The sequence below is a fragment of the Cynocephalus volans genome, chromosome 12, assembly GCF_027409185.1.
Source record: "Cynocephalus volans isolate mCynVol1 chromosome 12, mCynVol1.pri, whole genome shotgun sequence".
NCBI lineage: Eukaryota > Metazoa > Chordata > Mammalia > Dermoptera > Cynocephalidae > Cynocephalus > Cynocephalus volans.
In genome coordinates this window covers 102,210,351-102,282,439 of record NC_084471.1, presented here as the reverse complement: position 1 = coordinate 102,282,439, position 72,089 = coordinate 102,210,351, and the positions used below count along the sequence as shown (strand labels likewise).

Sequence of the window (72,089 nt, the reverse complement as noted above, 5' to 3'; positions counted from 1 at the left end):
ATAAATCTCAGCACATGGTGTAAAACAGAACATTTCAAAAACTACAATATGTGAAATAAATAATTCACTTTATTAAATCTATAGATTAAGTTGGAAACAACTGACATCTTCAAAATACTGTTTATTTATAACATGAAATATGTTTCCATGTACTAGTTTTTCTTTGATTTTTTATCAGAGTTTTGCAGTTTTCATTATATAAATATTGTACATATTTTGTTAGATTTATACCTAAATATTTAAATTTTAGGATGCTAATACAAATGGCATTGTCTCTTCAATTTCTTTTTTTATTTTATTTTTATTTTTTACTTATTTTTATTTATTTATTTACTTATTAAGAACATTCATGAGATACAAAGATAATTTCAAATTTTAATTGTTTATTGCTGGTATATAGAAGAGAAATTAAATGCTTTATGTTAGCCTTGTATTTTGCATCCTTGCTATCATGACTCATTAGTTCCAGGAGGTTTTTGGCCGATTCTTTAAGATTTTCCAGAGGCTTCTTGTCAAGATGGCAGCATCGCTCTCTCCCACACATAAACCAATTTGCAACTATTATAAAGCAACGACGGCCAAGCTGGGGCTGCTAGAGCTCAGGGGAAGAGGAGGAGAGACCTACAGAGTTCATGAAGGCAGGGGAAGCCACAATGAGAGAAAGAAAAAAGGAAGTCCCCTTTGATTCTACTTTACTGATAGTTTTTACCGTAAATATGCTGGATTTTGTCAAATGCTTGCATCTATTGATATTATACTGTGATTTTTCTTCATTAGCCTGTTGATGTGACAAATTACATCAACTGATTTTCTAATGTCGAATGAGACTTGCATAATTCAGAAAAAGTTTACTTGATTGAGGTTTATAATTGTTTTTATACGTTTCTGTATTTGATTTACTAATATTTTGTTACATATTTTTACAATTATGTTCATGAGACATATTGGTCTGTAGTTTTCTTTTCTTGTGATGTCTTTGTCTTTGGTTTTATGGTAATGCTATCCTCATAGAATGACTTGACGAGCACTCTCTCTGCATTGTACAGAATTGCTATAATGTCATTCTTAATTATTTGTTAGAATGCACTAGTGAGCCCATCTGGCCTGGTGTTTTCTGTTTTGGAGAGTTATTATTTATTCAATTTCTTTAAAACATTAAATCAAAATAAAGAGAACAAGATTATTCAGACTGTCTATTTCTTTTTATGTGAGTTTTGACAGATTCTGTCTGTCAAAAAATTAGTCCATTTCCCCTAGATTATCAAATTTGTGGCATTAAATAGTTCATGATATGCCCTTACTATCTTTTTAATACCCATGGGATCTATAGTGATGCATTTCTTTCATTTCTTATGTTAGTACAAGAACCCACGTTACAAGCTTCACAACACAATAGATTTAACAGAAGCAATCAAATTTAACATACGTGATAGGAATGACCCAATCTGAAGAAAAGAGCAAAAGTAATTTTTAGAAAAGCAACAGAAGATATAATACATGTATAGTTGTAAACTTACAAGGAAAGAAAAAAACTTCTGAAAGAAAATTATTTGAACAAATAGTGGTTGAAATGATTTTCAAATTGACAAACTTAAATTTGGATTCAGCAAAACCCAAAGAGGATAAGCAAAAACTAAATCATAAGTAGATACACCAGAGTTAAATGTCCAAAAGAGATAATGAGAAGAGCTTGGAAGCAACAAGAGACTAATGACACTTTATACGCTCATAAAATCATTAGAAATTACACAAGTTAGAAGATCGTCAAAAATTGACCTCAAGAAAGAACAACAGCAAAGAAAATCCGACAACACAGAATTTTATATCAATGAAATTCTTCAACTCTAAAGGTAAATTAAATATTTTTCAAAAATGCCGAGAAAATCCTACTTAGCAGGCCTACACTACAAAAAATGCTAAAAGGAGAATTCCTCAGGCTTATGGTAAATAGCACCAGACTGAAAATTATGTATTTGAGAAGGTAAAAAGAGCAGGAAATATTGTAAGTATCTTGGTAAGTGTGAAATACTATCTGCTTTTAAATTTTTTGCAATACATATGACTATTAAAAACAAAAAAATTATAATCTTCAGGTGTTCATAATGTGTATAAGATGTAATACATACAACAAATGTGTGTGCAACACATACAACCATAATGTGTGCAGTTTCAAGGTTTCTTAAATTGTAAAAATTAACTTTAATCAGACTGCAAAAAGTTATGGGTGTATACTGTAATCTTTAGAACAACCACTACAAATATAATGACAACATGTATTGAAATAGAATTCTTAAAAAAGAGTAAAATAAAAAATCAAATAATCCAAAAAAAATCAAAACACAGGGTACAAGGACAAAAAAAAATAGTACAAAATTACTTATTTTGAAATTAACACATGTTAAATATGACAGTTTATTTATATATCAGGAATAAAAACAAACTTCTAATATTGTCATCTCTTAGACATATTGCTTTTTCTGCAAATTTGGTAATGTGAAAGTTTTCAATTCAACTTACCAGCTCTTACTTCAAGTGCTTTACTTGCACAACTAAAAAATCTAAGAATTTTGATTTTCCCTTTGATCTCTATGTGTCTGGAACTCGGATAGTACATTGAGTGTGGGTCATGTCTTGTGACAAAATTTCTACATTCTCTCTGAACTGACAATTTTAGTCCTATCTGACACTGGTTGCTCTGTCTACCTTTTGTTTTAGAAATATTTGTCTAAAAAATCTGTGTCCTAAGAAAGATTTTCATACCACTTTTACAATTTTTGCAACTGGAAAAGCCATCTTCAGCATATTCCTAAACTGAAACCACTACTTACTGCTTAAAATGTAGTCTAGATGCATGATTTGGCTTGATAACTACCCCATGACTTCCTGACATTGCCTTTTACAACTTTTGAATTGTGTAGGCCTTGCTAGTATTTACTTCTGCTATATATATATATATAATTTTTTTCTTCACTATTGTTATATTTTTCTAGTATTCTATTTATTTCATTTGCCTAATCGATTTAGTCAGGCTAGTTGAATTTATAACAATTAAATTCAATTTAATGGCTTGTTATACTGATGTTCTGGGTGAGAGGGTTATATACCTTCACTCTTTGAGCTCAAGTGGGACACTTCCAAAGTGAAGGACTGAGAGGCAAGCCATGCTTGGCTGTGGCTCTTTTTCTCTCTGCCATAAGGACCCACAGTGATCTGGTTAGAGGCTCCTCCATAAAACTTTGTCCAGGAATGCAGGTGATATGAGTAAGACCTATAGAGCATGAATAAGAATATAGCATGAATATAGAGCATAAGCTATAGAGCATGAATCTTCGTTGGAAACAAATTTTTGTTGATGTAAGCCTCTACTATTTTGGGATTGTTTGTTACTGTGCCTGTCTTGATTGATATGACGGTTCTAAGTGCCTCACTCTCTTTATATATCCTTTTGATTGCTTACTGAGGCAAATGTCTATCCCTAATTGGCTTTCTCAGCAACTTTCCATGCAGTAAGTTTACTTTTCATAGCATCCCCAAACGCTTTTGCTCTGTTGGTGGGATGGTAAATTAGTACAGCCGTTATGGAGAACATCATGGAGGTTCCTTAAACAATTACAGATAGAACTGCCATACAATCCAGTAATTCATCTACTTGGTATATACTCAAAAGGATGGAAATCATCATGTCAAAGGGATACCTGAACTCCCATGTTTATTGCAACTCTATTTACAACAGCCAAAATATGGAACCAACCTAAATGTCCACAGATGGATGAAAGAATAAGGAAAATGTGGTATATTTACACCATGGGCTACTACTCAGCCATAAAACAGAATGTAATTCTACCATTTGCAGCAACATGGATGAGTCTAGAGAAAATTATCATAAGTGAAAAAACCCATGTGCTGAAAGAGAAATACCATTGTTCTAATTCATAAGTGGGAATTGAATTCATAAATAAAAAAATGAGCAATGAATAAAGAGCGAGAGAGAGAGAGAAAGAAAGAAACAACAATCACAATAATACACTGAACTCTTAGAAGGAGAACAGAACTGTGGTTACTAAAGGTGGGAAGGGGGCGGGGAGAAGAAAGGAAAGGGTGATAATGAGAAAGTAGTTCACAGACACAAAGTGATTTCCTACTGTGATGATCAATAAGTTATTTACCCTAATTTGACCATCACAAATTGTACACAAAGTTGATAGTCAACTTTGTGCCCCACAAATATGTATAATATAAATAAATGAATAAAATCAGAAGAAAAATAATAATATTCCCAATATATATGTTTCTCCGAAATAGGGATGCCACATGGTTTTTAGAAACAAAGGCATAGCTATATTAGGAGGACATTATAATAAGACACCTTTTTGCTATTTAAATATAGAAATAAAAGTACACTATCAAAAATTTTTCCAGGACTTCTGGTCAAGATGGCAGAAGATGGTCGCCGTTATCACCCTCTCCCACAATTAAACAATTACAACTATTAAAAGACAATGACTGCCAAGCTGGGGCTGCTAGAGCTCAGGGGAAGAGGAGGAGAGACCTACGGAGTGCATGAAGGCAGGAGAAGCCACGGTGAGACAAAGTAAGGACCACGCCAACGATTTTGAGCTCCAGCCACTTCCAGCCTGACCCTGATGAGCACGTGGAACAGGAATTGGGAAAAGCCACAGCTGTGCCTTTCATATGAGTTTGCTTGGAGGAGGCAGGGGAGAGGAGGACCTTGGTGGTCCCCAGGCCAGCAAGACCACTGAGAAGTTTCCTGTGGACCCACGTAGGAGTGAGGGGCCACAGACAGCTGAAATAAGGACCACTCAGAGTCTGGTGAGTCATTGCAAGGGAACAGTGTGTGGCCCGTCCCATGAGAGGTGTTTGAGTGTGGGGGGTAGGGGAGATGGGCCCACTGAGAGAACATTGGGGCACAGCATGGACAGATCATCTGCCCTCCGGTTAGCACAGGCCCACTTAGAGGAGACTGGTCAGGAATATAGAACTGCAGGGGGTGCAGCTTGCTGACAAGACTCAGGTCCAGACTGGTTTCAATACAACCCAGGTGTACCAGACCTCACAAGACCTAGAAGTGCTTAAAAGTTCAACAATTAAATCCTGAGCTGCACAAAAAGCCTTCCCCAGAGAATCAGCAGCAAAGCAGCAATTTAGCTCAGCCACAGAGCTCGAGTGCTGGTCCTCACAGGAAGTTCCCCCATTTTAGAAGTAAGCAAAGGACAATAAACTAGTTCCAGTGCAGAGTTTAAGTGGTAGGAACAGTGAATAATCTAACACAGAAGTGAAAGAAAAAACAAAATAACCACAGAAGAGACAAAGTTCTGATATTAACCAGTAAAGGTCTAATGCCACCAAAGAATACCTGTAAAATCTAGAAGGACCGGAAGCCCCCCCGCCAGCTCCCAAGCTAGAGTAGGGGGGAGCCGAGATGCCCCCCTGACATCTGCACCCAGCCCAGAAACGACCACCAAGCCACTAACAGAAGCACGCCAGGCTCCTAAGCCAGGGGTGGAGCTGAGGGCCTCAGCCACACCCCTGATATTCACATCCAGTCCAGCTATGACCTAGCCTCCTGGGCTCCCCTACCAGAATGAGGGGGTGCCACAGGCCTCGGGCATGCCCCTTCCTCCTTTCTCCTCTTCCTACCCTATTTCCCTCTCCTTCCTCCTCCCCGCTCCCACCAACTACACCACATCAACATCTTAGAATATAAATAATAATAATAATTAATTTTAAAAATTTCCATCTAATAATATGATCCCTTTATTGGATCATGTTCAATAAATTTGGCATATATGGCCACTTCACTTATTGTATCAAATCTCTTAAAGTTATAAAAGACAACTCATAAAAACTAATGAAGTTTTGCCAGACAAGACAGAATTTTTGCCAGCAAGACAGAAAAACATATACTACATACACTTGATGATGAATCTAAAGTAGTCAAACTCATAGAAACAGAGAGTGGAATGTTCTTTGCCAGGGAATGAGGAGACATTTTAGTCAGAGGTTACAAAATTTTAGTTTGACAAGATGAATAAGTCCTAAAGGCCAACTGTGCAGCATAGTGCCTAGAACTGTACTGGGGCTGGTCAGTTAGCTCAGTCGGTTAGAGCACAGTGTTATGATAGCAGTGTAAATGGTTTGCATCCACATACCAGTCCGTCAACTAAAAAATAAAGATGAAAAATGAAAAATAACGATACTGTACTGCACACTTAAACAATTTGCTAAGAGGATAGATCTTAAGTGTTTTTATCGCAGATAATAATAGTAAATAACAAGGTGGAAGGGAATGTTTGGAAGTGATAGGAAGGTTTATGGCATAAATTGTGGTGTAGGTTTCATGGGTGTATGTCATTTCCAAACTCATGAAGTTATACACTTTAAATACGCAGAGATTTTTGGATGTCAAAAAAATAAATACCCTGAAGAAAAGAATCACAAAGTTTTGGCTATTTAAAAATAAGATATCTTAGATGTGAAAGATATAAATTAGAATCATTATTGGGTATTCTGACACAGAGAAAGCAGTATATGGAAATGCTTTGTATTAGATATTTAAATAATTCAAATTATTAAATTCTCATAAGATTCTGCTGTACCCAGAAGCTCTATTACTAATTTTTTTTGGATACTTTAACAATATAGATATAATACTTTAACAATATAGATATAAACAGGGTAAAGTTATAATTAAAGCAGCACATTAAAAAATAATAACAAGAAATAAAATAAAAATAGAATTGGCATTTTATATAGCAGAAAAGACTCCTAATTAACCATTCTAGAAAGAAAATAATTATGTTAAAATCAGATTTCATCCTTTGTTATACATATGTTACATATAACATAAATATAACATATACTCCATATTATAAATTATAAATTATAAAGGCTATACATTTTTTCATATTTTGAATAATAGATAAATATAGGATTTTTCTTTTTTCCCCATGAACATGGTCGTATGTATTTTACAGAATGAATTATATTGTTAAGAGTTACTTTTTGATATAAGTATTTGAATTCTTTCAGTGTTGTTGCACATATAATACTCTTATGGTTTTTGATGACATAGCCTCTAGTGTGCAATGTGCAATGCATAACATTCTCTTTTTAAAGGATATTAGTCAACGATATCAGAAAATCTTTTTACGGACTTTTGACTCTCCATATCCATCAATTTATTATTTAATATAAGATTTAGGTACAAAACAAATCTTTATATTTGTATACCCCCAAGTTTATGAATGCCACTTAAAAACACAGTTGCCAGTCTTAGCATGGGTCTTTTCTGATTTTGAAGCTCATTAATTTTCTCGATATAATGGCCAAAAAGAATCTCTCTCATTTGTGCATGTATTATATGTCTGTTCAACTTTTTGCCCAGTTGTAAAGGTTGACAGTCTTTTCTTGTTGATCTCTATGTGCTTTTAATACATGTGGCTACACATCAATTTACATAAATTATAAACTTTTTGGTCTGAACATATTTATTTTTCTTCTCAAAGGTTAAAATTACATTTATCTTTTCCTCTAAGCATATGTTGCTTATATTTAGTATTTCATTCACTCTTACATTTTTAATTTATTTTTCCGAAAGAATAGCCAATTGTTCAAACACAATTGATTGAATCGTCTATAGTTTATTGTCTGATTCACTCATTTAAGCAACCTATTTTTGGTGTCTACTATATGTCAAGACATACAATGGTATGCAACTATGAGCATAGGATCTTTCTTCATGAAAATTAGAATTTTTGAAAAAAATAAGTACTAATCAAATGATCATAGAAATACTTTTAAAAACTACAATTTTAACTATTGCCTAAAAGGAAAGGTAAATTATAAACATGATACTCTGAGAAGTATAATAGGAGTAATTGACCTACTTCAGGAGTTCCCTAAAGGTGTCTAAAGGGACTGTGAATTGAGATAGGTATGAAAAAATTGTCCTTTTGATACTTAAGTAAAGAAAAGGGGGAGAGTGTGTTTAAGGCAAAGACATTAGGTGTGTAAAGCCTTCATGGTGTAAGGAAGAATGGCTCATGGAGTTAGGAAACAATGGCGTGGAGCGAGTGTATGGTCTGTGGAGCTTCAAAGACGTATAGAGTCAGACCAGAGGCAGACAGTTTGAGAAAAATTTATTAATCTAGGCCAGGTCTCGCAGCTGACAAGGATGTACAAAGAAGGAGCTGAGTAGGACAAGACCAGGTTCTTTTACTAACACATTGAAAAGTGGTGATCTTTACTAATATAGGAACATCTTATAGGTGGATGATGTCATTGCTTACTTCATTTTCATTTTGGAGCATTGAGTTTGAGCAGTTTGTATTTGGGGCATTAAGAGGAGATTTAATTGATAAAAAAAGTATGAGCTGAAAAAAAATATTTTCAGAATGTTCATGAGCACTTGCTTATTACTAGTAATTGAAACAATGAGTGTGGACAAAGATACCAAGAAAATGTAGATTAAGGGAAGAAGTGTTTAAGATGAACACAGTAATGAATGGTGTTGAATGTCACTGAGAGCGCAAATAAAACAGAAATAAAAGGGTCTGTATGTGAAACAGAGATTGCTTGTGACCTAAAAGAGTGCAGGTGCTGTGGAGTCATAAGAGGAGGAGCCAGATTGTAATAGGTTGAGTAGTGAGAGTAAAATATAAGAAACAGAAATGAAATGCACACAGCGCTTTTCCGTTTTTAGGAGTGACAGAGAATGAGGAGAGTAGGTATATTTGGGGTCGATGTCAAATAAGCTTTAAAATGGCATGTAATTTCTAGCTGATGGAAAGGATACTACTAAGAAAACCTGCAGACTCAAAAGGAAAGAGGAGTGATGAACAGTGTATAATTCTTGGGTGGCAAGAGTGGAGGGTCAAATACAGATGAAATTGACTTCACCCAAGAGTAGAAGAGCACACTTTTGTAACAGGACAGAATGAAGATAAAAAAGCATGCATATATACAGGTAGGAAGCTAAGAGATTTTCAGCCAGATAACTGGTGACTTTTATTACTCTGTTAATGCAGGTCATCTTCTCAGAATAAGAGGGAATGTGGAAGAGCCAGACTTTTGATAAGAACAGAGAATGTGTAATAAAATGAAGTGCAGAGAATGTGTAAGTGTAAGAGTGGAGACCAGAAAAACATAAAAGGACTCTTAGCGGTGTCAAAGAAATTTCATGTTGGTGACAATGAATTTCTACTGCAGTAAATATGACCTTTTCTACAAGCACTTGACTTTTCAAGCATTTACAGAAATAGATAATTTAGTATAGGATTATAATTTTGGTGAACAAGTGGGGCAAAAGTGGTTCAAGGGAGTTCAGTGTATGGGCAGAAGTGTTTTGAAATAACATACCATGGAATCAATAGGGACATGGAGAAATGGAAAAAAAAAATAAAATGGGCTGAAAGATTAGAACAAAGTAGAGTCGGAGACAGGGCTGGAGATGTTAGTGAAATCATAGCATTTTTACGTCGAAAAGAGACTGGCATGCAAGCTCAAGAGGTGGTGCAGAGGATGGGAGAATTTCACAGGACATTTTTGAGAATAACCATTTAAAGGTCATGGCAAAGTCCTAGGTATGATGTCATACCATCTGTAATATGCTATATTTTGCTATAATAAACAAAATATGAACACCATACAGAATTTAATAAGTCATTTTTGAGATGTAAAATTTAATGTTTATGACAAAGGACAAGGTGTTCCTATGCGAGTGGTTGCTGAGGCTGAGTAGAAGAGTAGTTATTTGAAGGTGGAGAGGCAAAGAGACCTAGTGGTCAAAATGTAGGAGAATCATGGGTACAGAAATTGACGGAGGGGAAGGTTGTGAATCATGGTTAATGATGCATAACGAAGATGCCTGAGAGGACACAGGCAGCAACGTGAACTGGAAAATAAACTCTAGTGGGAAAATGGTTTAATTTGTGAGAAGATTAAGTGTGAGAGGTTAGAAGAGAATGACGTCAGTAGTATGGTTCTGAGTGGTCAGGCACAAACTAACAGGAGAGCTAAATTTGGAAATCGATAGAGGGGTAATATCTTGAGTATCCACAAGCTGATGACCACTGGAGTTTTTCAAATTATGCAATTATTTATTATACTATACCAGACTTCATTATTCTATACTACACTATAATAAACAAAATATAAACACTATGCAATGGGTTCTGACGTCAGCTGCCACTAAGAAATATTAGTTATAATTTAGCTGGCAAGTGTAAAAAGATAATTTCCATTCTAACAAATCTATATGCTTTTCTATGTATGTATCCTGTGCTACTCTTGTTCCATGTAACCTCTAATGCAACATTCAACTGGTTCATTTTTTTTTTTTTCTTTAAGTCCTCAGAATTGATATTGGGATTTTTCTCATTAAGTGGTTTTTATATTTAATATTTTTATTCATTTTAAATGTTTTTAGCTATGATTTATGAAATATATCTTAAAGTATCATAGGTCATGACATATCGAAGTCACATTTTCACACCCTGGCAGCTATTCTGTTTGTATGTAAACTTCAAATCAGCACTTACATAAGAACTTCCTTTGTAGTTTTTCACAGAATCTGATTAACAAAATATCATAGGTCATTAGATCCTTTAACCTAAAATCTTGCCTGGAGGTTATTACCTCCAGGTAGTTAGCTATGCAGTTTTATCAATTTCAGTCTGCAATAATTTTATATTGTTTCATACCTACTACTGTCCTACAGAACTTTCAAATTTACTCTTCAAGTTTGTGAGTATAATTGCTTTCATTTATTTGCTTCTTTCAAGAAGTGAAAAATGTCCATCGTTCTTGGCTATTATTTTTAACACTCAACTCAGACTGTAAGTGATAGCTTGGGGATACAGCAGTTTCTGTGAAAATATGGTATGTCTCTATTTTATAAAACACAGTGTGAGGTATGAATCCAGCTATCGCTTTTGTTTCTTTTGCCTTGGGAGTCTCTTGTTGTTTGACTTTTCCAACTGTCTACCGTCTGTTCTGAATTAACTTATTGAATAAACCATCATGTTATTACTATTTTGAAATGTTGGATCAATAGCTGCATATATTTGGCTTCTGAGACATCCTGACAAATCTGTTTTCAGGAAAATGGTGCCAATTAATAAATTATCCAGAAGTACATGTGAAAAGGTACCTGTTTTCCTTTCCTGCAAATTGTCTGAATGTGTGAGTGTATTTGGTTATAAATATTTACTAATTTTATAAGTAAAAGTAATATATAATTAATATTTTGGTTTGTATTTCTTTGATTAGTGGTGAAATACAATTTTTTATGTTTATTTGTGATAAAATTTTTTGCATTATCAATAAAAATCATGACTCTATAGTTGAACCTAACTCTTTCCCTCACCTGTGTGTGCCTAGAAAGTTATAATTATTTACCTGTACTTTTTAAAAATTCTTTTATATCTCATGGTTTACTGTTACCATTTTGGTTTAACTGAAATTTGTTTGAGAACATGATTTAAAATTAGTGATGTAAATATATATAATGCTCCAATTTTGAACCAGTTTTCAATCTGATTCTATCATCATGCTTACTGTATTAGCAGAATTTTACTTCCTTCCCTTGTATAAAAAATAGTTTATATATACCAAATATTTAAACAGCATAAGTCTTACAATCCCACCATTTCCTTAAATTAACTATCATATCTACTAGTGAATATAAGAATTGGCCAAACATTTTCAGGAAACAATTCAACAGTGTAAAAATTCTTAATTTTTTATTTCAGTGTTTTAAATTTTTTCTGGAAATAATCATGAATATGGAGAAAAGTTCCTATATATAAAGTTATTTATTATTCAATATTTCTAAACACTCAAAATTTCACATTTAAGCAGTTTTTAACATGTTCTTTAATTTTCAGTAAAATAGAAAGTAATACAAACCTTTTAAACACTTTGTACATGTAACTACTGCAGACACAACATAGTACAAATCTGTTGTTTTGCTTTATATATCAATACTACTTGTTATATTTAACAATGAATGGTGTATTAGCATACAGATGTATCATTATATATTTAGCAACTTTCTTCATCATGAACATTTTTGTTGATAACTTTCTTGTTCTGTTTTGTTTTTCCAATATATCTACTAGGAAAAAAAAAATCTGAGCTGCATAACTGGGAATATATATTTAATGTTTATGTAGGATGAATTACTTCAAGTGGAAAATTAAAAGCCTGTATATTTTGTTTTAGTAAATATTAATAAATAATTTTGTACACAGTCATTTTCCAATTCAGAAAAGTATAAATTATTTAAGATATGTAGTGTTTTTATTGGTTAAAATTGTTTCATTATTTTAATTTGCATTTATTTATTTCTAAGTAAGGCTGAAGATACCATATTTGTATTGGGTAATGTGAATACCTGTTTATTTCTTTTGTTCATTTTAGATGGTTAATTGGCATTGTCCCAGTCATTTAGCGGGTTAATATGTGTGCCCTTTCATGTGTGAGAGTGTGTGTGTAAGTCAATATGATGGGTTAGGTAGAGAAAAGATGATAGGCTGACAGACTAATAGATACCTGTTTTTTTACAAATGTAGAATTTACTCAGTTCCTGAAAGAGATGTTTTCCCCTTACTAATACTAGAATCCACTGAATCACAGATTATTTCAGTGATAAAATAAACTTTATATCAATCTGAACGTATTAAAGAGACTTACCTAATTCAAACTTTCAATTCTTTACTATACATAGCTTTATTTTAACCATTGTCCGTGCATTATTGACATGACTCATTATACAGAGAATGCTGAAAAGGAAAAATATTATACTTCTTAATCTACTGATTTCAAAACTTGATTCTAAGAGGGAAAAAAATTATAGCCTTATTAAAGGAGGGTGAAATTATTTTTCTGAATAAGAAAGACTGCAAAGTTGAAAGAGAGCTATAGATTTGCATTTCTTCTTTTTTCCATCCTTTACTGCTGTAGTAAATGCTACTTGTACATCAGAATGAATGCATTATTCACTGTGTTGATAATGCAGTGACCACTTAACTCCTCCTCACATTTTTGTTGCATAGACATTAAAGAGAAAATGTGGCAAGATATCGAGATCTAGCTGAGGCAGTCTAAGTATTTTCAGAACAAAAATATCTACAATACACAAGATAAAGGTATAGTAAATAGGCAAGAGAGAACTCGCACAGAAATAAAATTTCCTAAACCTTCACAGAAACAAAGAACATTTAAAACTGAACAAAGCAATGTCATATTGAGTGAACAGCAAGTACGCTATATGAAACAAAGACTTCAGAAATCATCTTATCCCCAGCACAGAAAATAGTTTGATAGGAAAAAAAAAAAAAAGGCGCAGTGCTATATACATATACTTGGTTATAATGTAGATCTTGATTCTTGGATTTAGAAGATTATCCCTCTCAAAACCATTACAAAATTGCCACATTACACTAATTACCTTTCTTCAGTACCCTCCTTAACTATTTCAGGACACTACCACGGAATAAATTGTCTCTGAAATAGTACTTCACTATGTTCATTTCTTCCAAAATATCCCTGATCCAGATTCCAATAGGATTGCCTTACTTGTAAGAACTGTTTCTTTAATTGTATGAAGTTTGCAAAAACTCTAAGCTTTTCCATGTTAAAGTCATGTGTCACTTAAAGATAAGGATACTTTCTGAGAAATGTGTTTGGTAATTTTGTCACCGTGCCAACATCATACTTACACCAACCTAGATGTTATAGCCTTCTACACTCCTAGGCTATATGGCACAGCCATTATAATTGTATGGACCACCATTATATATGCGGTCTGTTGTTGACCTAAATGTTGCTATGCAGTGAATGACTGCATGTTAAAGATAATTTTTTATGTGAGCTTTAAACTCAGTTTAGTTTAATTCAGTCACATAAATATTTATTGACTTTTTACTATGGGCCTTCTCTGGACTTGTTATGAGGCCTAAAAGATGAAGGAGAAATAACCAGTAGCTTCAAATAATGAACATAATTTATTGACACAGAAAAGAGAAACTATAGAAGAAAAAAGATTTAAGAATATTTTGGAGGTAATACTTGTAAGACCTCATTGTTAATGGGACAATTTAAGTAAAAGTTCTCAGATTAAGTGATTGAGTAGTTAGTAATCTTATCCACCACTAGGAAACTAATCTATCAATAATATTAATCCAGTAAAAGTGAAATGGCATATAGCATTTCAATGTCTCTTGATAGTTTACAGGAAAATGTCTATACTATAATAAAATTGTATCTAAGAGGCTGGATCTCCAGAAAGTGGTTGGAAAATGTTGTGCCTTGGTTTGAACATTTGTGTCTCCTTCAAAATTTATGTTGATACTTAATCATCAATGTAACTATAATAAGTGGTGGGGCCTTTAGGAGGCGATTAAGTCAGTAGGGTGGAGCCATTGTGAATTGGATTAGGTGCCCTAATGAAACGGCTTGATGGAGGGAGGCCTTTTTGCCTCCTGCCTTGTGAGACCAATGAGATCCTTCCATCTGCAGGACACAGCATTCAAAGTGCTACCTCGGAAGGGGCTTGTATCAAGAATATATGAAAAAGTCTAAGAACTCAACAATGTAAAGGCAACTCCACAAAATGGGCAAAGGAGCTCAATAGACACTTCTTCAAAGAACATAGACAAATGGCCAATAAGCATAAAAAAAGATGTTCAACATAATTAGTCATTAGGGATATGCAAATCAAAACCACACTGAGATACCACCTAATACCTGCTAGGATGGCTATAATAAAAAAGACAATAACAAGTGTTGGGGAAGATGTGGAAAAATTGAAACTCTCTTACACTCCTTGTGAAAATGTAAATTGGAAAGCAGTCTGGCATTAAACAGAGTTACTGCATGACTCAGCAATTCCACACCTAGCTATATACCCAAGAGAAATTAAAACATATGACCATACAAAAACTTGTACAAAAATGTTTATAGCAGCATTGTTTATAATAGTTAACAACCCCAAATGTCCATCAATTGATGTATAAATGTGGCATATTTGTATGTGAAATATTTGCCTATAAAAAAGAATGAAGTACTGACACATGCTGCAACATGAATAAAACTTGAAAACATTATGCCAAGTGAAAGCAGTCACAGAAGGCCACATATGGTATAATTTCATTTCTATCAGATGGTTAGAATAGACAATTCTACAGAGACTGAAAGTAGTTCTTGCCAAGAAAATAGTGGTTGTCAGGGGCTGGGGTAAGATTCAAAGTGACTGCTGAGGGGTATCGGGTTTCTTATTGGGGTAATAAAAATGTGGTAAAATTAATTGTGATCATGGTTGCACAACTCTGAATATACTAAAAACCATTGACTTGTATACTTTAAGTGAGTGAATTCTATGGTATGTGAATTATATCTCAATGAAGCTGTTATTAATAAAAACAAAACCAAATATAACCAAAACTTCAGCCCTGCTTCAATCACCTTACCATTCTGTATAACCTAGGTTCTCACCTTTATGTGATAACCATTCACATGATTTACTTCTGGCTCTGTCCTTATTCTCACCCCCCAAACCTCAATTTATACTCCATGTATTTGTAATTTAAAATCTAAATAGAGACTGCACTAAGGATTAGCATTGCATTATTCATAGAAGAGAGAAAATTGCAGGGTGTCATCTTACAAAAAATTTTAAGAACCCTGAAATATTTCAGAATCTGTTATCATGTTTGTTATGTGCTCACATGGCAAAAATATTTACCCCTAATCACCATAAAACAATAATCCAGTAAGCATTTCAAAATCACATTTAACTAAGCACTACTTCCAACCTACACATTCCAATTTTACAAATTAAACCTTAATACCCAAGACGAATTCGCCATTACACTGGTGACAGGCAACAAAGAAAAAGTGATATTTCTAGAACCGTGCTGTCCAATATAGTAGCCATTAGCCACATGTGGCTACTGAGCACTGGAAATATGGCTAGTTCAAACTGAGATGTACTGGAAGTGTAAAATACACATTGGATTTTGAGGACTTAGTACAAAAAAGAAAATGTAAAATATTCAGTTTGCATATTAAGTGGAAATGTTACTTTGAATGTAGTGGTTTAAATAAAATACATTAAAGTTGTTAAAAAAAATAAAACAAAACAAAACACAAACTAAAAAACAAAGTGCTATCTTGGAAGCAGAGATAGATTTCTCAACAACAGACACCAAACCAGCTGGCAACTTGATCTTAGACTTCTCAGCATATAGAACTGTGAGAAATAAATGTCTGTTTTGTTTTGTTTTCATTATTATTAGAACATAATTGACTGTACATATCTGTGGGGTATATCTTTGAATATCCATACCTGTATGTGATGCTCAAGTCAGGATAATTAGTATAGTCAACATTATGCAATATAATCATTTTTAATGGCCCTTTACCAATTTTCTTGCTAACCCTCTCTCCTCTTTTTCACTTCCGGTGGCCACAGTTCTGTTCTCTTCTTTTGGAAGTTCAACAAATTCTTGTGATTTTTCTTTCTTTTTTTCAGAATTAATTTATTTATTTTTCAGCTCCCACTTACGGATGAGGACATGCAGTATTTCTCTTTCTATGCCTTTCTTATTTCACTTAATATAATTTTCTCTAATTCATCCATGTTGCAGTGAATGGCAGAATTTAGAGTGGTAGAGTAGAATTTAAAATGGTAGAGTAGTATTTCCAATTAAAAAATGAGCAAAGGAGCTGAATAGGCATTTCTCCAAGTAAGAAATACAAATATCCAAGAGAAACATGAAAAAGTGCTCCTCGTTAAGTATGAGGGAAATGCAAATAAAACCACACTGAGATATCATTTCACCCCAGTTAGACTGGCCATTATCAAAAGGACAGAGAATAGCAAATGCTGGCGAGGATGTGGAGAAAGGAGAACTCTCCTGCACTGTTGGTGGGACTGTAAATTAGCGCAGCCATTATGGACAACGGTGTGGAGTTTCCTCACAGAGCTACAGATAGAACTGCCATATGGTCCGCTTTGCGGTATGTACTCAAAGGAATGGAAATCATTATGTCGAAGGGATACCTGCACTCTCATGTTCATTGCAGCTCTATATACAATCATCAAGAGTTAGAAACAACCTAAATGTCCCATCAATGGATGACTGGATAATATAAATTTCTGTTCTTTGTAAGTTACACAGTCTGTGGTAATTTGTCATCGCAGCACAAATGGACTAAGAAAGGTTGTAATAGGTAAGTTCATGGATGGAGACTGTGGAGTGAAAAATGTATCATCATGAAAATCAATATATAAGTCTTGAGCAGAGAAAGATCCAAGAAAGGTACATGTGAATACATAACCAGAGAGAAAGAGAAAATAAAATATGCCAAACTAAGAAGAGTGATTAAGTATAAGTGAAAAAACTTATCTCTTTGAGTTTTGAAGTCCTACACTTGTGCAGGACGAGTCTTGCCTGCTACCTCTGTTCCTTCCTTTGCTCTCTGAGTTCCAGCTTTCACATTGTCTTAATAATCTTATACTAAATAGTGCTACTTATTACCATGATTTCAATCACAGTATTTTCTAGCAGAAAAGAGCAAAGCAGAAAAATTTCACTTGTTCCTACTGTACCTTCTAGAAATGACAGTGACTATTAGCTTTGTCCGGTACACTTCCAATACTTTTGATTGTTAGGGATAAAGATTATATCTTTCTAAAATCGTCAAAACTCCAATCAATCATGATAGACAAATGCAGTTTTATCATATGTTCAATCCTTTATTAAGGAAATGCTCATGTTAAGCAAATAAGAGAGTAGACACAAGAGAGTGTGAAAAGACCCAAGTAATATACATATAAGGTAGTTAATTTTCTGAGTCCATTTGTGCTGCTATAACAGGATGTCTGAAATTGGGTAATTTACAAAGGACAGGAATTTATTTCTCAAAGTTCAGGAGACCAGGAAGTCCAGGATCAAGACTTCCAGCAGGTTAGGGCCCAGTCTCTGCTTCCGAGCTGATGCCTTGAAAGCCGCATCATCTGAAGGGGAGGAATGCTATGTCCTCAACATTGCACAAAAGCAGAAGAGAGTGAACTACTCCCCCAAGACCTTTTTATATCAGCATTAATCCAGTCATGAGGGTGGAGTCCTCATGACCTAAACACATCCCCAAAAGGCTCTATCCTCAATACTGTTGCATTGGAGATTTAGTTTCCAACACATGCATTTTGAAGAGGACAAAAGTATTCAAACCATATCAGTATTGCTTGTGATTTTATTATTAGTTGGAGAATAAATGGGATTCAAAATATATTGAATACCGAATATGAGCCATTCATAAAGCTTGGGTTTTTTCTTCTACTCACTGACTTTGCAAATAAAAAAATAATTATCAAGTAGGAATTAATCAGGGAAATGTAAATTGAAATCCCAATGTGTTTTCACTACATATCCACTAAAATGGTTTAAATTTGAAATGACTGACAGTACCAAGTGTTAGTGAGGATGTGTAGTGACTGGTTCTACCACTTGCACAAGTTACTCTACATTTAAAGCATTAAATAAGAGAAATGAAAACGTATGACAACAAAAAGCACGTACACAAGTGTTTGTATACACTTCATTCCTAATAACTCAAAAATGTAAACGTTTAATGTATTTATCAACAGATGAATGAGTTGACAAATTGTGGTTTTGTCCTATGATAGACTAGCACTGAACAATAAAAAGAAATGAAATACTTATCCACACAACATGGATAAATCTGAAAAAACATTACGATGCATGAAAGAAGCCAGATGCAAGAGTACACAATAAAAAAAAAAAAAGTCGATATGAAAGGACTATGTTTTTATGATTTGTTTAAATGGGCAAAAATAATCTACAATGATATAAATTAGGTGCATGATTGCCTAGTATGGAGTGAGGGTTTAGGAGCATTAGTTGGCAAAGAGTATGAGTGATCTTTGGGGTGATGGAAATATCCTAAATACTAATTGGGAGTTCGTTGCAGAGGTATATTCATTTGTCAAAACTCACTGAACTCTACACTTCACATCAATTCACTGTATTGTGTATACTTCAATAAAGGTTATTTAAATACAGCACAGGAAGACATAATTAAAAGCAATGATTTTCTGCCTAACTCTTCCTTTTCCTTAAGTCCTGCTCCCCAGAAGTAAATGCTATAATCTCTTCAAGGTCTTTCCCTTACCTCTTGCATATTGCAAAATAATAGGCTTATACTGCTATTCCTTGAGTTATCCATTTTAAATAGGATGAGTTCTTTTCTTATAATTATCAATAGAAAACAATAGTCATAACTCTCCATTCTCCTTAACCACCTTCTCCCCAATGCGCCATCATGATCACATTGTGACCTACCTCATAAAGGCCTTTGATCTCCGTTTTGATCTGATTAACTGAACTCTAGGTATCTGCCATTCTTAAATGGTTGACTTTGTAGAATTGGTTTATGGGACATATCTTTTGAGTCTTTGAATATATTTAAAAAGTTCTGTAGTTTGCTCTGCTTCATCAATATTAGAATCGTTGGTTGAAAAATACATTTTATAAGACATCCTTCTACTATTTCCTTGCCTTCAGTGTGAGTATTGACAATTGTAACGCTATTTGATTGCATCTCCTTTGTGACATCTTAAAAATTGCATTTAAAATTTTTTTACCTTATTTTCATTGTTTTCTTGATCTTCTAAAATTTCAGCCCCTGGCTGCTTAGACACATTTAAAATTGCTGCATTTAAAAAGCTGAATGGACAGTTGAGCTAGGCATCTATAATTCACAATAATTTACTGCATATTATAAATTGACTAGAAGAGAGGAGGTCGAATGTCCTCACCACAAATGAATGATCGTAATCTAATGATGAATACACTAATTACCCTGATTTGATCCACCCATTGAACATGTATATTGAAATAGAACTCTGTACCCCACAAATATATATAATCAAGGTGTTTCAATTATAAAAAAAAGTTTGCAAAACAAAACCTAACAGCAAAACAGTTGAGTGGGATTCTGTTTGAGTAAAAGGGTGCTTTGCTGCGGGTTAGTCAATTCAGGAGCCAGGTGCCTGTTTTGGTGAGTGCAACCCTCCACCACCACTACCAATACCAAGTGTTACTTTCTGGAAATTGTAATACCTAGAGAGGAACTTCAGATTCTTTTTCCTGTAGGGACTATAGATCTAACTGCTGTTGTTTTAGAGAAAAGCTGTTGATGGTAGTGCCATCCACTAGTGGACCTCTGCTCCTGCTATGTTTTGTCCTTGTACTTCAGGTCTGTCCTCTACTTCTCTGATATCCTTGGGTCTGTGTCTGTTGATTTCGGTTCCTTAAAGAATTCACTTTTGTTTGCCTTAAAGGTTGAGGGGAAGGGGAGGTTAGAATGGGCAACTATAGTTTCTAGACATACTCTCTGTCTATCTTTGTTCAACCCTGTGTTCGATTCTTGCCCTCTACAGTATTTTTTCATTCCATGTCTGATCTCCTTAAGTTTTCTGAGGAAAGATATCTTGTTTCCCGAATCCTGGCAACTGACATTGCCATCTCTTCACATTTGCTTAACCCATTAATAGTGGATCGTTTTCTTTCTCTCTTTCACAGATTTATTTACACATGTTGTTGCTTTTTTCTCTGCTGCTCTGTCCCCTGTCTTTGTGTATTCCCCTTCTTTCTCCTCCTCCTCTTTCTTATTCCTTCACTGCTGCTTTAGCATGAGGCAAAAAACAAAATGATGAAGCTTCCTGAGTGAGAGGAACATCTAGGTTAGTGAGGGACAGAACAAAGTGAAGGGTGGAAATAATAAAAATTGAAGTAACAAAAATTAATGTGTTCTGGTGGTGGTGTTGTGTCACAACGAACAGTAGAAAATCACAGCAAATCATTTAGCGTGTTTGTTTTTAGCACACTGTTGCAGTCCATTTCTGTTTCTTATAACAAAATATCTGGAAATTGGTAATGTATAAGAAAATAAAATTTATTGCATACAATTTCAGAGACTGGGGAGTCCAAAGTCAAGGGAGCATACCCGCTTTAAAACAATGCAGGCCTCTCACATGACAGAAAATGTTGGAGCAGAGAAAGACTAACTTCTCATATGCTTGTCTTTTAAAGCCCTCAGAACCACGCCTCTGACCACCATTATTAATCCATTCACTACTGCGTGCTCCTACAATCTAATCACCTCTTCAAGGCCCAACCTTTCAATTACCATAACAGGATTTCCCACCCTCTTTACACTGTCAAAGTGAGGACTAAGTTTTGGGTGTACACTGAACCCAAGGCATTCTACCCTTGCCTAAAACTAATGTCCTTTTCACATTCAAATACATTCATTATGTCTCCAAAGGCTTAACTTGTTTTAACTCAAGTCCAAAGTTCAAAGTTCCATCTGTGAAACTGAAACAAGTTACTACTTCCAAGATACAATGGTGGGACAAATACAGGGTATATATTCCCTTTACCAAAGGAAGAAATAGGCCAAAAGAAAGGTCTAATAGGTCCCACACACGTCTGAAACCCAGCTGGGCATGCATTAAATCTTGAAGCTGGAAAATCACATACCTTGACTCCATGTTTGATGTCCTCTGCATGCTGGTATGGCGGTTGGGTCCCCAAGTCCTTGGGCAGCTCCACTGATAAGGCTTTCCTGGTCTCATCCCATGCTTCAGCTCTCACAGGCTGAAGCTGCATGCTGGTAGTTTCACAATTCTGGGGTCGTCTTGGTGAACCCACTCTTCACGGTTCCACTAGGCATGGTGCTGATGGGGTTTCTCTGCTGCAACTCTAACCCCATGTTTCCTCTAGGCATTACTCTAATGTGACTCCACCCCTCTGACAGATCTCTTTCAGGGCCCCCAGACTTTTCCATACATCCTTTGAAATCCAGTAGGAGGCTCCCAAACCTTCACAGCCCTAGCATTTTGCGAGCCTGCAGACCTAACACCACGTGGATACCCAAGTCTTCTGGCTTGTATTTTGCAAAGCTGCAGGTCCAGACACACATGGGGCCAATTTAGCCATAGATGGAGCATCGAAAGCAGCTGGGGTGCTGGTGTGGGGAGCAGCATCTTAACATGGCCCTCGGCAGTGAGCCCATGGTGGGTGCCTTGGGTCTGTACTCTAAGACCATTCTTTCTCTGAAGGCCTCTGGGCCTGTATTGGAAGACACAGCATCCAAGATATCTGAAATGCCTTCAAGGTCTTTTTTACATTCTCTTCATAATCCCTTTCTTCTATACTCATCTCATTAGCAAACTGCCATGGGCTATATACCCTTGCTTTTGTGACCAGACTAAAAATTTTCCAATATTTTGCCTTCTTCTGTCTTACAGAATTATAAACTCTTGCTTTACCTCATCCCTTTTATGCCATAACTCAGCATAGGCTGTTGCAAATAGCCATGCAGTTTCCTTAATGCTTTGCTGCTTAGAAATTTCTTTTGCTGAAAACACTGGTTGAGTGCCTTTAAGCATTCCAAAAAGCCTTCAGGAGAGTTCCAGTCAAGAGGGCAGAATAGGTGGTTCCCAGAGTCACTCTCTCCCCAAAATCAGCCAATTTACAACTATAAAAATGTAACATCAGCCAAGCTGGGGTGACTGGAGCTCAGGGGAAGAGGAGGAGAGACCTACAGAGTTCATGAAGGTGGGAGAAACCACGATGAGAGAAAAAAAAAAACTGCTCTGAGTGTTTTGGGCTGTGGCCGCTTTAAGGCTGGAGCTGCTGAGCTCATGGAGCAGGAGCCAGCAGAAGCTACAGTTGTGCCCTTCAGATGGAGTTGCTTGGAGTCAGCAGGGGAGAAGAGGGCCTTAGTGGCCCTCAGGACAACAAGACAAATAACAGGTTTCTTGTGGACTCACATAGGAGCGAGGAGCCAGAACAACTGGAAAAAGGAGCCATTCAGAGGCCAGTGAGTAATCGCAAGGGACAAGCACAGGACCCGTCCAATGGGAAGTGTATGGAGCACAGGCAGTGGGGGAGACGGGCCCACCAGGGGAACACTGGGACACAGCGAGGAAAGCTGACCTGCCCCCCCAATCAGCACAGGGCTACTCAGAGGAGACTGGTCAGGAATGCAGAATTACATGAGGTGCAGTTTGATGAAAAAACTCAGGCCCAGATCAGAGTTTCTACACAACCCAGGTTCACCGGGTCTCTGGAGAGCTGGAAATACCTATAAGGTCAACCATTAAACCCTGAGCTTCACAAAAAGCCTTCCCTAGGGAATCAGCAGCAAAGCAGTAATTTAGCTTAACCACACAGCCCAAGTACTAGTTCCAACAGGAAGTTCCCCCATTTTAGAAGTAAGCAAAAGACAGAAAATTAGTTCTAGCCCAGGAACACCACCAGTGTCTTGGGGCTTGCCTGGAAACTGGAGGCTTGGAGCTGGATACCAGACCCCACTCCCACATCCAAGCACACTACGCCAGTGCCACAGGGCCTGCCTGGGGACCTGAGGCATAGAGAAGGGGACTGGACCCCTTCCTACAATGAGGCAAACCATGCCAGCACCTCAGAGCCCACCAGTGTACTAGAGGCATGGAGAAGGTGACCAAATCCCCCTTCCACAACCAGACACACCATGCCAACACCTTGGGGCTTGTCTGGGGACACGAGGCATGGAGAAGGGGACTGGGCCCCCCTCCCACAACCAGGCACACTGTGCCAGCACCTTGGGACCCATGTGGTGACCCGAAGTGTGGAGCTGGGGACCGGACAACCCCACAGCCAAGCACACTGCTAGCACCAAGAAGCATGCCAGAAACATCACCTCCACGTAGGCAGCCCACTGTAGCCACTACAATAAGCATGGCTGCTGTGAAAGTGGTTAGACTCCACAACCACCACACAGACGGTGTGCCAGCCACTGGAGTACATCGACACAAGGAAAGTCACCAGCAGATACAAAGAAAAGAAGATTTCAGAGTGACAGAAGCAGCCTCTGTTCTATGATAATATTGGGGGACCTGATCACACCTCTCAGCATTGGACAGATCATCTAGGCAACAAATCAACAGAGTAACCATTTTCTTTCAGAAGGAGAGAAGAAATCTAGGGTAATTAGAGTGGGGAGGAGGAGAGGGAGGGAGAGGGGATGGGGAGAGATTGGACAAGGGGCATAAGTTTGGGGAGGACGTTCAACCGCAGCCACACACTAAGCTGGGATAGCTGCAAGGAGAACCCATGCATAGCAGTACTTTGTGAGGGAGAGAAAAGAAAAAGAGAAAAAATACAACCGGTAAGGTGAGGGTGGGGGCAAAGGATACGAATGAGATGACTATAAAACAAGAATTTGAAAGTATAATTAATATATAAAAATATTGTTTGCCATAGGTTCTATAAAGATGGCTGAGAAGTGATACAAAAACTCTTAATTGGTACTTTTTAATATTCATCTGTATTATAACACACATCATTAAATCTAGTAATTGTGTTAATAGTAGCTCTTAATAATACAAAGAGCACATTTTAATATGCGTACATTTTCTGGAATGTTTCTGTGATCTTTGTTTAAACCAATTGGATTTGGAAATAAGTCAATGAAAAAAGAAATGTAAAAACACTAAGCAAATATCTTCTTTCAAATCAAACCAAAACCTGGCAAAAATGTCATGTTGCTTGTGTGAAACCAAATCCTCCCTTGTGGAGATAGATATCGAGGAAGACCTGGTAAGTCAGGCACTTCTACTTTTATGTTATACTATATTTACTTTGTAATCATCATTATGAAAGTCTCTGTTTAATTTACTCATTTCGCTTACACTTTTAAATATTTGGATTTTTAAAAATCTGTACCAATATTTTAGATTTGAAATGATATGACATTATATAACAAAAACATGTTTTAGTAGCAAGTGAAAGTGAGAATCTTTATATATTAATTATATTTTGCAGCTTCTATGATAACTCTTCTTTAAATCATGATTCTGTGGCATGGAGTACAAAAGCCTATAGGAAACTTCCAAGATATTCATCTTGTTGAGTTCTTTATTGAGCATTTCTTCTGTAGTGGATTCGCTCTGCTGAGGATTTGGGGAGGATGCAAATACTTTCACATTCCTTTCTTAATCTGAGAGGGCTGTTCAACATAACGTTATTTTGCCAATGCTCTGATCAACCTGCAACCCATGAAACAGTGAAAACCAGATGGACTGTTTGGAATTTTAACCTTAGAGTTGGCGTTTTTTTGCCACTTTTGTACAAGACAATCTCTAAGTGGAATTCATACACAGTAGCTGTACATTTGGAGCCTGTGCCTTGTCATTCATACACACCTATCTACAATGTTTTTGCAATATTTTTCCAATTCTCTTAAAATTGTCTTAGGTAAATGAGCCAACATTCTCTCTGAAGGTTTATTACACTGTCCATGACACATTGGACACATAACAGAAAACAGAGTCTCTACAATGTGTCATCTAAAAGGTCTAAAATACCTTTTAAATGTTTATTTATTATTAATAATTATAATTATTTATATTTTAATACTTTGAAGATCTGTAGTTATGTCTTCTTTTCCATATCTGTATATGAATTTTGTATCTTCTCCCTTTGTATTGATCTGTGTGAGCAGAAGTTTATCAATTTATTTGTTCATTCATAGGACAAACTTTTGCTTTTCTATACTCATTCTTTTTAAATTTTTATTTTCATTGACTTGTCCTCTTAAATTTATATATTCCTCTCTTCTCTATTTGGTATTAATTTTCTCTTCTCCTTGTACTGTCTTAAAGTAGAAATTTAGATCATTGATTTGAGACCTTTCTTCTTTCATAAACTAGTCATTTAATTCTATAAATTTACTTATAAGAGGTAGTTAGCTGCATCTCACAAATCTTGATATGCTGTGTTTTTATTTTATCATGTTCATTTTTTAAATAATTTTTCTTGTGGCATTCTCTTTGATGTCTTGGTTCATATTGAATCTCGAAATGCGTTTTTATTATATATTTTCAATTATATTGCACTGTGTTCAAGTAACATGTTTTGAATAATCTTAATCCTTGAAAAATTTTGAACTTTCTTTTATGGCCCAGGAAATGGTCTGTCTTGGTAAATGTATTGTGTGCGTGTGAAAAAAGTGTATTCTTTGTTGTTGTGGAGTGTTTCATACATGACAGTTAGGTCAAGTTGGTTAGTTAATGGTGTTGTTTAAGTCTTCTATATACTTACTACCTTAATATTTTTCTATTTATTGTATTGAGTACTGAAAACAGTGTTATAAAGTCTCAAATATAATTGTGAATTTTGGCTATTACTCTTTCGGATCTATAAGATTGGCTTCATGTCTTTTGAAAATCTGTTATTAGGTGTACAAATATTTGGAATTGTTATATTTTCTGGGTGAAGCAATCCTATATTATAATGTAATACTCCCCTTTGTTACTGGTAATATTCCTTGTTCTGGATTTACTTGGTCTGATATTAGTGCATCCCCTAAAGCTTTTTTATTTATTAGTGTTCGTACGGTGTATCTTTTTAAATTTTTTATTTTTTACCCTATCTTTTCCTTTATATTTTAAACTGGTTTCCTGAAGCCAGCATACAGTTGGGTTGGCTCTTTTATTCGACTGGACCATGATGTACAATAGATATCTTGAACTCATTCCTCCTGAATAAATGAAATTTGGGGTCCTTAGACCAATCTCTTCCCAAACCCTCCCTACCGCAGCCCGTAGTAACTACCTCTGTACACTTTTCTTCTTTGAGCTAGATTTTTTTAAAGTCCACATATAAGTGACATAATGCAGTGTTTGTCTTACCTCACTTAACATAATGTTCTCCAATTTCATCCATGTTGTCACAAATGACAGGATTTCCTTTTTTCTAAATCCTGAATTGCATTTCATTGTTTATGTATACCATATTTTCTTTATCCATTCTTCTGCTAATGGACACTTAGGTTGATCTTGGCTACTGTGAATAATGCTACCTTGAACATGGGAGTAAAGATATCTTTTTAACATACTGATTTCTTTTCCTTTGGACATAGAGCCAATAGTGGGGTTGCTGGATCATATGCTAGTTCTATTTTTAATTTTTTGAAAAATCTCCATAATCTTTTTCATAGTGCCTGTACGAATTTACATCCACTGACAGTGTTCAAGGATTCCCTTTTCTCCACAACCAGACCAACATTTGTAATCTTTTGTCTTTTTGTAATAGGTGTAAAGTGAAATCTCATCGTGGTTTTAATTTGTATTTCTCTGATGACTAATGACTCTGAGCATTTTAAAAATGTACCTGTTTTCCATATACATGTCTTCTTTGGAGACATGTCTATTCAAGCCTCCTGCCCATTTTTAATTGGGTTGTTTTCTTCATATTGAATCGTTTCAGTTTCTCTTCATTCTGTTGATTATTTACTTTGGTGTGCTGGAGCTTTTTAGTTTGATACAATTCGATTTGTCTATTGTTTCTGTTTCCTGTGTTTGGGGGGCCATATTCAAAAGTATTTGCCCAGATCAATGTTACATAGATTCCCGCCCCCCCCCCACGTTATTTTGTTAGTTTTAAAGTTTTTGGCTATATGTTTAAGTCTTCAATCCATTTTTAGTTGATTTTTGCATATGGTATGAGATAAGGATATTATTTTATTTCACATAAATATCCAGTTTACCAGCATCATGTACTGAAGAGACTGTCTTTTCCTCATTGTATGTTCTTGTCATCTTTGTCAAAACATTGAACATTGTTACACTTCTCACTGTGTAACGGAGACACAAAAAAGAATTACTTAAAGCACCATAAATGTGATGAGAAGCTTGAAGGGACCGCACCTCAGCAGCTCCTCTGTTAGGAGAAAATCGGGTACAGCCCTGATTCAAAGTTAGCTTCTGTTTTTTATTGTAAAGACAACGAAGTTTCACAAGAAAAATCAGTTGATTTAATCATTACAAAAGGACATGAAGACATGGGTAGTGTCACAAAAGTTATCTATGGCTAAACATAGCTTAAACAATGGAAACTAGTAACATCAGTAAAATTAACAATGTGACATTCCAAAGTACAATTAGTGAAAAGCTAAATCGGTCAAACTGTAAATCATTATCTAAAGTATAACCTCTCCTTAAGTGATATAAGCAAAAGTTTCATCCTTATGATAAAATCCAGTATAATTATCTCTAAAGTTTCCACCAACAGACAGCTTGCCTCTAGCAAACATTTTTTTTTCACATCTTTCCCTTCAGCAATGCTTAAATTCTCTTAACAGGATCTGTATGACAACCACCTGTTAGCTCTAAAATCATTAAAGTATACAAGTCCATACCTAAGCAGTGATTAGAGTTGATTAGAAGGGCTGTTGCCCTCTGGCTATAGGCCATCACCTCCTACCTGAGGGCTTTTGCTGCATACATGTATTTACCCAAAAACCTTATTCTAAAAATCAAATGAGAATCAAGATCTCTAACCCTCCACAGAACATAAATGTGTAGATTTATTTCTGGGCTATCTCTTCTGTTCCATTTGTCTATATGTCTCTTTTTATGCCAGTAACATGCTGTATTGATTACTACAGCTTTATGGTATATTTTGAGGTTGGGTAGTGTGATGCCTCTGGCTTTGTCCTTTTTTGCTTAAAATTGCCTTTCCTAGTCAGGGCTGTTTGGGGTTCGATATCATTTTTTAGGATTTTTTTTCTGTATCTTTAAATATATTTCAAATGTCCTTGAAATTTTGATAGTGATAGCTTTAAATCTGTAGATCACTTTCAGACATTTTAACTAATTGTTTTTCCAATCCATGAACTTGGTATATCTTTCCATTTATTTGTGTCTTTAATTTCTTTCACCAGTGTTTCATAGTTTTCAATGTATAGGTCTTTTACCATCTTGGTGAAATTTATTCCTAACTTTTTTTTTTTTTTTGGTAGCTATCTTAAATCTGATTGTATTCTTAATTTCATTTTTGGATTTATGTTGTTAGTATATAGAAATGCAACTTTTTTGTATGGTAATTTTGTATTCTGCAACTTTATGGAATATGATTATTACTCATAAAGGTTGCTCGATGGAGGCTTTAGGATTTTCTTTATATAAGATTATGAAGTCTGAAAAGAGATTATTTAACTTTTTCCTTTCCAATTTGGATGACTTTTATTTAATTCTCTTGGAGCTGGGTCACATGGCTGCTGCTGGGTCCACAGCAGGGTCTGTGGTTGGTGGGTCTATTACCAGAGGCTCCTGTGGGCATGGATCCTGTCTGGTCCCTGAATGGACTGGACTGTCTCCAGGACCTTGACTGTAGGGCTGAGACTGGGATGATGGTTTGCTTCAGTGTTTGAAGGTGGTGGGCATTCCACGAGGCATGTGAATGAGAGTGACTTGCTCTGGATCCCTGGAAAGGCTCCTGCTGGATCACTGCATGGGTCCTAGGCAGACAGTACTGTCCCAATCCATGACTGAGAGGGGCTGAAACCAAGTCACAGGACTCTTTCAGGATGTATAACTGAGACTAAAGACTTCAGGCAGGCCTGTCTCTGGGGCACAGATGACTATGTCTCCTGGTTGGTCCCTGGGTGGGCAGGTCTGCTTCAGGCTGCAGTTGAGAGGCACTGAAGCCAAATTACTGTGCTGTTTTACAATCCATAGTGGGACAAAATTCAGCAGGTGAAATATCAGGTTCACTGCCAAGCATATCTGCCTCTGAGTTCTTGCCTGGGCAGGACTGCTCTCAAGCCGTACCTGAGAGGGGCTAGAGTTGAGAATCAGAGCCATTGCAGGATGTGCTGTGGGACTAAGGTTTGTCTCAGGGTCTGCAGCTGAGACTGAGGTCAACAGACCTGTCTTCTGAGGCACTAGTGTGTGTGACTCCTCCTGGGTCCCTTGTGGATAGTTTTGAGTAGTGTGGTCAAGGTCAAATAGGGCCACATGGGAATGGAACTGTGTCTAGGTCTGGAGACGAGATTACAGTTGGTGCGTCTGGGACCTGGGTGTGGGTCTACTCTCTCAGAATAACTCTCCTTGGTCTTGGGCTGTACTGGAATTACATAAACTCCTAACTGAATCCCACAAAGTCACTTTTGTCCATGGGTGGTTGCGAAATTACTGTGCCCGTGGAGGGATATGAGTGGGGGACCTCCTATTTCACCAACTTGTTGATATCACCTCTTAGGTGAAAGTTTTTTAAATAACTTTTTTTCCCCTACGTGGTTTGACTTGGGTTTCTATCATTTTCACCTAAACATTCCTATTAAAATACATACAGTGAGAGATTGAATGAATAATATAATGATTAGTTATTTAATATGTCAATCTCTAGCAGGCTGATATAGTTTGATATTGTTTAATGTTTTATATTTGCAAGATACAATTATTTTTATAAAGAGAGATCTGAAAATTGAATAATTTATTTTTTAAAATAAATTATATGTAGGAATGTTTTAAGAACCAAATCAGAGAAATTGAGAAGATAAGTCAGGCAATGATGGTTTTTTGTCAGTACAATAAATTGAAAATGTACTAATTTCTCAGGATAATTATTCTGTCACTAATAATTATTAGAATGGCATAAGAAGAATATGAGGAAAAGAAATATATTATACTAAGATTTAGCAACCTAGTCTGAAGGTAGGACATAGTGACTGGCTGGTTTGCTTGCTGGTTAGAGTGTGGTGCTGATAACACCAACGGCCAGGGTTTGATCCCTGTACTGGCCAGATGCCAAATAAATAAATAAACAAACAAATAAATAAAAGTAGGACATAAACATTTAAGACACTCTTAATACAGTTATAGTTGGCAATGTTTGTGACTGAAATGAAGATAAGTGAACTGCATGGACGGTCAAGATTCTGTCTCCTATATATTGTGGAATATAAAATAAATTTTTTATAGGCATTTGGAAAAGGACAAACTAAATGACACACTTAGAGGTCCAATTTGTCTTTTCAATAAGAGCCCAATATTTCCTATATCCTGGTGGTGTGTGATGAGATAAACTGATTTCAAAATAGCCCAAGTGTGAGAATTTCCTGTTCAAGCCTTAAGTGACACATTGACGATAAATCTAGATTTTTCCACTCTTGACTCACTCTTAGTCTTCACAAAGCAATCTGTGAAGATCACAGACATCATTGTTCTTGTCCTAGATTTATGTCTTTAAATCTCTCTTCTTATTACTCAGCCATAGCAGGTCTTTTCATGAGAATAGCCAGGCCTCCCCACTAAAGGACACATGACTTACTGGTGACAGAAGGTATGTGTTGCTGCTCTACTGTCTCTCTACTAGCCCACCACATTTACTGGAGGATTATAAATGCTAGATGTGATGCCACTGAGGTAAAATTCATATATAGTAAAGTCAAAGCAGAACATTGACTTCCTTTTGGAAGAATTCAGGGTAAAAACCTAACTTAAATAAAATCAAATATGTTGAAGGATTTCTATAAGGATTCAAATTATTGCCTGCTCAGAATTAGCCAAGTGCCTAGACACATATTTTGGTTTGTTAAGCATTATAATTTAAAGTGGAATCCTTAGGAACCATGAACAATTAATTTTAGATGCAATCAGCACACTGTGCATCTTTGAATAATAATAAACTAATTCATATTTAGTCCAGCCATTAAGAATAGACTTTTTAAAGGAATTAATTGAATGATAAAGGCTAAACATAATTCTCAGGGAGTAAGATTTTTTTTTAAAATTTTCTTTTGTCGTTATACATTGTGGCTGATTATTGTTCCCCATCACCAAAACCTCCCTCCCTTCTCCCTCCCCCCTCCCCCCAACAATGTTCTTTCTGTTTGCTTGTCGTATCAACTTCAAGTAATTGTGGTTGTTATATCTTCTTCCCCCCCCCCGTTTTCTTGTGTGTGTGTGTGTGTGTGTGTGTGTGTGTGTTTGTGTGAGAATTTATATATTAATTTTTAGCTCCCACCAATAAGTGAGAACATGTGGTATTTCTCTTTCTGTGCCTGACTTGTTTCACTTAATATAATTCTCTCAAGGTCCATCCATGTTGTTGCAAATGGCAGTATTTCATTCATTTTTATAGCTGAGTAGTAATCCATTGTGTAGATGTACCACATTTTCCGTATCCACTCATCTGATGTTGGGCATTTGGGCTGGTTCCAACTCTTGGCTATTGTAAAGAGTGCTGCGATAAACATTGGGAAACAGGTATACCTTCGACTTGATGATTTCCATTCTTCTGGGTATATTCCCAGCAGTGGGATAGCTGGGTCGTATGGTAGATCTATCTGCAATTGTTTGAGGAACCTCCATACCATTTTCCATAGAGGCTGCACCCAGGCAGTAAGATTAAACAAAAGTCATTTTATTTTTAATAAAAATAAGAATGAGGTAGATAACATAAAATATTAAACAACAATAATTAAAAGACCTAAAAATTCATCAAAATACAGCAAATAAATATATACCACATTGATATAAGAAACTCCTGTCTGCTAATTTATTTTATCTGTTATAACTGCTATCATTCAGAAAGAATAATATAGCAATTGTGTCTAAAATAAAAATTTAAATAGCTGACATTTATTGAGACCTTTAAGTGCCAGTCTGAGTGGTAAGCGTTTCACATGAGTAACATTGTGTATGTTCTTATTCACATTTTTATTTAATAAACTAGGTCATTAGACACTGAGTAACTTTTTAATGGTCACTCAGTATAAATTCCAAAGACAGAATTAACTCTAGATCTCACTGACTAGAGAGTCCTTTGACTGAATTATTAAATTACATTATCTGAATTATTACAATTACTTACACAACCAAAGCGACCCTCACTGACTTTGACAATCACAGGACCTTTCTGAAAGATTGAACCAACAGTGTTCTTCCATAGGTGGTCCCCTCTTACTTATCACTTATGGTTTCATAATTTAGCCAGTAAATCAATCCCAATTACTTCTGTAAAATAATTATTTAAAAAATCTTTTTTGCAATGTTTCCAAAATTGTAAAAGTTATACCTAAGTTTATTGTGTCATATAGCATGTTCCAACATATAAAAATATCCTTAAATCTGTAATGATTTTTCCGAACTCTTCACTCAAGTTAGACTATTTAATTACCCATAATACATTTTAATAAACAAATGTAAGCTACTAAATAAAAGTAATCTAGCACAACAAATAATTATTGATATTAGTATAACCTATTTCCCATGTTCAGAGCATTCAATATAAAACATTATTGAATTTCAAAATTATCATTAAAGTTGGTGCATAATTTTTTCTAATGTGGCATTTTAATTTTTAATACAGGTATTCTCATGGTGTTGAAATATTTCTGTGGAAACTGACATTATCAAAGATATTCTTTTTTATGAACATCTTTATTCTTCACACTAATTTATTGCTTTTCATCGTCCCATGAATAAAATACTGTCAGAAGAAGAATATCTTTTAAACTCACTTATTTGACTGTGCGACCCTGGTTCGCATCTCTAAGGTCCCAGACTCTCTAAGGTTCTCCAGCTGCAAACGAGCACGACACTCACTCGTCACCCCGCCCATTTTGACTGCACTCGGGGTCGTGTCCTGTGCACACCGTTCATGAACTTCTTGAGGACAATTGTAAGAGGACAGCTCGTGAGATCACTCGCCTGCAGAGATGAATGACGAACGAGTAGCCTACTCAGAACTGAGTCTGGCCAAGGACCCAAAGAAGCAGCAAAGGACACCTAAGAGCACAAAAAGCTCCATTTCAGTCACTGAACAGGAAATAATCTATGTGGAATTAAACCTTCCAGACGCTTCTCAGGACTCAGGATCTTCAAGGAAATGACCAGCGCTCTCCCTGCAAAGGTAAAGCATGTGATACTTTTGAGCTGTTCCAGGGTGTGCAGCTGGGATGCGATGGTGGGGGGAGAGAACAGGGAATAAGTTTCCGGATTTTTCATGTGTGAGGACAGGAGCTCTAAGTCGAGATGTTATTCTAACGTGAAACAGGAAGTCTAATTTTACTCATAAACTGTTGAAATGTGTGTCCTCGACCCAGAACTCATGGAGCACTATATTTAGTAAAAATACAACGGCGTATTCTAGAGACAGATCACAATGGTAGCTGTGGATTTGGGGTCCAGGTTTATGTTCATTATTCTCTGCGCATCAGGGCTCTCTTGAATGCAAACCTTTTGAACAGCCGTCTCCAGCTCCTTTCTCAGTGTTTCTGCCTCTCTCCCTGCAGATTTACCATCACCTCCTCTCATTGCTAGGATCCTGGGAACCATGTGCCTTGTTTTAATGGCCACCGTGGTGATAACAATGACAGTTGTTACTCCCTGTAGGTATATTTTTGAAAGATTATAGGGGAACTTTTCACTTTAATGATTGGAAGTGCTTTTAAACATCTCATAATATCAGGAAACAGAGCTTTCATTTCAATGTACACTTTTGGACTGACTGGGGAAAGGCTATTCTGAATTTGTCAACAGTATAAGTAAGAAATATTGTAGAGAGCATTTGTTTTTAATTGTATGTATATGATCTTATTTCATCATTCAAAGATATGCTTTAGGATCCTGAAAAATCTTATTGAGAAATGCAAATCCGATGTGGTTATATCAAATACTGTAAAAGGTGGTGAATTTTGATCCGTTAGGCTCTTGAAATAATTTTCCCTAAAACCTTCATTACTTTATTATTTTTTCCTGGTAAAATCAATTTTACTTCACATTATTCTAATTCTAAGCAATACAACAAATTTCAAACTGTGAAAATAAAATTACTACGATTTGTTTAGATATTATTTTTGTAAGAATTACTTTAATTTTTCTAGCTACTGTAATACAGGAGCAGAGCAATCATTCCCTAAGAAGAACCCCTAAAGGTACATGGTGATTTTAAAAGTTCTTGAATTAGTGCAATTTATATTTTGTCTCTAACTTAAGCCATACAAAAAATGATCATAAATTTTTGGGGAAAAATAAACTAGAAAAATGTGCAATAAATGTTTATGAATAAAGATTATAGGAGGGCATTCCTTTTTTTCAATACAAAGAAACACTCATTTAAAATTACTGTATACTATTTTTACTGATTGGATTTAATTTTTTACTGCTATATTATAATAAGAGGTAAATAAATTTACCATACTAAAAAAGTGGTTTTGTTCAGTGCTTTTCAGGATGAAGTACAGTGTAGATTTGTTTGTTTCTTTGTTTGCTATATATTGACACATATGTTAGGGGATGAGAGGCTGACCCTTTTCTGTACTTGTGTGTCTGAGCGATTGTGTTTTGTTTCATATGTACCAGCCAGTGAGGGTGCACAGATACGTTATGTACATATCTGGTTATATCTATGCAAATATATAAATTCATTTTCATTTTTAAAAATTCATATTGTGTCTGGATAGTAATTCATAATCTTTTTTCAGCATATCATTGTGGTTACTGTCCGAAGGAGTGGTTCACGTATTCCAACAATTGTTATTCCATTAGTATGGAAAAAAATCTTTGAATGAAAGTTTGATGGCCTGTGCTTCTATGAACTCTAATCTCCTTCAGATAGATGATGAAGAAGAAATGGTAAGATCTTATATGTTTTAAGCATTATATTAAAAGTGACTTCTGTACACATTATAATTACAGAATTGATCCATATTCCTGTATAGATTTTTAGTTTATTCATTTTCAAATCTGCACAAATTCCATTGTTTGACTTTCCAATATTTTATTTATTTTTGAATACTGCTAATGCACATTTAATTATTTCCACTTCTTGATTTTCATGGAAAATCATGCTCCTACAAATGCTTTTCTTCTAAAGTAATACTTTGCTATTTGATTTTACCATATGGAAAGAAAACTAAGCATCTCCTGATGGTGCAGACTGATCCCAAATGAACTGACCAATATAATGTGTACATCAGGTCACAAAATAGGAGTTTCCAGGCCAAGCAGCCTTGTCCCTGTGTGTGCTCTCATCACTTTCCCTGCCTCCTCCCTAAACCACTATATTGACTTTTGATATTACAAATAAGCTTTCTCTGTTTTTGAATTGATATCAATGGACTGTTTATGCATTTTACATCTATCTCCTTTCACTCCCATATACTTGTGTGTAATCCCACATTATTATTGCAGTTAGCTGCAGTTTGTTGATTTTCACTGATATTTTACATGAATATGAAATATTAAAATCTATTGTATCTGCTGTCTCTGGATGGAGAAGGTGAGTGTCACAACTCAGCTCAAAGAGGCATCCTGGCTGAAGCACTTGCAGTCATTAGATCCTTGTGCTGATACCCCACACCCACACCCACCCTGGTGTCTCTGGGTAGGGGAAAAACAGTTCCTCTGGCCGCCAATTTTTAGCAGGTCTCCTGATAGACCCCCCCTTGCTAGTGGGACCAGCCTTACCTGGTGTTGTTGGCAGGGCTCCCTTTCAATGCAGGCAGGACTGAGCTTACCTGAGCCACCTCTTCTTGCTAGGTTGGTGCTGGGTAACAGCATGCCTAGGTCACTTTCTTCTGTTGTCTGTGGGACTTAAATGCCCTGCCACTCTGTTGATCCCTGATCCTGTGGTCCAAAACCTTTTCACCTTCTCTTTCCAATTTTCAGAGTTCCCTTTTCCTTTTTTCTGTCATTAGTTCCAGAGTTTATAGTTATTTTTAACAGGTAATAGCAGAGTGAAACAAGTCTCTGCCACTTTTTCTGGACCATTGGTATTTCACAAACACAGAAACAAAGGTGGGGGCTTATCTAGTTAAAAAACAATGTTATGTCAAGAAAACTAAATTTTGTCCTTGATTTCCTCGATGGCAGCCCATTAATTTCTCTCTAAACCCCAATCTCTGAGTAACACATAGAAAAATACATGCATTTAGTCACTGTATCTGGAAAATGAATGCACAATATCTGGAAACTTATTTAAATCCAGGCTTTTTTTTTTTTTTTACCAACATGGGTAACTGTTAAATTATATGAATCACAATTTTCCTAGTTAATGTGAGAAGAATAATGAAATACTAAGTCTACAGTAAGGTATAAATACAAGTTCATTTTAAATCAAAATTACAAATATTTTTGAAAGTTTTGGCAATATTAAAAGTGGTTTTCAACTTTATTGTATTGTTGAGTATTTTCATTTTGTTTTTTAAATTAAAGGTCATATGAAACACTACACTACTTATATATTTTTAAATTATTAAAAATATTCATAATGATTATTTAAATGAAATTTCCTTATATTCTGGTAGAAATTTCTGATGTCCCTATCATTTGTATCATGGGTTGGAGTCTTTCGTAACAGCACTGATCGTCCATGGACGTCAATAAACGGACCAACTTTCAAACTAAAGTAAGTTTTTTTGAATGATGCTATATAAAAGAATAAATACAGATAGGATAAATTCAAAATAATATTAATAAACTTAACTTGAATGATAGACATGAAGATGATGAAAGTCAGTCATATGATGATGTAAACATTAAATAATGGTCTACTCAGTTTTCCTAGAACTCATCAATATTATATGAAAAATGTTACTATTTTCACAATATTCTTTTTTTACTGTACATAGAAAATGCTATTGTTTCATGTACTGTCCCAATAAAATATAACAGAATTGTGCATTTTTCTTCATTACAGGATAAAAGAATCAGCAGATCATAATCATAACTGTGCTGTGCTATATTCAGGTGGTCTTAAACCAGACAGTTGTGGATCTTTAAATATGTATAGTTGTAAGCTTAAGTTAGAATTAAAACACCTGAGTTTTGAGTCTGTCAGGTAATTTTATAACTCATGAAATGTAAGTAATATTATAATTGCATAAGTCTTTAAATAAATTCTGGTTTTTGTTCTAATGTTTTTAAGAAATTTATTTGATTTTGGATATATAATACACACACCATGAAGTACAAATACAATTACTTTTTTGTCTGGCTCTTTTTGTTCAGCGTTACGTTTGTGGCATCTGTCTTTCTAAAAGTTCACATTTTGTGTGAGTCTGTTTATATGAAATACAAAGAACAGGTAAACCCTATAGAGACAGAACGTGGATCAGTGTTTACCAAGGGCTGAGGGGAGGTTGGAATAGGAAGTGAGTGCTAATTGCCATAGTGTTTCTTTTTGGGCTGATGCAAACTTACTAAATTTTGATTGTGGTGATGGTTGCAATTGTGTGAATATAATAAATATCACTGACTTTTACACCTTAAATGCATGAATTTTATGCCATGTGTTTACACCTCAATAAAGGTGTTAAGAAAAACTCTCCTGGAATTACATTTGGGACTATATTTAATCTTTAAAGTAATTTTTAAAGGTTAGTCCTCTTTAAAATATTGATTTTTCCAATCAATATTATTCTATGTCCTTCACTGAATTAATCTTTCTTTAATTTCTCTGTATCATGTTTGTATTTTTTGGTGCTGATGTCTTGCAGAGTGTTAGCATACTGAAGAGATATCTGCACCCGTATGTTTATTTCAGTACTGTGCACAATAGCCAAGATATGGAATCAACATAGGTGTCCACTGACAGATGAATGGAGAAAGACAATGTGGTATATATACACAGTGGAATGCAACTCAACCATGAAAAAGAATGAAATCCTGTCATTTGCAGCAACATTGATGAGCCTGGATATATTACGTTAAGGGAAATAAGTCAGGTTCAGAAAGGTAAATACTGCATGTTCACACTCATGTGAGAGCTAATATAATCATAGTAAGAAGAAGGAAAAGTTGAACTTTTAGAAGTACCAAGCAGAATTACGGTTACGAGAGTCTAAGAAGGGTAAGGGGAGGGGGATTGTGATATTTTCACTGGCGTGGGTTTTATTTCCAATGATGAATAAAATGTACAATAAAAGTTCTACATGTGTCATCCATATCATTTCCTAATTTAGGGGGAAAGACTTCAACATTTTATCCAGACTTAGAAAGTTTTTTTTATATAATCATACCTCTGTCATGTTGAAGCACATGAACAATATTCCTGTTTTTCTAATAGATTTCATCAATACTGCATTTTTATTATGTTTCCACCAATTGGAATGATACATTTTCTCTGTGTAATGTTTGTGAAGAATACAAACTTGTTCTTTCAAATGTCAAACCGCTCTCGCACTTATAAAAGAAAATGAAACCTGTCATTCTGTTCTGCCCGTCTAGGAAAATCAGTGCATGTAATATACAAAGAGTAAGACTCTTTTCTTCCTTCGTGTTCACAAGGAAATTTGTTTTGATTTATAGCTATGTTTAACTGACAGGTTTTGCTATCAAGTCTACATTGGGAGGCATCCCACATATACATATATATATATATATATATATATGTATGTATGTATGTATGTATAAAACCTAGATGTATATGAAGAGTACTATTTTATTTTTAAAGGTTGCCATTCACTAGTGATTACATACAGTTTGTACAATGTTTTTGTTGGAAGATTTATATAACAAACTTAATTTCTTTAATACATGTAGGATTTACTCTGATTTCTTTTTGTTGTACTGCATTTTGGTAATTTGTGTTTTTAGGAACTTTCTATTTTTTATGGTATTAAAATGTGCTTATAATATGGTTTTATAAATGTAAAAACCATAATGGTGTTCCCTTGTTTAATCCACAAATAAAATATTTATGCCTTCTCAAATTCTTTCTTCAATAGTCTTTCATCATTTTAAATAAGTCTTTTTAATGAAAATACTTTTGGCCTTGTTGATCCTCTCTACTGTAATTTTGTTCTTTGTCATAATTTTGTACTATTTATTGTTTTCTTTCTTCTAGTTTGCTTGTGTTTAATTTCAGGTAATTTCAGCTTTTCTGTTTCTATATTTTGTTTTTTAAAATTTATTTTTTAATTGGCATGCATTAATTGTGTATATTTATGGGGTACAGGTTTATATTTCATTACCTGTATACAGTGTGTGAAAATCAAATCAGGCTAATTAGCATATCCATTATTGCAAAATTTATTTCTTTGTGATGAGAGCATTTGAGTTCCTCTCTTCTAGCCATTTTCTACATGCAATAGATTACTGTTAACTCTACATGCCTAGCACTGCTGTAGACTATTAAACTTATTTTTCCTATCTTACTGTAATTTTGTATTTGTTAACCAACCTCTGCCTATTCCCTTCTCCTTTTCCCCCTTCCAATCCTCTAGTTACCACAATACTCCTCTCTACTTGTATAAACTTACTTTTTGTAGCTCCTACATATGAGCGAGAAAATGTAGCCTTTATCTTTCTGTGCCTGACTCATTCCACTTAACATAATGTCTTCTGGGCTCATCCATGTTGCTGCAAATGACAGGATTTCATTATTTATAATAGTTTAGTAGCATTCCATTGTGTATATACCGCATTTTAGTCATTCATTCAACGGACTCCTAGGTCGATTCCATCTCTTGGCTGTTGTGAATAGTGTTACAATAAACATGGGATGCAGAGATCTCTTGTGTGTGCTAACTTCCTTTCCTTTGTGTTAATATCCAGCAGTAGCGTTGCTGGATCATGTGGTAGTTTAATGTTTAGTTTCTTGAGGAATCCTCATACTGTTTTCTATCATGGCTGTACTAATGGACATGCCCACCAACAGTACATAAGTGTTTTCTTTTCTCTGCATCCTCACCAACATTTATTTTATTTTTTTCTTTTTGAAACAGCCATTCTAACTGGAGTAAGATGATATCTCACTCTGGTTTTGATTTATATTTCCCTGATGATTAGAGATGTCGAGCATTTTTTTTCATATACCTCTTGGCCATCTGTATATCTTCTTTTGAGAAATGTCTATTCAGGTCATTTGCCCATTTTTTAAATTGGATTATTTTATTTATTTATTTTTGTATAGTGGTGAGTTGTTTACTTCTAGTTTGCTTGTGTTTAACTTCAGTTAATTTCAGCTTTTCCGTATAATCCCAGATGAATAGTTTGCAAATATTTTTTCCCACTGTTCCATTTGCCTCTACTCTGTTGACTGCTATGCAGAAGCAGTTTAATCTGATGTAATCCCATTGGTCTATTTTTACTTTTGTTGCCTGCACTTTAAAGACCTCCATAAAATTTTTTCGCAGACCCAAGTCTTGAAGTGTTGATGAGACATCTCACATTTGTTGATTTGCGTATGTTGAACCACTCTTACATTCCTGGGATAAATCCCACTTGATTATGATGGGATTTTGTTGTTGTTTATTTATTTTTAATTAAAATTTTGTTTTCATTACACAGTGTAAATATTTTTTGTGGCCCTTTACCAATTTGTCCCTCAATCCTCTGTCACTCCCCCGTTCCCACCTCTGATGTCAGTCCTGTTTCTCCTTTTAAGCCTTCAAGGAATTATTGTGATGGTTGCATCTTTCCTTTTTTGTTGTAGTTTATTTATTTACTTCTCAGCTCCTGCTGATGAGTGAGGAAATATGGCATTTCTTTTTCTGTGCCTGGCTTATTTCACTTTGTTGAGAATATTTCATCTATGTTCATCAGGAAGATTGACCTCCAGTTTTCTTTTTTGCTGTTGCTGTTGTGTCCTTCTCTGATTTTTGTATCAGGGTAATGCTGGCCTCTTAGAATGAGTTTGGAAGAATTCCCTCTTCTTGGATTTTTTTTAAATAGTTTGAGAAGAATTGGTATTAATTCTTCATGAAAAGTTTGGTAGACTTCAGGTGGCAGTGAGGCCGGTGGGTCCTGGGCTTTTCTTTGTGGGAGACTGCTGACTACTGATTCAAATTCATTACTCATTATTGGTTTGTTCAGGTTGTCTGTATCTTGTTGGTTCAGTCTTGGGTAGGTTATACATGTCCAGAAATTTATCCATTATCTCTAGGTTTCCCAGTTTGTTGGTATATTGCTTTTGATGCATGCTCAAAATATTTAATTTTTGCTTTTTTGTTGTTGTTGTTCTTGTTATGTATATATTAAGCAATCAAATTTTCACAAGACAGACTTTGCCTTATTTTCCTTGTAATTCATATAAAAATTGTAAACATTCATTGTTACAATTTATTTGGCTCATGAGTTATTTAGAAATATATGACTGAGTTACTAACTGCATAAGGTTTTCAAATTTTTGGTTACTCACCTGTATTTTTAGGTAGACTGGAGCTAGGGAATTTTCTGTGAATCTGGAAATGTTCTACATTTATGTATTAATGTGACTATTATGCTGAGAAACTAATTTTAAATGTTATTTACTTTTAACTATTTAATATTAAATTCGAATAACTATGTTTCAAGTGTCCACTGGCTGAACTTGGCCAGTGTCTACTACATTCATGTCATAGTTCTAAATACTTTAACATGCTTGTAAATATGAGAATATAGTGTACTTTTGGAAATTTTTTATGTGAGTGTAAAAATAAAAGTAAGTATTCTGTATTAGTATAAAGTATGTGTGTGCACAAGCGTGTATGTTGGTTAGTTTTCTAGTTTAATCTTTCTGGAGGCTCACTGATATATCTGCGTGTGTGATAATAAGTGAGATAGAAGTGTTTAAATCCCCATTTATTATTGTTTATTTGTTCACTTTAAATTCTGTGTTGAACTTGTATTATTAGGTACATACAAATTACTAACACTATTGCTAATGGTTTGGATAATAAATCTGTCATTGTGAAACATGCTTCTTTATTTCCAATTGTGATTCTTGCCTTATATTCTAACACTACACTAATTATAGCAGTTTTGGGTGGCTATTGTAAACGGGCAAGCTTTCTTGATTTCTCCTTCTGCGTGTTCACTATTGGAGAATAGAAATCCTACTGAATTTTCTGTGTTGATTTTGTATCCTGCTACTTTGCTGAAATCATTTATCAACTCCAGGAGTATTTTTGTAGAGGCTTTAGGCTGTTCAATATATAGGATCATGTCGTCTGCAAAGAGGGACACTTTGAATTCATCTTTTCCTATCTGGATGCCCTTTATTTCCTTCTCTTCTCTGATTGCTCTGTCTAGTACTTCCAACACTGTGTTGAATAAGACTGGTGAGAGTAGGCATCCTTGTCTAGTTCCTGATCTTAAAGGAAAAGCTTTCAGTTTTCCCCCATTCGGGATGATATTGGCAATGGGTTTATCATATATGGCTTTAATTATGTTGAGATACTTTCCGTCTATACCTAACCTGTAGACAGTCTTGGTCATGAATGAATGTTGAATTTTATCAAATGCTTTTTCAGCATCTATACAGATGATCATATGGGCCTTTTGTTTGATATTATTGATATGGTGTATCACATTTATTGATTTATGTGTGTTGAACCAGCCTTGCATTCCTGGGATGAATCCCACTTGATCTTGGTGTATAATTTTGAGTATGTGTTGCTGTATTCTGTTAGGTAGTATTTTACTGAGGATTTTTGCATCTATGTTCATCAAGGATATTGGCTTATTGTTTTCTTTTTTAGTTGTATTTTTACCTGGTTTTGGTATCAGGATGATGTTTGCTTCATAGAATGAGTTTGGGAGATTTGCCTCTGTTTCAATCTTTTGGAATAGTTTGTAAAGAATTGGTGTCAATTCCTCTTTGAATGCTTGGTAAAATTCTGCTATGAATCCATCTGGTCCTGGTCTTTTCTTTGCTGGGAGCCTTCTGATAACAGCTTCAATCTCTTTTATTGTTATTGGTCTGTTCAGATTTTCTACATCTTCTTGGCTCAGTTTTGGTAGCTTGTGTGTGTCCAGAAATTTATCCATTTCCTCCAGATTTTCAAATTTGTTGGCATATAGTTGTTTATAGTAGGCTCAAATGATTCCTTGTGTCCCAGATGTATCAGTTGTAATAACACCTTTTTCATTTATAATTTTTGTTATTTGGATCTTCTCTCTTTTTTTTCTTAGTTAGCCATGCTAATGGTTTGTCAATTTTTATTATCTTTTCAAAAAAAGCAACTTATTGATTCATTGATCTTTTGTATTACATTTGGGTTTCATTTTCATTAAGTTCCGCTCTGATCTTCATGATTTCATTCCATCTGCTAATTTTGGGTTTGGATTGTTCTTGTTTTTCTAGTTCTTTATGGTGAAATGTTAGGTTGTTCACTTGCCATATTTCCCTTCTTCTGAAGTAAGCATTTAATGCAACAAATTTCCCCCTTAGTACTGCTTTTGCAGTATCCCACAGGTTTTGGTATGATGTATCATTATTTTCATTAGTTTCAATAATTTTTCTTATTTCCTATTTGATTTCTTGTTGGACCCATATGTCATTAAATAGAATGCTTTTTTATTACATGCACCTGTATAGGTTGCATAGTAGCAATAATTCAATTATCACCTTCTCTCTTTTTTAAAATTTCATGTTGATTTTAGCTCTTTATGCGGATGCTTAGGGATGGCTAATTTATTATCTTTCCACCAAGTTTCTAATGCCATATGGTGTTCACACTAGTCATTTAATTAACTTTAATTAAATATATGAAATTGAGTTCATCCAAGGGAGCAACATGGAACCATGGGGCCCATGCAATGCCAGTACCAATTCCTGCCTCCAGAAAAGGGAGTGCCATTGTCAGAGTCTGCCTGCTATTCCTCTGCCATCCACGATTAAATATCCCATTTACCATCTTTCACCTTTACCATTTCTATTCCTATACATGCTTTAGCCAAACTCGAGAGTTGAATCATACCTTGGAATTCTAGTTCAGTTTTGAATCACTGCCCATCAGATCCTCTTTGTAATATTGTCTTTGTCTTATATAAAGAAGTGAAGGATTACATTTATTCAACTGTCTAATTATTACTTAGTAAATATTTCTAGTTTAATAGCATGTTCAACAAGGAAGTTCTCTATTCATAAATAGGGCAACAGACTGAGCACACATGAAACCATGCACGTACAATATAAGTTCCAGAACAGGAAAATATCAGTATGGTCTACAGATTTCCAAGAAGATGAAATGAGTTAAGCCTTGACAGGAGAATTTAAAAAATTCTAACTTTATAAATTCATAACTTACAAAGTGAGCAACAAGGAAAATAGCATGGGCAAGGCATGAAGAGAGAAAGGAAAAATGTGGTGTGCACAGTTGGAATACACGGACTCATATCACAAAACCTGGATTTCTTTATGGACATTCCAGGGATGTCACTAACTAGAGGTCATACATTTTCTCTAAATCTCCGTTGCTTTTTCCAGAGTTGTTGTATTAAATATATTTCATGCCTAGCATTATGGTTTATATTTTAACATTTAAACTTAGAGACATTAGAATATAATAAGATAGTAATTTAAATTATATTTTAAATGTTTATTAAATGTTATAATGTCCTTTATATTGCAGGGATCTCATAAAACTTAGTCACATACACACCTCTACCGATCCTAGGTGCAAGGTATCTTGAATAAATGCACTTAGCCAGACTGCAGTTCAGTTGAGACTGGGGAGTAAGAGCCATAGTTTTAAATAAACTTCCGTAAAACTCCTTATTTTCCACGTTACAGTTAGTTGTTCCATCTGAGTACCTATGATATGCCAGATAACCTCTCTGTGCCTCAAATTCACTTTCTATAAAAAGGGAAAATAATGTTACCCATCTCAGAGGGTTTTTGTAAGGATTAGATGATTTTAAAAACATAAAGGGCTTATATCAGTGTCCCTATTTCTTCTCTCAGGGTGAGGAGAATGACAGTGAACACAAACTATCTTAAAACAGATCCTTTGGATGGATCTTCAACAAACATATGTTTACAAAGACTTCTACTAATGCTCAGTTGACTAGCAAGATATCAGCGTAATGACTCCCAAACACTCAACAGATGGAAGTTTTTGAATTGATTTATAAAACAAGCCTTCCAATACCATTTTCTAAAAAAGCCTGTATTCTAATCAAAAGTAGAATAGTTTAAATAATACTTAAGGATTTCTCACTGTTATTTTTATAAATTATGAAAGTAAAGCATGGCCCTTGGAAACTATTTTACATAGACAGAGTATTAGAAAGTTTAAAGTCAAAGGATCGGGCTGGCAAGTTAGCTTAGTTGGTTAGAGCATGTTGTTATGACACCTTGACCATTAGAACAGTCTAGGGTTCATAGGCCTGTACCAGCCAGCTTCCAAAAAAGAAAAAAAATAGTAAAATAAAGTCAAAGGATCACTTCCAATCACAAGCACTCACTCATCCCTCTAGAGATGAATATAATCAGCTGGATTTAATCATTCAACAATGTATACATACATCAAAACACCACATTGCACCATGTAAACATACACAATTATCTGTCAGTTGAAAATTAAAAAATAAAGAAAAACTTACTGCATGTTCTTCAGAAGTTCATTTGTATGTAGGTGTATTGTATATGTACAGTCATTTACGTATTTTACTCTATATAAAAGTATATGAAGCATTATAATATCCCGGACATGTGTGCCATGACAGTATTTACTAAGTTTCCTTCATTTTAATTGCTGCATATTATTACATTCTATGGTTGCATTATAATTCCCTTAAACAGTCCATTTTTGCTTGACATGTGTGTTGTTTCTAATATCTTGCCTTACACATAATACCGCAATGAACACCACATTACAGACATCTTTACTTACCATTTCAAATATTCCTGGTGGAGAAATTTCTACAAATGTCATCACCAAGTCCAAAAGTATTCACATGCTTAACTTTCATAGATTCTGTAACATTACTCTCTCAAAATCCTGTATCACATTTTATTCCCAGAAATATTATACCAAAGAGTCATTTTTCTCACAGCTTTAGTAACACTAAATATTATCGATCTTGATTATATTCACCAAATGGTAAGGTGAAAAATAATATCTCATTTTAATTTGTATTTACTCAATTATTCAGTCATAGAATTTCATTGATGGCATAACAATAAGTGTATTATTGGTCTCTGTATAAAGCTAAATTAAAGTCAGTGTAATATCTATGTAGAAATATATTGTCAGTACATGGATATTCATATCAAACTAATGATAACATTAATAGGTTAGTTAGCACCTGCTATGTACCAGATATTTCACTAGTAGTTTATACATATTTTCTCATTTACTCCTCACATCTAGCTATGATAAGGCAAATTTTATGGCTGAGAAAAAAGCAGAATAATTAATTTGCTCAAGGCTATGCAGTTAGTAAGTGACAGAGCCTGAATTTGAATCCAGGAAGTTGACTTTACCGCTCATTTGTGTTTCTTGTGCCTGAATTTCTTATAAATCTAAATAATATTTTAATAAAGTCTTAGATAATAAGAAGGTGATAGCAAACAGTTTGCAGTGTCCGGGGTCATCATTTTTAGTAAGCACTCATTGGCCCCTGAGCACGTGCATCATCAATGTCATACATCTCAAATTAAGGGCTTTGAAAGGACCATTACCATTCCTAAGTATTAATTCACACTGAGAGATGAGTGGAAATAGGATTATCTGCAGTAGCACCTTTATTGGATGGAAATTACTTACACCACTGTAGATACAAAAATTAATGTTTTCTTGGAATGCTTCCTGAGGGATGGGCTTAGTCCGTAAACAACCTTTCTTGATTTCACCACCCCATGCTCAGCATATCATCAGCATTACCTTCAGCATCAGCACTGACACCACCAACCACCCCTGTGGGTAGACCTGCTCACAGATAAATGTGTATATCATTATATAGATAGAGAAATATATTTTAAAAGTCCAATTCAACCTTGCATTAGAAAATAAAATCAGAATTTGAAGTATCATTCACCAATTAAAACAGAAAGAGGAATACCACATAAGTTCTTTCTCAAAGGCGATTAGTAGAAAAATAAAGATCAAAGGAAGTTGTTACAATAGGAAAGCAGAAATACAATACATAATATATATATACATATATATGTGAGGGTACATCAAAAAGTTTGTGGAAAAATGGAATTAAAGGATAATACAAATCCTTCCACAAATTTTTGAATACCCCAAATAGTATATATACACACATATTACACACAATCACACACGGAAATACACATGCACAGATAGAGAGAAAGAAAGAGTCAAAAGAGAGAGAAACAGAAAATCTCTCTAAAACCTTCCTGGACATAGCAGCTGTTGTTGCTAAGCTGTTCGTTCTCTTACTAAGAGCACATCTCAGAAACATAAACACACTCTTTTATTCGATAATCTTCAATACCTGGATAGAGGCCAAAGGTAGAAATTTAATTTCTCATTACTTGCCAAAAGACATTAAAGTAAATTAAAGGACAAATTGTTGATAGTTCAAGGCTCTTCAGCCTGAGATCCACAATGTGTCCATACAGATAAAACCAACAAGCGAATTATTGTCACACTTTAAAAATAATATAATTGTGCATGTATTTAGGTGATTTGATTATTGCAATAATTTCAGAATAGTAGCTCAAATTAATAGAAACATGTTTAATTCTCAAATTTTTAAGGCCACCTCCAAAACTCCATCTGGTTATCTCCGTGATCATCTCTGTTATCTCCAAAAGCCGGTTACCTGATGATCGCAGTAAGCAGAAGGCTGAGATTGTTCAAGTAAACTCTACAATCAGTTCGGGTGACCGAGGGTCTGGCCCCAACCAGATGTACTCCCGTGAACTTTCTTCTGCAGAAGATCTAGGAACCCTGACATATTAGAATTTCAAAGCAAGTCAAGACCTGCATAGGTGAAAAATCACCCAATCACTCAATGGAGAGTTATTTTGATAGGACTTGAGTTTCTAAATAATTTTAAAGAAAGTTTTGGAACAGATGTTCTAAGTGTCCAAGGACCTAAATAGGAAACAACACTTGTGGTTGGCAAGGAACTTAAGTTTTATCTAAATACAAAAAGTTGCCCAAAAAGGCAGCCAACTAAGCTGTTTACAAAATCTTTCACAGGACTATGCCTGTCATTTGGCTGTGCTTTGAACTTCATTTGTGAACACTGTCCAAACCACATTTTAGAAGAAACATCATGGGGCCGAGCCCGTGGCTCACTCAGGAGACTGCGGCGCTGGGAGCCCAGCTGCGCTGGCGCCGAGACCGCAGGTTCGGATCGCATATAGGGGTGGCTGGTGCACTCACTGGACGAGCGCGGTGCGGCCCTTACCGGTCACAAAAAAAAAAAAAAAAAAAAAAAAGAAGAAACATCATTAAGAAGATATACACCATTCAGGTAATGGACCTGGACTAAAAGAGGGCAGAGTGCCATTTTCAAACGGTGCCGAATTTCAAAATGTGCAGACTTGCATCATTCCAATTCCACCCCTTTGAGGCTGTGTCTCTGCTGACTGAGGAGCTAATCTCCATAGCAGAGAGTTCCCATCCACTGCTACTGTGATACGCTTTTTCCCAGGGGCAGAGCTTCACTGGTGCCCAGGCCAAGCTGATGCTCCACAAGCACAAAAATCATGTTATTTACCACTCAGTGATTTGCTCCACAAAGAATCTCTGTTCTCCAGTGACAGAACAACCACACAATGATCCGTCTGCCTGGTAACACAGGTGAAGAAAAGGCAATACCACTTATCTTGTGGTATTGCCACCAAGTATTAGGACAGAATTTTTCTGTCACATAGTTTGGTGGCCTCTTCATCTTTTCAGACTGTTACTGAAATTTTGTCACATCTAACTGCAGGATATCTGCCATTATTAAGGATTAAAAATAAATGTACCTCAGCCTGAAAAAATAAGGACTAAATTCTTTCCCACTCCATAACAATTAGTATTCTCTAATAACACGTCTTAGATGTAGGAATATTTGGAGTTATAGCCTTTTACAACTAGTTCATGAACATATTTGACTCTGGGAAGCCTCCTGAGAAGTAAGAGTGTCTCAGTTTTGCAGAATTTGATCCTCACAGGTAATGGGCCAATTTGTAAGCTCGTGGATACAGAGGAGGATTCCAAAGCTAATCAGTCATGAAAAGATTATAACTGGGATTTCACAGTACCAAGATAGAGTAGTGAGTGCAACTGCAGAACACGTCCTTGCACGTCTCACTCCAGTAATTGCTTCAATTATCCTTTTTCACTTCCTCCGTGATGTTTCCAGTCTCTTCAGATACCTATTATCTGTCACCTCTAAAATATCTACAGGGCAACCGTTAATATATAATTTAGTGAGAAAATGCTGAGCTATGTATGTTAGATCTGGATTCTTCTGGTTCCAACTCCATGTGACTTTGTTAAGTCACTAAGTGCTAAATGCCCCAGTCTTTGGAATCCTCCTCTGTATCCACGAGCTTACAAATTTACCTTTGAGATGTATTTTGTAAGCTGTAAATTGTTGCATATAGTTGAGGGTTATTCTCTCTTCCCGGAGAATTTACATTTGAACCCACACCTCTAACTGTGAAAAAAAGACACAGTCAAGAAATATCTATTGTAAGCAGGCAGATTGGGGAATGTGTAAGTGGCTGGAGACATACTCTCCCTGGTATCTACCATAACACACGTGCTGTTTATGTTTGGTTTTTTGCTGTGCTTCTTTCAGTGCTGGCATAGTGTCTTCAGTGTCTGGCACCTCTTAGGTGATGAATAAATGTTTGGTGAATTGCCACACTTTCTACATCTCCATATATAAGAATACACGTGCTTTCTAGCTCATAAACCTAGGAATTCAACTACTCTTCTCCTCCCACTCTCTTTATCCATGCTCTCTACTTTAAGAAAAACATAAATCAACTTTTAAAAGGAAGTATATTCCAGTTTAATAGTTTCTAGCACATTTTATAGGATGAGTATAAGACATTAATTACCTCTAGGAAAGAGTATGTTACTGCATAATTTGACTTTTAAGATAATTATAACATTGCCTAATTAATATTGTTCATTCTTCAAAATTATGATCCACATACGATTTAACATAGTACCACTCTAAATTTATAGCTTCAATAGACTGGAATAAAAATCTCTTGGACAGGTTTTTCAGTCCATGAAGATCTATCGAGTAAAGGAAACTCTTATTTTCAAAATCATAAAAATAGAAATTTAATGTGGGGAACAGAAAGAAATAGACTATTAGATAAGATAAAGTATTATACATACATATACACACATACACAAACACAAACATTTATAAAATCTAGTAATGACTTAAGTAAGTACCTGTTACTTACACATTCACTCACTCAATAAATATTTACTGGACCTTTCCTACATATGAGAGTTCTTCAAAAAGTCCATGGGAATATTGTATTACCTTGTAATTCAATTTTTCCATGAACTTTTTGAAGTATTCTTGTGTATTAGCACATGTTTGTCTATGCAAAGTCATAAAAATGTCCCTGTCAAATGCCTTTCGTAATCCCTGCCCACACATTTTATTATCACACAGCCCTAACTCACCCATCCACAAGATGAATGATGAATTATCACCCCTACTCTTTTGTTTCTGCGATATAGATTCTTATGCCTCCGTCTTCCATCCTCCCACAAAATCCATTATACTTCACTTTTGGTTAAAGGATATCGCATTGTTAATAAGAACAGGAAAATCATCCCAATTTGGAGACATAGGTCTCCCAACGAAACAACAAAAAAAGAAAACATAAATATAACAAAATATATATATTCTGGGCAAAATATTTTTTTCCTTTCAAAGGTAAAAGGATAAAGGGTTTTATTTTTTAATTATCCAAAATGAAAATATTATACATACATGAAAACAAAGTACAGCAGCTTTATTGAACTTCCTTATTCTGAGGTCGCCTTCCAAACAGATCTGAAAAGAGCATGCTGTGCATAAAGTAAGAATAAAACATAATTAATAAAAGCAATTTAGATATACCTATGAAAAATATACTTTGTCTTTTGTCTTTGACTTCATGGTAATCTTTCCAGGAATAAATCCTAAAGAAAAATATTTTAGAAAGAGAAAAATCATTATATACAAATATGTTCAACACGATTATTAAAAGCTGTGGAGAATGAGAGAAACAGATAAGTAAAATATAGTGTTTCTCTTGGAATAAAGTATAGCTTTTAACAGAGATTTTTTTAAACTTGTGCAATATTACAGAAAAAATCTTATGTTGTAATATTAAGTGGGGAAAACTCAGATGCAAATTTGAATGTATAATATTAGCCTATTTAATTTAAATATATGTCAGTGGGAAAAAAGATCCCAAAATATTTTTACTTCTAAATTAATGGGATTATAGGTGATTCTATCATTCTTGATAAAGGGACTTAAAACTCAGATTGGTTGAGATGAGGGATGATTCTATGATTTTTAAGTTCCATTAATCCTGAGATTCTATAATTACATGATTTCCTTTAAAACAAACAAACAAAAAAAACCCCTCACCTATCAACTTGTCTGACATAGCTCCATGGCCAGGGACCCAGCCAGCTGTTAGTTCACAAAGAAAGAAATTGTAAGATTAAAAATGCCAACTAGCCCAGCTACAGCAAGTCTTTGTTGACATAAAAATCGCAAGTTTGGATAACGCCTTTCTCCTGAGCCTCACAAGGGCTACCACATATCCTGTTTGCAGGCAAATTCTGTGAAGTTTCTTAGCTGTGGCTAATTAGACCTCGGGAGTATTTCACTATCATCAGCAGATCTTGCCAACAACCCAATTATTTCATGTTACTTAACTGAACATCAGAGAAGAACTTTTACAGAATTTATCTTTAATTTTTTAAGGCCAGTTAATGACAAATCACTGTGTCAAGAGAAAAAATGAAACAGTTGACAACTTATGAATTTGGATATCTGATAACAAATGAACTTAGTATAGAGTCTGAGTATTTGGAATTGTATAAATTAAGTATTTAGTTGGGTAATTATCTGACTTTTATGTTTTTATTACAATATTTTGTTTCTTTATCAACCTATCCTTCCTGGTTATCATAATTTTTAAATATTGTTCTCAGACGTACATTAAGGGACAGTTATAACCCCTGTTATGATAGTGTAGTTTACAGTACTCCAGTGCAGTTGTTTCTCATGCCAATTCTGGAATTAACTGAAGATGATAATGCTAAAAAATAATTACCTTCCAGAGTAGTCAAATACATTTATTTCAGCCCTTTAAATTTAATCTAATGATTCCCCTATAGAGTGGGGAAAAGGCATCAGCATTCCCACTTCACGACATGGAAAACTAAGTCAAGGAATCAGAACATTGTCTGCCAAGGCCAAATAAGAAGCCAAGCCCCTAAATCCTGGGCCAGAGTCCTTATCCTTAGATTACTGTTTTGCAACTAATGTGTCTTGCCACATTTATGCTGTCACCAATTGTGAGGCATGTCAGGATCATCTACTAAAGGAAAACATACCCATATTTGAAATTATTTTAAAAAGCAAATTGAATTCAGAATAGCAGCCTGTATCTGTTTCGTTCATCTCTTTTTCCCCAGCACTCGGTTCAGTGTCTGATTCTTTAAGATTTTCATAAATATTAAGTGAATAAATGCGTGGCAAGACCCTTTACTTATTTCCTGTATGTTTTCTTTTTTCCAGTTAACTACAAAAAGGAGTGCAAATGATCTTACTCGGAAAAAAATTAAATAAAGTGTTAGAAAGTGGACTATATTCCTTTCACCCCTTCAGATCTGCTCACTCGTCTCCACCCCTAGGTGTCTTCTTCCATGGTGGGCTTCAACCAGCTTCCTTACCTCTGGCCAGCAGGTGGCGCCAGCTGAATGTTAGAGGTCAAGGAGGGAAGAACAGCACATCCGGGTATTTCTTTTCCTAGTTCCCTTCTATGGTTTGTCAATGACTGGGTGCCTTGTACAAAGGCTGTACATTTGAGGGTGGATCTTTCCTACACCTGCAGTTCCGGCTGGGTTCCTATAATCACCTTCTTTCTCTCAGGCTTCCTTGTGGTAATAGTTGCCTACTGTTACTCGCCCTGAGGTGCTTTACCATCCTTCTTAGTTTCCTTTAACCCTAGTCATAACTTGATAAGTAATCAGTTAAACACTCTTTAATCTTTCATTTTGAGTATGCTATTTTTTGTCAGGACTCTGATAGATGGAGAAAGTTTGGATTATTCCTTTGTAAATAAATAGAAATAAATGAGAAAATGCTTTTCCTTTTATATAAATTTATTTTATTTAAAAATCGTCTGTGCTTCTCTTGATATTTATCTGCTAAATATATCTAACTTTTGTCAGGATATTGTGAAAGACTTTGAAATGTGATATAAAGTTTATTGGATGTCTTCCATCTATGTGTTGTCTATAGAACATCCTGTGAGGTTATATGATTCTATGGAGTTCATGCCTTTCACTGTCTTTGATCTATTTTACAACTCTAAGTTGTAGGCAACTGAAAATAGTGCAAATAATTCTTGTTCACAGAATTTCAAATGCTGTCTGGTGAAAGTTCAAATGATTTCCCTGACCATTGCACATAAAGCCAGTTTTGCATTTATTCATAACTCATTACACATCTCTGATTAACAATGTAAGTGTGACACACTGGATTCTCCTTTAGAACATACAATTTACAGAGAATCAGAAAGACATTCATTATGTAAAATAAAATAGACTGTTACCAAAATGTTTAACATTCATTGTGTTGAAAAAAAGAAAATTGCTCCCAGAGAGTTTAATTTAGTGTAGGCAGAATCTGGGGCTCTACTGCGATATGAGTGACTTAAATACATATTTCTACTATTAGAGAAGGCCAATTGATCTAAATATACAGAATGGGTTTAAGTCACTTTTCTGTCCAAAAATTGGTCTGAATACACAAAATCAGCCTTATACTACCTGGACATCTTCACTCAATCACAGCATAAAGTCAACAAAGTTCACTTCTCATGGTTTTATCCACAGCTATGAAAATATGCTATAAAACTGTAAATCAATTAATTTGACCAAGACATTGCTTTTTACTGTCACATTAACAATTTTTTAGCAATCTGAATTTTTAAATTTATAGTATCAATCTCTTGGACTAAAGGGAGCAAGTTATATTAGGTCACATTTTTATGTGAAAGGGAGGTATCATAGCCCACAAACAAGGATTTGAAATAAAACCAAAAACTGTCCACCAAAGAATCTTAACACGTTATAATTGCATATATAACATATCCAACCTATGCAATTCTCTTGGTCTCTAAGGAGTATAATATATTTCACCTAGATAAAGATTAATTTATATTGCTGTTTCAGAATAAATGGGCTAAATAACCAAAAAGGAATGATAAAAATGTAACCACTAGTAGTGAAAATATTCCTTGCTTCTGTGAAAGAGTGAATATCACGTTCTGCATGACAGATACAGACCTCTTCCAATTAAGGTCACTTTTTTACTCCAAAGTTTCTTCATGGTGTTTTTCATTTCTGCGTTCCTCGGGGTGTAGATTAGGGGATTCAACATGGGAGTTATGAAAGTTAAAACCACAGTCATGGATTTATCAATGGGAAAGGTGGAATTGGGCCTTGCATACAGGAATATATAAGGGACAAAAAATAAAATAACCACAGTGATGTGGGATGCACAGGTGTAGAAGGCTTTGTGCTTCCCTTCCAAGCCATGGGTATTAAGGGAGTGTAAAATGACCCCATAGGAAACCAGGAGAATGAAGAAGATGATAGTGCAAATGCTCCCTCCATTGGCGATCATAGAAAGTCCTATGAGGTAGGTATTGGTGCAAGCGAGTTTCAGGAAGGGATACATATCACACACAAAGTTGCCAATGACATTGGGGCCACAGAAAGGGAGCTGATAAATAAAGAGAAATTGAACTAGTGAGTGAAAAATTCCTCCCATCCAAGCCACCAACAGCATGAGAACACAGACCCGCCGATTCATGATGACCAAATAATGAAGAGGTTTACAGATGGCCACGTATCGGCCATAGGCCATCATCACCAGGAGAATGACTTCAGCACCAGCAAATAAGTGGTCTATAAAAACTTGAGTCATACAAGCCTGGAAGGAAATGGTCTTTTTGCCATAGAGCAAGTCTATGATCATTTTGGGAGCAATGGAAGTAGAATAGACAGTATCTATAAATGATAAATAAGCCAGAAGGAAGTACATGGGGGAACCCAGGGACTGGCTAGCCACAATCATCACCATGATGAGCATGTTGCCCATTATTGTCACAATGTACATGAGCAAGAACATGACAAATAGAACCTTTTGCCCCTCAGGGTTCTGTGTGAGCCCCAGGAGGATAAACTCAGTTACATTGTTCCTATTTTCCATGTGTTCTTCTGAAAGTGCTGAACTCAGATGTCAGAGACTGCCAAAGAAAGGGCAGATAATAAACTGGAGATGATTGCAAGCTCCACATCAAAAACGTGATGTTTTTCTCAACAATATTTCTTCCACAGGTCCTTCCACAGAGTAGCCCATTAGGAAATGAGTGTTTGGAATTTCCTCCCACAATTGCCCTATTCATTTTCACAATTCCTTGCTTCCACATTTGTATTCTAACTGGGACATACATGTGCATGGATATGTCGCTAATATGATCTCCCCCAAATCAAGAAAGCTACTTTTTCTAAAATATCTCTCACACAGACTGCATTTTTGACATTATGCATCATTTCTTTCTTTTCTTTTCTTTTCTTTTTTTCTTAAAGGCTTTTTGGCCTTCTGAGATCGATCATGAAAAAGTCTCATGTGTTGTGACTTTACTTATATATCATGTAAAGTAATAGCTAGTACATGGAGCATAAAATAATAGGTAGATGTTTAAATATTTGCCTTCCTGGGAAACTATATTATGAGTTCCTAGAATCTAGAAATAACTCATTTGCAGCAATTGTAGAACAAGGTTGGGAGTTCTTATCAAATGTTTATTAAACTTTAACTAAACTGAATTTCAAAGCTCATCAGAGAATAACTTAGAGATAAATGCATTAAATTCTTCTCAGCCATGAAAGCCCAATGAATCAATGTTTTTTTTTTTTTTAATTTTATTTTGTCGATATACATTGTAGCTGATTAATGCTCCCCATCACCAAAACCTCCCTCCCTTCTCCCTCCCCCCCCCTACCCCCAACAATGTCCTTTCTGTTTGTTTGTTGTATCAACTTCAAATAATTGTGGTTGTTATATCTTCTTCCTCCCCGCCCCCCGGTTTGTGTGTGTATGTGTGTATGTGTGTGTGTGAATTTATATATTAATTTTTAGCTCCCTCCAATAAGTGAGAACATGTGGTATTTCTCTTTCTGTGCCTGACTTGTTTCACTTAATATAATTCTCTCAAGGTCCATCCATGTTGTTGCAAATGGCAGTATTTCATTCGTTTTTATAGCTGAGTAGTATTCCATTGTGTAGATGTACCACATTTTCCGTATCCACTCATCTGATGATGGGCATTTGGGCTGGTTCCAGCTCTTGGCTATTGTAAAGAGTGCTGCGATGAACATTGGGGAACAGGTATACCTTCGACTTGATGATTTCCATTCCTCTGGGTATATTCCCAACAGTGGGATGGCTGGGTCGTATGGTAGATCTATTTGCAATTGTTTAAGGAACCTCCATACCATTTTCCATAGAGGCTGCACCATTTTGCAGTCCCACCAACAATGTATGAGAGTTCCTTTTTCTCCGCAGCCTCGCCAGCATTTATCGTTCATAGTCTTTTGGATTTTAGCCATCCTAACTGGGGTTAGATGGTATCTCAATGTGGTTTTGATTTGCATTTCCCGGATGCTGAGTGATGTTGAGCATTTTTTCATATGTCTGTTGGCCATTTGGCTATCTTCCTTAGAGAAATGCCTACTTAGCTCTTTTGCCCATTTTTTAATTGGGTTGCTTGTTTTCTTCTTGTAAAGTTGTTTGAGTTCCTTATATATTCTGGATATTAATCCTTTGTCAGATGTATATTTTGCAAATATTTTCTTTTGCAAAGGAAAAATAAACAAATGGGATTATATCAAACTAAACAGCTTCTGCACAGCAAAAGAAACAATTAAAAGAGTTAAATGAATCAATGTTTTGCTTGAAAATACACACACAGGCACGCACTAACTGAATTGACATTTATTGCAACCTAGGTTGTTGGAGGGAAAAAATAATGAGTAATGTAAATCAAAGTAGACACACTCTGCATACACATTTTCCCCACTTTTCAAATTTGTTTGGAATTGACTATGGATAATCATGGATCAATTCAAAATGTCAAAAATGAAGATTTTAAGCAGAATCATGGTGTAGTGGAAAGAATTCTACACTAAAAATCTGGCAATATTAGTTGATTTTAGCTCAGTCATCTTGAAAAAATTATGCCTCACCTTATATATATTGGAAATGTTATGATCTTTCCAGATGTATGAGTCTCTGAATTCTTATCATTGATGCTTTCATCTTAAATGACATCATAAGATTTTTGCTGGTAGATGATTCTTATATTAATCAACATGATTATTAAAAAATTTTATATTAACATTTGTGCTTTAGCATGAGCTAAAGGCTATTTGATTGTAAAAGTAATAAATACATGAGGTATTTTGTTCATTCTGTCTGTTCCTGGCTATCTGAATTTGTGCTGAATACAAGATATTCATTCCCACTTGAGAAAATAAATTATCTGTTGGTGCTTTCAGATGTGATCCAGGGCCATGTTTATGTGTAAAGTGTATAACTTCATATTGGCAAGATTATCTTAAATATGCTCTGTTTCAGTGTCTACATTTGTTGACAGACATTTGTGAAGGTCAGAAGATTATAGAAATCAGCAAAGGCCATAAGCTAAATGAAATATGCTTTAAAACAGGTGAACAGTTTGGCTGAGGGGCCTGAGTAAGTTGCTAGGAGAGAATTTCAGATTCCTTGAGCTGTTGGTTAGGAGGTGGCCTGGATTGGTAACTCGGAATCAGTATCAGCACTTGCTTCTAAAAATTTTTATACTCAGGGCTACCGAGTGGAGTGGGGGTGGAAGGGGAGAGGGAGAGGGAGGTTGGGGGATAATTGGGTGGGGGACATGGGGTACAAAAGTAATTTCTGGTAAGGGGTATGCTGCCAGTATGAATCTGGCCCTCACATCATGGGCACGAGGGGTGACAATTAGCTTTGTATTTCATGAATATTCATAATAGAAATAAATAAATAAAATAAGGACTTCAAACTGCATTAAAAAAAAAGAAAGAAAAATCAGATTCTAAACTTTTGTGTATATCAGTAGAAAAAACCAGCTGACTAAAAAGGGAGCGCAATCTTTGAGGCTTCTGATAATTTATTGAATGAAAAAATTAAAATCTTCACTGAAGTTATGAAGCTGTATCTGCATTTATAATGGAAAATAAATACTCACAGTTCATAGGAGCTGTCTCAGCATTCAAGAGATAACTTCCAGTAGGAAATTCTTTCCTGCTTACTTGTTCAATATTTATAACACTTGCTAAATAGCATTGTAAAGGCACAATAAATATTTCACTATTAAAATGTTTTAAGGGCATTATTATTATTCTAAACTATTGAAAACTATTGATTTGTCTCAAGAATACCAAATTCTATACTTTATCAGCATTGTATGCATGAAAAAAGAAATGTATTGGATTTAAACGTTTGTGAAATTCTTCAGATTTCTTAATGTATTCAATGAAAACAAATAAATTGTTAAGGAATGCTCAAAAAGGTGAATCAGTGGTAAGTATGTCACAATAATAATTAAAATAAGGTAAATTGAGTAGATCTACACTATACCAAACTCAACAATATAAGACAGAAAAACAAAGCACTTATGTGGTATTTGAGGTGTAGCATACTGAGAAACACATTCAATTCCTAAGATATCAAAAATTATAGATTCTGAAATTTTAAATTTTAATCCAGAGTCTTTTAAAACATACAATGACAGGGCATGATATGCTTCTAAATATATTTCTATTTAATTCTCTTTATAGTAAAAACTGTTTCATATGTAAGCAGTAGCTTTTCTCAGTAATTGAGCAATGACCTTAGAAAGGATGCAGCAAAAATTGGAAGTCCTAATAAGTATCTAATCAGCTCATCAGATTTTTTAAAAAGAGAATGAATTTTAAGGAAATATCACATTTTTTCCCAAGTCAATTTCTTCCTAATAAAGGAAAAATGCTACCTCAAACTTGCATGTCATTAAATAGACCTTAGAGACAAATACAGAAAAGCAATGATTGGAAAGGATGGATTGCCTATCTCATTTACAGTCTTCATCAGTTTTGTTTTGTTTTGCTTTACAGTTCTGCAGGGTGGTCTGGGATGCCTGCATTAGTGTAGTTTTTGAGAGTTCAGTTTCCAAATTCTGGTTTGGAATTTGAGCCTCAGAATCTATATTTACCAATAGTGGGTTCTTGTGTAAATTACTCATTTGTTTCCCTGTATAACTTTAGTGTCACATCTTTACAATTAGTATTACACGAGTTTCCTCAAAATCCACTCTCCTTTCTAATTATCCAAAGAAGCATTCCCTGTGGGAGGGATAGATTGATTAGGTCACTACTGTATACAATTATGAGGCTGTCCTGTACTTTACCATTCACATTACTATATGGAAATTCATTGTCTGTCTTTCTTCATACCTCATTCCCCTCTTTGGAATTTATCATTAAAACTAAATTTAATCTGAAAGATCTTTTTATAAGTTAGAGGGTCAACTGGCTGCATAATGTGATGTGTCTACTTGCAGTCACTTTATTTTTAAGACTGTAAAAATGAGAAAATATTTATGTAACTAACCCACAGTCGAGAACAATATTGGCATTTTCTTCAAGATTCTGTGGATCTCATAGCCAGTAAATTTTATAACTTCTATTTCCACAGACACTAAAATGCCATTTCTAAGAAGGTGTAAGTGCAGGTTCATGAATCTAACAAATAGTTAAATTTCTCTGAAGATGAGTTTCCACATTTTGTAATAACAGGCTATTAACTAATATATCAAAATGTTATTTGAGGCATATACACAAAAGAATAGAAAGCAGAAAACTGAACAAATATTTGTACACTGATGTTCACAACAGCAAAAAGGTGAAAACAATCCAAGTGTCCATCAACTGATGAATGGATAAACAAATTGTGGTATATTCATTCAATGAGAAATTATTCAGCCTTAAAAAGAAATAGAATTCTGACACATGGGCTACAGCATGGGTGAAACTGGAAGACATTAGTCTAAGTTATGAAATAATGTAGAAACAAAAGGACAAATATTTTATGGCCTCTCTTTTATGAGGTACCTAGAACAGTCATATTCATAGAGACAGAAAGTACAAGAGTGTTTGCCAAAGGCTGGGGGGGGGAGCTAGGGAAATGGGAGGTTATTGTTTAATGGGTACAGAGTTTCACCGCAGGATGATAAAAAAGTTTTGGAGATGGGTAGTGATGATGTTTGCACAACAATGTGTTATGTATATTTCACCACAATAAAAAATAAATAAAAATACCATATACAATGTAGCAATTTGTAAAGAGCTATAGTAATCCTAGCTATTATCTTTAATGTATAGTGATACAAAATAATTGTTGGATTTTCTAAATTATATAAAGCAATCTAAAAAAAGTTATCTTGAAGACCATGTACAAGGGTATTTCAAAAGGTTCATTGAAAGATTTGTTTTATCTTTTAACTCTAATTTCCCACCGAATTTTTGAAGTACTCTCATATGTGTCTTGTTATATTGTTATGTTGTGTATGCATTTTTCTCTAGTTCAGTATGTATTTAAACAACTCTAATACAATATCTGAAAAAAATTGTTGTCATTGTACTTATTCTAATAATATTCTATAAAATGAAAGAAATGCATGTGCTATCTTATTCTTGGAGGTTCTGATGTAAAATGTTTGAAAACGAAGGATAAGTCTGCTTAAGAATGATAATTTATCCAAAGTTAGGCTATTTTGCCCTATTATAATAGCAATAAAGAATTTTTAAAAATATGCCACCTGGGTTTTCTATTTCCTCTTTGGTAATTCATTCCCAGTCCAAGTTTCTGCAATTTTATCTTTGGTCCTGGAAGATGATAGCTTAGTTGCATAAAGATAAGTCAGGATTGCAACCATATCAATCCAAGTTTAACTGCAAAGAATAGACAAGGGCACACACAGTCACTGAAGCTGTAAATGCTTTGTCACACAGATATACCTCTTTTTGCCTGCACAAAGCATGATCATTTCCTCCAACTTTCACAAACACTGTACAATTTGAATTATGAAATTATCCAGAGTTGGCTTCAAAAATAAACAGTTGGTATGATCAATGAACCATTAAGTCTGAAAGCTGTTGTTGAAAATGGGTATAAAGAATCAAACAAATTAAAACTTCATTATTATGTTTATTGACCAAATTAATTGAATAAACCATTTATAATATTTTTAGTCAATAGTGCATAAAGTTGGATAATCTAAGGAATGGACTTTGTTTTGGATATTTTTTAAGCATTCTATAAGTGCTTTAATATGGTACATGTCTAGGAAGATAATGGTTTTTATTTCATATCTTGACAGTACGATTAATACCCAAGGAGAAATCTTCTCCCAGGTAAGGGAAGATATGACCGGGCACTTAATCAACAATGAACAACAAAATACTGTTTGTCCCCAAGGCTGTTTGTTTCAAATTAAATTCACTGAGGAATCATACCCTAGAGAACTGAGACCTTCCACATGACTCTACCAGAGCATTTTATATTTTCAGAGGCTTCTCCTGGATAATCACTTTAGGACAACTAAGTGAAAAAAATAGCAATCTGACAGCAAAGAGCAAGTCACTTGTTAAAAGCAAAAACATGTTTACATGAATAAGAATCACTTTTTTTTCAATTCATCAGCATATATTTTAAATTCTCAAATCCATGAAGGCACTGGAGTGAGGAAAGAAGCTTAGGGCTTTGTGTAAGTTACCAAAATTAATGTCTGGTGGACATTTACATGACACATACTTAATGGGAATGGCACAAGATCATTGTTAATCAACTTATTGAGGTTTCATTCCAACTCAGATGAGATAATATCCATATATCAAATCCAATTCAGAAGTTTTGTCCAGAAGAAAAGAATCCTTCTTAAAAAGATACACAGAAACAAGTAATTAGGAACTAAAATTACTGGAGATTATATAAAGTTATATAAGAAAAAAATTAAAATAAAGTCCAGGAATATTTGACACTGTGTATCCAGATGTCTTTTATATAATAATGGTGGCTCCTTAAATCTAAATCTCTCTATACAACCTCTAAAAAACCATGCCACAGATCAAGATCATAATATCACATGTAACTAATACATTCATCATAACTAAGACACTGAGAATACCACGAACTTCATATTTCCTCTAAGTAGACAAATAAACATCAAGTTCCAGCAGAGATATCTCTGCAGCTTATGGCTCAAGCCTGAGAAGGGAGTGAAGGAGGCTGAAGAGACCACAGAGAAGAAGACAGAGAAGCAGAAAGGCCAAGAAGATGGAGCATAGTCAGAATCACCCTCAAAAGAGTAAGTCACTCTAATTTGATAATCATTAAAGAAAAGGGCCCGAGATCTGAGTGTAAATCAGAGCACTGAATACAGGGAAAGAATGAAAGTATGTAGAACCTAAGATGGATACTCAAAAGGCATCACTTCTGGGAGAGAAAAGGATGAGTAGCAATGAAATGTACTCTTAGGAGACTTGGTGATTGTTACGGGTCAAATGTGTCCCCCAAAAGTTCATGTATTGGAAACTTATTCCCCACCATAAGAGTGTTAAGAGGATGGGAAAGCCATTATGGTTATTGAAAGGTGGGTCCTTTAGGTGGTGATTAGATTGTGAATGGATGGATCCATTCATGGAGTACTGGGAGTGGTTCTGATGGCTTTAAAAGGAGAACAAGTGAGCAGGTTAGCAGCTTTCTCTTGTTCTGCCCATTCTAGCCATGTGACACCCTGAGTTGCCGTGGAGAGTCAACATCTAGAAAAAGGCTTTCACCAGATATGTTTCCTGGACCTTGGACTTCCCAGCTTCCAAAACTATGAGAAATAAATTACATTTCTTTATAGATTACCCAGTTTCCGGTATTCTTCTACAAGCCACAGAAACAGACTAATATAATGGTAAAAGACAAGAAGGGAATTAAGGTCCTAAAGAAGCAGAGAAGAATGAAAAAATCTAAAGATACTGTAATCCTATCTCCCCATTTTAAAAAGTTTATTATATTAAAAAATAAAAAGGCGACACTTATTAACTAGAAATCCTATAAGACAGCCAAAAGCCTCAACTCTTAGTCTATCCATATACAAGAATTATATTAGGACCTCAAAAATGAAAGGAAGACAAAAATCAGTATAACTCCATGCAAAGCTGTGGTAAGAAGAAACCAGAAAATGAGAACCATAACAATTCAACTCATGGTCTTCTCCAAAACAACCAAGAAGCAAAATAACTAATAAATAAATAAAGCTATCCTCATTTGATCATGGCATATTGTGCACAAATATTAGTAGTCAACAGTGTACCACACAAAGATGTACAGACATAGTTGTATGTTTCAATTAAAAAATTAAAAGGAAAAGAGTGAGACATCATCCTCACTCTGCCTGCATCCCCTCTCAGGATACCATTGTTTTGTGTGTCATTAATATCTCTAGGATATAATGGGCTTTTTGTCAAGATGGCAGAATAGACGGTTCCTAGCATCACTCTCTCCCACAAATCAACCAATTTACAACTATTAAAAAGCAACAACAGGAAGCCTGAGAGCTGCGCCAGAACAGGAAGGTGCCACATGCCACAGGACCCCCAGCCCAGGCCAGTCCCCACTGCCCAGAGAGGCCCGAGAGCTGCTGGGCCCACATGCCCCAAGTCAGCCATACTGGAACAGGCAGGAGCCGTGGGACCTCCAGCCCACACAGAGAGGCCTGAGAGCTGCCAGGCCCATGCACCCCAAGTTAGCCATGCCAGAACAGGCAGGTGCCATGGGACCCCCAGCCCCGGCCAGTCCTTGTTGCCCAGAGAGGCCAGAGGACCATTGGACACAAATGCCCCGAGTCATCCATGCCAGAACAGGTAGGTGTTGCAAGACTCCCAGCTCAGGCCTGTCCCTGCCACTTAGCATTGCCCAGGAGCCACTCGGCCCACACACCCTGAGTCAGCCATGCCAGAACAGGCAGGCACTGCAGGACCCCAAGCCCAAGCTAGTCCCCATTGCCCAGAGAGGACCAATAGCCACCAGGCCCACACATCCCAAGCCAGCGACACCAGAATACACAGACACCATGGCACCCCCAGTGCAGGCTAATCCATGCCACCGAGAGAAGACTGAGAAATACTGGACCCATATGCCCTGAGTCAGCCATTCTGGAATAGGCAGGTGCTATGAGATCCCCATCCCAAGCCAGTTCCAACCACTGAGAAAGGCTTGAGAGCCACCAGGCCCACACACTCTGAGTCAGCCATGCCAGAACAGACAGGTGCCATGGGACCCAAGCCCAGCCAGTCCCTGCTGCCCAGAATTGGCAGTCATATCAGGATCCAGGCCAGACATCTGGGTGGAAGGAATGGACCGTGATACCCCATGTTGGAATGACTAAACACCAAAGGAAAGATACCAGAAATACAAAAAATCAAGAAAGTATGACACCACCAAAGAAAACTAATAGCTCTCAAGCTCTAGATCCTATAGGACAAGAAGTCCTTAAAATGACTGAGAAGAAATTTCAAGCAACAATTCTAAGGAAACTAAATGAGATACAAGAAAACTCATTTAGACAACACAATGAAATGAGGGAAAAATGTACAGGACTTGAAAGAAGAAATGCACAAAAAAGTCAGTGCCCTGAAAAAGAATGTAGCAGAGCTTGTGAAGGTGAAGAATTCATTCAGCAAAATTAAAAACGGAACAGTGAGTCTAACCAGCAGGCCACGCCAAGCAGAAGAGAGAACTTCTGACATTGAAGACAGGCTGCTTGAATTAACACAGCTGGACCAAAAAAAAAAAAAAGAAAGAAAAGAAAAGAAAAAGAAAAGAAAAAAGATTTAAAAACAATTAAGAAAGTCTAAGAGAGATAACAGACAATTTTAAGTGCTCAAATATCTGAATCATGGGTATTACAGTAGGGGAGGAAAAAGGAAAAGGCATTGAAAACATATTCAATAAAATAATAGAAAACTTCCCAGGTATAAGGGAAGTCACAGATCTTCAGATTCAGGAGGCCCAAAGATCCCTAGACATATTCAACCCAAAAAGGTTCTCTCCAAGACACATGACAGTCAAACTGCCAAAACTCAAAGACAAAAAGAGAATCTTAAAAGCTGCAGGAGAGATGTGGCAAGTCACCCATAAGTGAGCCCCGATCAGAATAACATCAGACTTTTCATCAGAAACCCTAAAAGCCAGAAAAGAATGGGATGGTATATTCAAAATACTAAAGGACAAAAATTGCCAGCCAAGAATAATTTACCCAGAAAGGCTATCCTTCCAAAAAAAGGACAAATATTATATTTTTCAGACAAACAAAAACTGCAGGAGTTCATTACGACACGACCAGCCTCACAAGAAATTCTCAAGGCAGTACTGGGTTTGGTACCTGAAGAACAACCAACACTGCCATGAATACACAAGAAAGAATAAAATGTACCAGTAAAACAAAAATGCTAACACTAAAGAGAAAAAAATAGTATATCTATCACCCCAAGAAACCAACAAACACAGAAGACAATCAGAAAATAAGAAAGAAAGGAACAAAAGATACTTAAGACATTTTTTAAAAATCAGTAGAATGCTAGGAGTAAATCAACACCTTTCGATCAAAACTCTAAATGTAAAAGTGTTAAATTCCCCTCTCAAAAGACACAGACTGACTGGTTTAAAAAGATGGACCCAACAATATGCTGCCTTCAAGAGACTCATCTCACCTGTAAAGACACACATAGACTAAGAGTGAAAGAATGGAAAAAGATCTACCATGCAAGTAGAAATGAAAACAAGCTGGAGTAGCTATTCTTATAGCAGATAAAATAGAGTTTAAACCAAAAACCATAAAAAGAGATGAAGAAGACCATTATATAGTGATAAAAAGATCAATCCATCAAGAAGACATAACAATCATAAATTTGTATGCACCCAACATTGGAGCAGCCAGATTTATAAAGCAAACACTATTAGACCTATTCAGGATGATATTGGCAGTGGGTTTGGCATATATGGCTTTAATTATGTTGAGATACTTTCCCTCTATACCTAACTTATAGAGGGTCTTTGTCATGAATGAGTGCTGAACTTTATCAAATGCTTTTTCAGCATCTATAGAGATGATCATATGGTCCCTGTGTTTGAGTTTATTAACATGGTGTATCACATTTATTGATTTGCGTATGTTGAACCAACCTTGCATCCCTGGGATGAATCCCACTTGATCGTGATGAATAATTTTTCGTATATGTTGCTGTATTCTGTTTGCTAGTATTTTAGTGAGGATTTTTGCATCTATATTCATCAAGGATATCGGCCTGTAATTTTCTTTTTTGGTTATCTCTTTACCTGGTTTAGGTATCAGGATGATGTTTGCTTCATAGAATGAGTTTGGGAGATTTGCGTCCATTTCAATCTTTTGGAATAGTTTGTAAAGAATCAGTGTCAATTCCTCTTTGAATGTTTGGTAAAATTCTGCTGTGAATACATCTGGTCCTGGGCTTTTCTTTGTTGGGAGCCTTCTGATAAAGCTTCAATCTCCTTTATTGTTATTGGTCTGTTCAAATTTTCTACGTCTTCATGGTTAGACCTAAAGAATGAGATAAGCACGAATACCATAACAGTGGGGGACCTGAACACCCCACTCTCAACACTTGACAGATCACCTTAGCAAAAAATCAATAGAGAAACACAAGATCTAAACAACACTTTAGAGCAATTGAGCTTAGCAGATATCTACAGAACATTCCATCCAACAACCTCAGGATATTCATTCTTCTCATCAGCACATAGAACATTCTCCAGGATAAACCAGATGTTAGGTCACAAAGCAAGTCTCAACAAATTTTTAAAAAATGGAATTATCCCATGTATTTTTTCAGACCAAAATGGATTAAAATTAGAAATCAATAACAAACAAAATTCTGGAAACTATAGAAACACATGGAAATTAAGCAGCATTCTACTTAATGACATATGGGTTCAAGAAGAAATCAAACAGGAAATCATAAAATTTCTTGAAACTAATGAAAATAATGATACATCATACCAAAACCTGTGGGATACTGCAAAAACAGTACTAAGGGAGAAATTTATTGCATTAAATATTTACTTCAACAGAATGGAAGAATGGAAAGATGGCAATTAAAGAACCTAACACTTCACCTGTAGAACTAGAAAAACAAGAACAATCCAAACCCAAAGTAAATAGATGGAAAGAAATAATTATGATCAGGTCAAAACTAAATGAAATAGAAACCCAAAAAATGATACAAAAGAACAATGAAACAAAAAGTTTGTTTTTTTGAAAAGATAAATAAAATTGGCAAACCTTTAGGAAGGCTAACTAAGAAAAGAAGAGAGAAGACCCAAACAACAAAAACTAGAAATGAAAAAGGTGACATTACAACTGATACCTCAGAAATACACAGAATCATTAGAGACTACTATAAACAACTATACACCAACAAACTTGAAAATCTGGAGGAGATGGATAAATTTCTGGACACATACAAACTACCAAAACTGAGCCAACAGGGTATAGAAATGCTGAACAGAAAAATAACAATAAAAGAGATTGAAGCTGTTATCAGAAGGCTCCCAACAAAGAAAAGCCCAGGACTGGATGGGTTCACTGCACAGTTCTACCAAACCTTCAAAGAGGAATTGATGCCAATTTTTTACAAACTATTCCAAAAGATTGAAACAGAGGCCATTCTTCCAAACTCACTCTATGAGGCAAACATAACCCTGACACCAAAACCAGACAAAGATACCACAAAAAAAGAAAACTACAGACCAATATCCTTGATGAACAAAGACACAAAAAAATCCTCCATAAAATACTAGCTAACAGAAAGCAGCAACACATATACAAAATTATACACCATGAACGAGTGGGATTCATCCCAGAAAGGCAAGGTTGGTTCAACATATGCAAATCAATAAATGTGATACACTACATCAGTAAAAGCAAAGACAAAAACCATATGATCACTTCTATAGATGTGAAAAAAGCATAACAAAATTCCACAAACTTTCATGATAAAGATTCTCTACGAGTTAGGTATAGATGGAAAGTGTCTCAACACAACAAAGCCATATTTGATAAGCCCACTGCCAATATTATCCTGAGTAGGAATTAGACAAGTTTGCCCACTCTCATCACTCCTATTCAACATAGTGTTGGAAGTACTAGCCAGAGCAATCAGAGAAGAGAAGGAAATAAAGGGCATCCAGATTAGAAAAGATGAAGTCAAACTGTCCCCGTTTGCAGATGATATGATCTTATATATGGAACAGCCTAAACCCTCTACAAAAACCTCTTAGAGTTGATAAATGATTTCAGCAAAGTAGCGGGATACAAAATCAGCACACAAAAATCAGTAGCATTTCTATACTCCAACAGTGAACATACAGAAAATAAATCAAGAAAGCTACCCCATTTACAATAGCAACTGAAAAAAAAAAAAACTTAGGAATATATTTAACCAAGGATGTGAAAAATATCTATGAAGAGAACTACAAACCACTGTTGAGAGAAATTAAAGAGGATACAAGAAGATGGAAAGATATCCCATGAGGGCCAGCCTGTGGCTCACTTGGGAGAATGTGATGCTGATAGCACCAAGGCTATGGGTTCAGATCCCTGTTTAGGGATGGCCAGTTAGCTTACTTGGGAGAGTGTGGTGCTGACAACACCAAGTCAAGGGTTAAGATCCCCTTACCAGTCATCTTCAAAAAAAAAAAAAAGGAAAGATATCACATGCTCCTGGATCAGAAGAATTAAGATTGTGAAAATGTCCATATTACCCAAAGTGATCTACAGATTCAATGTAATCTCCAACAAAATTCCAATGACATTTTTCTCAGAAATGGAAAAAACTACCCAGACATTTATATGGAATAACAAAAGACCATGAATAGCCAACACAATCCTAAGCAAAAAAATAAAACTGGAGGTGTAACACTACCTGACTTTAAACTAGACTGCAAAGCTATAATAACCAAAACAACGTGGTACTGGAATAAAAGCAGCCACCTGGATCAATGGAATAGAATAGAGAACACAGAAATCAACCCATACACCTACAGCCATCTGATCTTTGACAAAGGCACCAAGTCTACACACTGGGGAAGAGACTGACTCTTCAGCAAATGGTGCTGGGAAAACTGGATATTCATATGTAGAAGAAGGAAACTAGACCAATACCTCTAACTATATACCAAAATCAAGTCAAAATGTATTAAAGAATTAAATATACATCCTGAAACAATAAAACTCCTTTTTAAAAACATAGGGGAAACACTCCAAGAAGTAAGAGTAGGTACAGACTTCATGAATATGACCCCAAAAGCACAGGCAACCAAAGGAAAAATAAACAAGTGGGATTATATCAAACTAAAAAGCTTCTGCACAGCAAAAGAAACAATCAGCAGAGTGAAAAGACAATCAACAGAGTGGGAGAAAATATTTGCAAAATATACATCTGACAAAAGATTAATATCCAGAATATACAAGGAACTCAAACAACCTTACAGCAAAAAAACAAATAACTCATTTTAAGATGGGCAACGGTGCTGAACAGCCATTTCTCAAAGGAATATACATGAATAGCCAAAAGACACATGAAATGTGCTCAACATCACTCAGCATTCAGGAAATGCAAATCAAAACCATTTTGAGATACAATCTCACTCCAGTCAAAATGGCTAATATCCAGAAGACTGAAAATGATAAATGCTGGTGAGGTTGCAGAGAAACAGGTACCCTCATACACAGTCAGTGGGACTGCAAAATGGTGCAGACTTTATGGAATATGGTATGGAGGTTCCTCAAATATTTACAGATAGATCTACCATATGACCTAGCTATTCTGGGAATATACTGCTGGGAATATACCCAGAGGAATGGAAATCATCATGCCAAAGGGATACTTGTACTCCCATGTTTACTGCAGCACTATTTACAACAGCTAAGAGTTGGAATCAGCCCAAAAGTCTATCATCAGATGAGTGGATAAGGAAACTGTGGTATACTACTCTGCTATAAAAAAGAATGAAATACTAAAACTCGCAACAACATGTTAATAACTCTGGGTATTTCACTGAAAAAACAGACACATAGACCAACAGAACAGAATAGAGATCCCAGAAAAAAATCTACTCATACAATCTGTGGATTCTTAATAAAAGTGCCAAAGGTACACACATGGAGAAGAACAGTCTCTACAAAAAACGGTTGTCCCAAGACAGCTGCATATCCACATGCAGAAGAATGAAATTAGATCCTTATCTCACATCATATACAAAAAATAAACACAAAATGGATTAAAGATTCAAATATGACACCTGAATAAATGAAACAATTAGAAGAAAACATAGGGCAAAATTTCCATGACATTGGTGTGAGCCATAATTTTTTGGAAACAAACCTAAAAGCACAGGTAACAAAAATAAAGAATAGTCAAATGGGATTACTTCAAATTAAAAAGCTTCTGTACTGCCCAGAAGACAATCTACAGAATGAAGACACAACCGAGGAATGTGAAGAAAAATACTCAAAATTATTAATCATCAGAGAAATGCAAATTAAAACCATAAGATATCACCTCATACCTGTTAGAATGGCTATTATCACAAAGATGAAAGATAACAAGTGTTGGTGAGGATGTGGAGAAAAGGGAATGCTTGAACACTGTTGGTGGAATGTAAATTAGTATAACAATTACAGAGCCAGCAATCCCACTACTGACTATATATCCAAAGAAAATGAAACCAGTGTCTCAGGGAAATATCTGAACTTTTATGGTCACTGCAGCATTATTCACAATAGCCAAGATATGGAATAAAGTAAAGTGTCCATCAATGGATGAATGGATAAGGAAAATGTGGTATATATGCACAATGGAATACTATTCAAGCATTAAAAAGGAAAGCCTGTCATTTGTGGAAGCATGCATGGACCTGGAAGACATCATATTAATTGAAATAAACCAGACAGAAAAATAAATGCCATATGACCTCGCATATGTGAATCTAAAAATGTTGATCTCATAGCAATAGAGAGTATACCGTTGTTTACCAAGGGCTGACAGCAGGGCTGTTGAGAAGATGTTAGAAAGTAGTAATAAGTTCAAGAGATCCATTATAT

At 35.4% G+C, this 72,089-nt stretch overlaps 1 protein-coding gene and 1 pseudogene across 1 annotated transcript; one reads left to right on the top strand and one right to left on the bottom strand.

The window, feature by feature from the left end:
* Window positions 1-33,603: 33,603 nt before the first annotated feature.
* LOC134391794 (NKG2-A/NKG2-B type II integral membrane protein-like) lies at window positions 33,604-48,528 on the top strand (annotated as a pseudogene).
* A 6,565-nt stretch (window positions 48,529-55,093) lies between these two features.
* Window positions 55,094-56,116, bottom strand: LOC134361318 (olfactory receptor 4A15-like). Its single transcript, XM_063076352.1, has one exon. The coding sequence runs from the start codon at window positions 56,045-56,047 to the stop codon at window positions 55,094-55,096; it is 954 nt and encodes a 317-aa protein (XP_062932422.1). The 5' UTR covers window positions 56,048-56,116.
* Between the last annotated feature and the right edge of the window lie 15,973 nt (window positions 56,117-72,089).

Excerpts from the sequence above, each read along its gene's own strand:
- LOC134361318 (XM_063076352.1), bottom strand. The coding sequence starts at position 56,047 with ATGGAAAATAGGAACAATGTAACTGAGTTTATCCTCCTGGGGCTCACA.